Source organism: Vulpes vulpes, chromosome 13 (assembly GCF_048418805.1).
Source record: "Vulpes vulpes isolate BD-2025 chromosome 13, VulVul3, whole genome shotgun sequence".
Taxonomy (NCBI): Eukaryota; Metazoa; Chordata; class Mammalia; order Carnivora; family Canidae; genus Vulpes; species Vulpes vulpes.
Window position 1 is genome coordinate 121871270 of NC_132792.1, and position 58497 is coordinate 121929766.

General features: G+C 50.1%; 1 protein-coding gene across 1 annotated transcript; it reads right to left on the reverse strand.

The window, feature by feature from the left end:
• Positions 1 to 918: 918 nt before the first annotated feature.
• PARP1 (poly(ADP-ribose) polymerase 1) lies at positions 919 to 39667 on the reverse strand. The gene is made up of 23 exons (XM_072732703.1): positions 39378 to 39667; positions 34850 to 35015; positions 27065 to 27180; positions 26261 to 26475; positions 24572 to 24671; positions 22332 to 22448; positions 21600 to 21776; positions 19189 to 19336; positions 17887 to 18027; positions 16146 to 16388; positions 15951 to 16019; positions 15603 to 15735; positions 13928 to 14123; positions 10310 to 10438; positions 8345 to 8428; positions 6483 to 6605; positions 5842 to 5970; positions 4707 to 4805; positions 4081 to 4233; positions 3017 to 3144; positions 2243 to 2304; positions 1637 to 1751; positions 919 to 1447 (listed from the first exon to the last, which is right to left on the reverse strand). Exons 1-23 carry the CDS (start codon positions 39495 to 39497, stop codon positions 1366 to 1368), a joined length of 3045 nt encoding a protein of 1014 aa, XP_072588804.1. The 5' UTR covers positions 39498 to 39667; the 3' UTR covers positions 919 to 1365.
• Positions 39668 to 58497: the final 18830 nt, after the last annotated feature.

Sequence of the window (58497 nt, forward strand, 5' to 3'; positions counted from 1 at the left end):
AGAGCCTGAGTCTTGCTGAATGGCTGATTGGGAGCACATCTCAGGTCAAAGGCACAAGGGCCGAGTGGAGGACACTGGACAGACACAGGACCTACTTTCAAGTGGATTCCCCAAATCCCCTGCTGTTGCCATCAAAGAAAGCCTGCCTGGGTCTCTGGTCAGGAATGACGTCTGCTCCGTTTTCCTCACCAAAAACCCCACGAAAACTTGTTTCAGAAGTCATTGGCTCACTGTGCCTGACACTGAGGCCCACACTTCTCATTCTCCCATCAAAGGCCCTGTGTCCTTGCGATCACCCTAGCATGTTTCGGGGTCATCCCCCTCCCCCCCCAGCTGTGCCGTGAGGCGGTGTGCTGTGTGCTCTGTGGATGGGAGGGTTGGCCCATAAGCCTCCACCAGCACCACCTACCTGATTACCAGAGGCCGCGGGCCCCCGACTTCTGGTTCTTTGCCATCTAGATGGGTGCTCCCATTGGCAATGCCGTCTGCTGCCTGACATTCTTGCCCCCCCCCCCCGAAGCAAATGCCCCCCAGTCGTCTTTATGGACCTTGTACTGAGGATGAACCCGATCCAATCGGAATGAGACCAAACACAATACACAACAAATGTAGAAACCATTTCTGTTTTAATTGAGAAGTACTGTTAGCCCTTGGGTGTGTGCATCAGTGATACCGTTTTAATCTGGAAGACAAAACTAGTCATGGGAAATACAGGAACTTCAAATGCAACTTTTAATTCGCTGCACTGCGCGTTCTGAGGGCTTCCAGATCCAAGTGTGTCCAGAAACAGAAAGCACTTCTTTATTTCTAAGTGTGAGAAATTGTTAACATCCCTCCTCCTCCTGGTCTCCCCACGTAACTCATACAAAAGTGGGGAAAAAAAAGACGATAAATGCAAAATAAAAAAGAAAACCTAAGTAGTATGAAATTAGTTTTTATTTTTACCTCAAAATAAATGCTTAACATTTTTCCAAAACTGAAACTAAAAGTGAACACTTAGAAGGGCGGAAGGAATACCCCCCGGGAAGCCAGTGAGTAAGGCAGACGTCGTGACGTGCGTGGTTCTTCCTGCAGAACTAGTCTAGAACCCCCTTCCTCTTCTACTGTCAGTCATCCCCACCAGGGTGCTGGCCACAGGGGCACCCCCCTGCCCCACCCCCAGACCCACACAAACAAAGGATTTGAAAAGCGGGGGAAACATTGCTTAACACGTGAGCAAACATTCGTAGAAAATCCTTCCTAAGGAGACGGAGTGGAGGTCGATCTCCAGGTGGTGGTACAGCGGCTATTGCCCAGTCAGGCAGTGCGGGGCACTGGGCACCCTCATCCCTGCCACCAGGCTGTGCCTCAGCCTCACGCCCCAGCTCACCACAGGGACGTCTTGAAGTTGAACTTGAGCTTCAGCAGGTATTTCAGGTTGACCTGAGCGATATCATAGACAATGTACCTAGAAGGGGAGCGTGTCAAGGAGCGCCCGGTTTCATGCTGGCTGCCCCCGTCCCGCATACCAACTGGGCTCGCAAGGGCGGGGGGCCTGGCCTGTCCCCCAGTGCAGATCCGACAGAGGGTGTGCAGTCAGCCTGCCCCCCTGGACATCCCTTGGGGCATACAGCCTGGCATGCTCAGAAAAGGATACTCGTTATACAGCAGGCAGGTGTCGTTGACGCCAGAGGAAATCCCAGTTCCAAGAGGGACTTCTACGCCATCCAGAGTAATACTAGCAGAAGGGTCAGGAGTCGTCTTGCCCAAACCTGCAGAGCAGAAGGCATGATAGGAACTGTGAAAATGGAGACTGAAAACATTTCAAGAGGAGATCCATTTTACATTGGGTCTGTGTGTTCATCTTAAAGATACGCATGCATTCCATATTCTATCCTTCCAGCCAGAAACCTGTAGTTACCAATCAAGGTCCCAGGGCCAGAGACTTACTGATCTCACCTGCCCCCACCCCAGTCCTATTTCTGAGCATAGGTCCAAAGCAGCCACTTCAATGTGGCAGGTAAGACCCTGGGTTGCCAGGTGCTTGGAACTCCAGCAGCCCAGATGTTCTGGGCACCCCAACGTCACGAGCCCCACCCCCAGCACCGCAACTGAGAGTCACGTTAAAACCCTGGATCTTGGCACACGAGCGGCACAAGGGGGTGTGACCTGATTCTCTAATGAACCTCCAGCTGTTTTACAGCTGGCCACACACAGACTCCTCCCATGAATCCAGGTAGCAGGAGTTTCTGAAACACGTTACCTTTGACACTGTGCTTGCCCTTGGGTAGCTTGCTGATATGTGAAGCGTGCTTTAGTTCGTACCTACACGAGAAAGGACAGTCTCAGAAGGGCCTCTGAGGGCTCCATGCTCTCAAAAGGTCTGACCAGCAGGAGGCCAAGTGAGAAGAAGAACCCAGCCTGCCCTCCCTGCTGGGAGCTCCCTCCCACCCTGGCTTTAGGGAGTGAAGCGGCAGTTCTCTGAGAACAGTCTGTGTCAGCGATTGCTACTACGTGGCAACTTTGCAGGAGAGGTCCTGTCCTGAGCTGTGGCCGGCCACTCTGGAGGCTTCTCTGCACAGGCCACCCTCCCTGGGCCCCTGGTCTATTACATGACCCTGCTCTCCCATGTCATGACGATTGGACCAAGGTGGACGCCCAATGCAAACAGGACCAACCTGACTTTTTCTGCAAGGAATCTGAAACTGGGATGGATTCCGGTTTGACCTGAGTTGGTCTCCAACAAAAAATCTAACATCTGTGTGCACACACGTGTGCGAGGGGGTGACCATCCCTTATGCAGCCCATAGAAGGATGGATGCCGCCAGTTCCCAAGGCCTGGCTGGATTCCTCAGCCTGGGTACTGGGAAGCACTCCTGGGTCTCCCTCATTCACTTAACTAGAACTGGTTTCTACCATCGTGGCAGGGAATTTTTAGGGTCCCATCCCGGCCAAAGGGAGCTCCCCTTTCTGGACCCACCTGTCCGTCTCCCCCCCACCCCCCACTGGCTGCTCTCCCCAAGATGGGCTGACTCACATGTTCCCAAGGGCAACTTCTCCCAGCAGGATCAGGCCTATGGGGTCTCCCTGGGATGTGTGGCAGTAGTTGGCACTCTTGGAGACCATGTCGGCGAAATAGATCCCTTTACCAAACATGTAGCCTGTCTGGAGGATTGGAAAGGGTCACTGAAGGGGTGTTCGTGGCACCATCGATCCCGAGTACTGACCAGGAGCCAGGCAACGAGGCACACACAGAGGCTGAGCTCATGCAGCAGGCTGTTCAGATCCTGGGTCCCGCCGGGCACCTAAGAAGCTACTTAATCTGCCTGCACCCAGCTTTCTTCCCCTCTGAACAGGAGAAAGAACCTCATGGGGCCCTCATGAAAATTAAATGACTTAGTGAGCAGGTATATCAGTGCCCAGCCCATGTAAACACCCCATAAATGCTGGCTTATTAGATTTATGTCCTTCTGTTAAAAATGGGGTTCAGGGCGGTCAGGGCATGTGCCCAGGTCACATGGCACAAGCCAGTCACTAGACCTCTTTGCTCTTTTCACAATCTGAAAGTGAGAGGGCTGCAGGACTGCCTCTAAGCCCCTGACCAGCGGGTCACCTCTACAATCCAGTGGGTGACGCACCGACCCCTTGTGTCCGGGCAGGGCTTCACTCAGGCAATGCCACGTTTTCCTGAGGAACACACTGAGTTCATGGAGGTCACCCAGCTGGAAGCGGCAGAGGCAGGTCTGGACTCGGCTTGGCCTGTGGCCAAAGCCTGTTCTTTGCATGTCAACACACCCGTTAAAGCAAGGCCCAGACACCCGCTTCTTTTGTTCCAGAAACTATGGCTGATAGAGGTGCAGCCACATCCCCCAGAGTTAGGGGCAGGAGGACAAGGTGTAGACACTCTGGGTGCCATGTGTGAGGGGCCCGGAGAGAGAGAGGTCTGTCAATAGTCCCCTGTTGTTGTGACTCAGCCAAAATCTCCTGTTGCAACAGACCCTGTACGGGGGCATAGGCCCTTCCCACCCAGGGGTTGGTCGGGCTGTGCATGGACACAGCCATCAGAGCAGGTGCTGCCCCCACCCCAGGCCAGGCACCTACCACAGGGGCCTCAGGTGGGGCTATCCGGAGGCCCTGGGACAGGATCCCCGCGAAGTTGGTGGTCCTGGACCCGTGCCACAGCAACCTCCGGTTATGCAGCTGCTTGAAGGGCTTGTAGCGTTGGCTCTCGCCTTCACGCTCAATCTTAAAAATCTGCTCGGGGGTGGGGGTGGGATTAATGGAAGGAAATGCCAGAAGCCGTTGGTTAACAGATTGACCTGACCCAGGAAAACAGGAACGGTCCCTAGAGCTAGAGGCCACAGCAGAGAGAGAGGAGGTTGGGTCAGGTGGGGATGAGCTACTCCACCAGAACCACCTTGCAGAGGCTGCCTTTACCCTGAACGCTACAGGTAGCAGAGGCACCCCTGAGAGGTGCTCCGAGGTGCATCTCATTGTACGTTCTGGATCTCCATCTAGGCTTTGAGATTGGAAAGGAACAGAAAAAGAGATACAAAGCCGCCCCCCAAACCACAACACTGCTAATTTTTCTCAACCAACAAATCAGTCACTTCCTCTAGTTAAAGTAAAGGAAAGGTTTTTTTTTTTTTCCCTGCCTAGACCCAGGCGGGAGTGAGTAGGCAGGAGCCTGTGGGACTAAACGATGGTAAGAGGGGGAAGAGTCTTACATCAACAACCTCCAGGTCATATGCATTGTGCGTGGTCGCGTGAGTGTTCTTAACGTACTTCCTGATGGTCTCGGCTTCCTCAGAATCTCTGTCCACCACCTACAACATTGTTGGGAGTCAGAGTGCAGAAGACCCCAAGTACAGTCACCCCACACGTGGGCCGACACTGCATGAACTGTCAGGTTTTGAGGACAGGATGAGAACTCCGAGTCTCTGGAATTCTCAGGGCTGGGCGCACCATGGCCAGCGTGTCTACCCGATAACCACCTACTCGTTAACATTATCCACGGCGCACAAACACGAGTGCACTATGAAGAAGGTCGAGGTTTCATACTCTCAGCCAAAATGCAGAAAACCCAGGAATTCTGGTTTTCTTCACAGCTTAAAAGGCTTAGAATCGTAAACAGAAAGCAAATAAGCCCTTCACAGAGAACTGGGCCCACAGCATTCCCGTCAGGAGGTGCCCCAGGGACCAAACAAGTGACCTCGGTGGCTTACTCTCTGAGGACCCACAGAACTCTGCTTTGTCTTAGGTAATAAAGCAAAGGCTCTTTCCATTGAGGTAAATATTCCATTCCAGGCTCACGTTAACCTGGCCACACCGCAGGGTCCCAGGAAGGGAGACACGCGGGAAAGGAGATCAGACTCAAGGTCAAGGCAAGCTGGAGGCCGAGTGCCCAAGCCCCCAACACTCCCAGAGTTCAGACTGTGCACCACCTCAAGTCCACAGTATGAACCTAGGTACCGTGTACTAGTATGACTGCCACTAGGAGATTCCACTTTGGAAATGTGCACAACAAGCCTTATAGAGTTCATAGCACACAAGTCTCCAAAAACAGATCCTCTCTGGGTTAAGGAAAAGTGAACTTTCTGGAAGGCTGCTCAAAAACTAGTCTCTGTACCAGAGGCCTGGCTTGGAAGCTGCCTGGCCAACGTGCTCACATACAGATGAGAAGCTCTTGGGTTCTCCAAGGGCCAGGAGCACAGCATCTGGGAACATGCTGAAATCAGGCCAGCTCCTGGGCCCCAGCCATTGGTTTTAAGGAGGCCTCCAGGAGAAATGCATGTTGTAGTTTGGGGACTGTTGCTCTCGGGATGAGTGGTTGGATGCTCCAGAGAAGGGGGTGCCTATTACCTTAATGTCAGTCTTGAGCTTCTCATAGTTGACGTCGATAGGGTCCTTGCTGCTGTCATCAGAGCCACCCCTGAGCAAACTGTAGGCCACCTCAATGTCCAGCAGGTTGTCCAGCATTTCCACCTTGGCCTGGAAGAACAGATAGGAAACCCTGGGCTACGGACCTGGGTGAGGGAGACACACCTTGTTTTACCAGAGAAAATCCATACACAGAGAACAACCAAGAAGGGACAGTGAAAGGAGTACCCCCCAGCTGGTCGGGGACAGCGTGGGACACCAAAGGGGCGTGCTCCCTGGGGGAGAGGAGAGCCAGAAGCTACAAGGCCATGGGGAGAACCGAAGGGGACCTATCGCTGGCACCCGGATGAGGCAGAGATGGAAACTGGGGAGGAACACGTGGTTAGAAAGGGCTGTCCGGCTCCTAAGGCTCGTTCCCCCAGACTAATATGGTAGAACTAGAGAAGGAAAGCATATCTGTCTTGCCTGTGTTGGTCTGCACTGATGTGGGAAGAAATTGTACTTCAAAAGGAGGGCCCAAAGGTGGTCCTCCCAGCACCAGCCTCTACTCTGAGGAAGCACCAGCCAGAACCCGCACCAAAGCCCTGCAGACCCGAGGCTCCCTCCTGAACCCCTTGTGCTACCTGCACACAATCCGCGTTGTTCAGGAGTGGGGGCTTCTTCATCCCAAAGTCGTGGGGGATCAGGGTGTAGAAGCGATTCGAGAGATCCAGGATCTGGGAGTCACTGCTGCCCTGGGACACTGCCTTTGGGGGAGGGCACAGAGATTGAGGCAGCAGGGTTCGGGGTGGACAGAAGCCAGGAAACACAGAGACCATGTTCAAGACCGGTGCACGTCAGTGTCACCCCTCCCGTGCAAGCATTCATTTCCAAAAGACCTGTATCGTTATGGACCTGCAACACTCCCCACCATAATGCAAGGTGTCCATTGCAGCATCTAGGTGGTGAGCTCAGGGGCATTCCCATAAAACCTTCTCAACTTTGTGAGTGTTTGGGAACTTTTCACAACAAAATGTTGAAAGGGAAAAAGCCCCACTCCTATGAATTCTGGTGGCCCCTCCACACCAATCCACTGATCTTCAGCTGTTAAGGCAGGGAGTTCAAGTTCCCTTTGCTGCCACAACGCCAATTCGTGTTCCGTATACATAAGTGCTCACTAAATGCAGAGATGGAGGAGCTAGACCGCTGTGATACTAGACCGACAGGCAGCGGGATGGCCACAGGGTGGTAAAGCACAACAGCTTGGTCCCAACACCCCTCCCTTCCCCCACCACGCAGGCTCTGCATCGCGGGGAAGGACGCGCTACCAGCCTCTCCTGGGGATTCTGGAACAGGGCAGAGCATGGGCAGAGACCGTTCACAGCTCAGCGAGTGGGTAGCAAGGGAAGGGCCAGGGCTCGGAGCAGTGTTTGCTGGATTTAAGAGCTCTGTCTCATGGCTTCTTTCCAAGTACCAGCAGGGAGTCTGCTTCAGCAGGAAGGTCTCACTTCAGCTTCCTGGGTGCCCCTCTTCCTTCACAGGCCAGGCCTGCCCCCCGGCCCCTAGTCAGCCCCTCACAGCACAGTGTTAAAGGACCTGTGGACTAGGGGACGCTGTCAGATGCCCGGTAAGGTGATGTTCAATGAGGATGAACCAAAGTGAAAAAATACTTTGCTATCTGTTTGATTTCCTAGTAACTGCAAAATAACTTTAGCCTTTTTCTACCTTTGTAAAGATTTTCTCTTTGGGCGCCTGGGTGGCTCAGTTGGTGAAAAGTCCACCTTCAGCTCAGGTCATGATTTCAGGGTCCTGGGATAGAGCACTTTGTCAAGGTACCTGCTTGGTTGGCATCCTGCTTCTCCCTCTGCCCCCTCCACTCATGTTCTCTCTCAAATAAATAATAAAATATTTAGGAAAAAGATTTTATTTTTAAGTACTATCTACACCCAATGTGGAGCTTGAACTCAAGACCCTAAGATCAAGAGTCAAAAGCTCCACTGAGCCAGCTGAGTGTCCCAATTTCAATTTTTTGAAGTTTATTTATTTTAGAGAGAATGCACACGGGTGCACCAGTGGGAGGGTCAGAGAGTCTCAGGCAGACTCCCGATGAGCAAGGAGACTGACAAAGGACTTGGTCTCTCAACCCCGAGATCACGACCTGAGCCAAATTCAAGAGTTGGACACTCAACCAACTGAGTCACCCAGGTGCCCCTGAGCCTAACTCTTCAGATCACACAAAATCAGGCTATTTTCAGGAGGTAGGAGAACCAAATGCCTTTATTGGTTTCTAAGAGTTTGTTATACATCTGATGACTGAAAATACAGCTAACTCATTAGTTTTGTGACCCCTTTTGACAAGTAGCGGGCACTTACCATATGTACTGAATTGAAAAAACCTAGGCCCTCATGAGTTGTGGTACAGTACCTCACTGACCCAGAGTCAATGCCCCACAGTGAGCCCACTATCCCCAGAGAGGTTGCCCCCTAGCCATGGGCCTGTCTTTACCTGTTGCACTTCACTGAGGATGGAGTACGCGGCCTGAATTTGCCGTTTGCTCAGCTTCCCCAAGGGCATCTTCTGAAGGTCAATCTGAGAAAACAGGGGAGAATTGTCCCTCTGAAAGCCTATCTGTGCAGTGGCCAATGGCAGAGCTGGAGGGTGCCGCTTCCGGCCTCCTGGCCCTGCTGGAAGCGATCACACAGTTGCCTGGTCTTTATGGGGAGATCCAGAGAGTCTGCCCTGCAGGGCCTGAGTGAGAGGGGGTCATATTCCCTTCATTTACGCAGTGATGAGCCACCAGGGTCTCCTCTACCCCTGATTTGCACTAGGGTAGCTAACTTCCAGGAGAGGGCCCAGCACGACTCCCACTCAGGCCCAAAGCAAGTATGAGGGCCAGCCTACATGGCATCCCCTGGGGTCTCAGAGCCTGGGCAGTTCCCAGGTGAGTAAGGACTATCAAGTGGTGAACAAGGTTTTCGGGAGTACACACTCCTGAACATATCTACTTATATTCAAATTAATGCCATCTTTTTTGAATCGGTTATCTTAAAAGGCTCCACAATTATTTGAGTGACGCTGCTGCTGCTCACAGCTGAAAAATTACCATTAAGACCCGTGGCAAAGACGTAGTGGAAAAGCAAGAATCGCCGCTAGAGGGCCTGGTCCCCATCAGCTATACCTTCCTCCAAGGTCACCCACAGACCTAGTGAGCATCCTGGCCCATGTGGCTTGCTCCCAGTCCCCAGGGCCCCCTGTGCAACCCCACACCTGCACAGATGGAACAGATGGAGCTGAAGGAGCACCAGGCAGGGGCCAGTGGCTGCAGCATCTGATGCTGACCACACACATGGCTTCTCTCCCCTTGAATAGAAACTCTCAAAAAAAAAAAAAAAAAAAAAAAGAAACTCTCCACCTGAGGGGAGATGTGGTTTACAGAACATTACTTAGCTGGAGCCAGGTCTGGGGAAGATAGGAAGATAGGTGAACCATGCTGAGACAATGGGATACGTCAAGGAGCGTGGCATCCCAAGTACGGACCAGAAACTGGCTCTGGGAGCCACAGAGGAAGGAGCTCTGAGAGACAAGAGCAGGGCCAGTGCTCCCAGCTGCAGGGCCCCTGGTCTGTCTCTTCCTGGGAAGCTAAGGCACCTGAGCCAAAGCCAGGACAGGAATGGTATTCTAAAGGAGACTGGCCTAAGAAATTCTATCAACCAGAGCACAGGAAGCTAGAAATGTCATGTGGAACATTTCTCCTAAAACAAAAAAAATGGGAGACCGTCCCTCCCCTGAGCCCATGTCCCTGTTGAGCTCGTCCACCAGCTGTCATATTGGTCAGCCTTCCTGACAGAAGTCGGTACAGGGGTTTATTTGAATGGCACTGCATGAGTCCTGGCCATTTGTAATCCTGTTAGAGGACCTCTAGGACTCCACATTGTTCTCTAACAGCAACTGGACAGGGTCGGCCCTGCCAGGGATTCCACACTCACCTCCCAGGGAAAGCTGAGCCAGGTTGGAGAACAAACAGGGACAGGTGGTCTCATCCATGGCCCTCCCCATCCTGTCCTGGGCAGGAGGAACAGGACAAACCCACCCCCACCTTTCCCTGAAGCAGGAGGAGTTCTGATGGCCTAAGTGTCAGGAATTTCCCACACCTGCTCAGCGCTGCTCACTGGTCACTGTAAATGGGCTACACCTTGAACTTCCAGAACAACTCTGCCTACCCTGCCTCCCTGAGCCACACCCACATGCGGTCACATGGCAGCAAGGGGACAAGAGCAAGAGACGTGGGACCCAGAGGCCAGCTCTCCCTAGCACACTGTACATTTCATGGCAGGTCAGCGATCCCCTGCAAGGGCATGAGCAGCCCAGGCAGAAGCGGACACCTGCCACCAACAGCCCGAGCCCGCTAATGGCCCAGCACTCAACTCTTCAACCCCAGCAGAGCTCCCAAAGGAAGAAAAGTTCAATAACCTCATATTCCACCATGGCTTTCTTCATACTTTCCACGTCAAAGATCATCTTAATGAGGTCCTGTACGGGCTTGGGGAGCTTGGACTTGGTGCCAGGCTTCACTGTCAGCTTCTTCACCGCCTCTTCGTCCTTCATGGAAAAGAGATTGAATCGATAAGAGACCCCCGTTCAACCACCCCAGTGAAATGGTGGCAGCGTCTGGGCGGCAGCGTCTGACCGAGTGTCAATAGCACCAAAGGCTGAGGGAGTGTTGCCAGGAGGAGTGCGTAGGAGTCTGCCCCAGGATCAGACCCTTCCTCTAAGTGCCGCTGAAAGTGCTCAGCTCTAAGCAGGCTGACCTGCAGGCACCCCCTGCCACATGCCCTCACCCCCTCCTGCTCATCACCTGCCCAGGGCCCACTATGGACCAAGAGGACTCTGGACAGATCCTCCCCATTCCTCTCCCACTGCCTCACCCCAGGGCCTCTGTAAGAAGTTCCTACAACCTTCTATACAGTCCCAAAAGATCAAGTACCCAGACCCATTTCCTGCCACACAGACTGATGTATGAGCTCTCCATCCTCCCCTGCCTCATCCCTGCTCCCTGACGAGCTAAGAGCACAAGACTATACTCCTGCTATCTGCAGAACCCAGGCTAGGGGAAAAAAAAAAAAAACAAAAACAAACAACAACCCAGGCTAGGTAGGTCAGGACCACACTGCATTCAGAATGTCTGAACTCTTGTCACTTATGAACCAGAGTAGGGTAGGGACTGCGGCCTGTCCATCAGATTGTCCCTAGCAACTAGCCACAGCTGGTATTTGCTCTGAGTGAACATTGATCCTGGAATCTGTTGAGCTGCATGGAGGAACCTGTGCTGTGTTCATGCCCCTGGCTGCAGCCGTCAGCTTGACTTCATGTTCAAACACGGAGTCTGCAATGCTTTTGTATTCCCTGCTTATGGCTCCACTGGAAGGCAAACTGTTAATGGTTAAAACCCTTCGTAAGTACATATTCTCTGTGACTTGGTATCTCCAACGCTAGTGGTAATAACCACAGAAATATTTATGAATGCAGTAGCCTCATTACAGATGGTTTATAGGCCATGAACTACAACCTGACATCTGTGCAGCCCTAACAGATAGTTGCTCCAGACCAGTGCAGATTAACTCACTGGCTGCTGTTCTGAAAGACAGCCAGTCTGAATGCAGATGTGTCACAAGGGCTAAAAACACACCAGATTTCAAAGATTTGGTTTCAGAAAGGTGGGGGAGGGGAGAAAAAAAAGAAAGGAAAATTATTTTTTTTTTAGGAAATTATTAAGATAGTTTCAGTTTTTTTTTTTTACTTTTTAAAATGTAGCGCCTGCAACAGTATAATCTACATAGTGGTTGTGGGTGCTCTCAACACAGCCTGTGGAGCAGGACTCCAGTTCTCTGGTGAGGAAAAGTATCCGTGGAGAAACAGAGGCACTAAAGACATACACCATTATTGTAACCGTACTAACTCTAGGTTGACTATGATTTTGTCTTTGTCTTTCTCAAATTTTCTAAAATGTTATTTTTGAAATCAGAAAAATTAATCAGTAGGGAACGCTGCTGAGTCAATCTCCAGGGTCTTCAAACTTGTCATTACAGATACAAATTCTATTTTTCTTTTAAAGATTTTATTTATTTATTCACGAGAAACACAGGCAGAGACACAGGCAGAGGGAGTAGCAGGTTCCCCACAGGGAGCCTCATGGGAGAATCGATCCCAGGACCCCAGGATCACAACCTGAACCAAAGGCAGATGCTCATCCACTGAGCCACCCAGGTGCCCCTAAGTTCTATTTTTTTTTTTTAAAGATTGAAGTAATCTCCAGGGATGCCTGAGTAGCTCAGTGGTTGAGCATCTGCCTTTGGCTCAGGGTATGATCCCAGGGTCCTGGGATTGAGTCCTGCATTGAGCCTGGTTCACTCTCTGCCTATGACTCTCATGAATAAATAAAATCTTAAAAAAAAAGTAATCTCCAAAGTCAACATGGGTCTCAGAAACTCACAACCCTAAGATCAAAAGTTGTTACCAAAAGAGCCAGCCAGGTGCCTCTAAATTCTATTTTTAATGGTGAGAGCTTAAAATACTCTATTAACTAGAAACCACTCATTTGAAACACATTAAGCCTCAAAGATTAAGAATTAAAATCTCTACTCCTCTATAAATCTCTTGCCCTCTGGGAAGTAAACATGCCCCCCACCTTTATTAAAGTACAGCTGACTCTTGAACAACACAGGTTTGGACTGTGTGGGCCCACTTATACATAGATTTTTAAATTATTATTTTTTAAAAAATTTTTATTTATTTGAGAAAGAAAGAGCACACAAGTGAAGAGGGAGAAGCAGACTCCTAACTGAGGAGGGAGACCAACAGAGGACTTGATCCCAGGACCCTGAGATCATGACCTGAGCCGAAGGCAGATGCTTCACCCACTGAGCCACCCAGGTGCCCCTGGATTTTCTGTTCTTTAAAAAAGAAATATATGAATGCCCTGCTGGCTCAGTAGAAGAGCATGTGACTCTTGATCCTGGGGTTGTGATTCTGAATCTGACGTGGAGTATAGAGTTCACTTAAATAAATAAAAAATCATTAGAAAAAAAGTGTATTTTCTCTTCATAATGATTTCTTCTCTCTAGCTTAGTTTATTATAAAACTACGGTATGGAATACATGTAACACAAAATAAGCTGTAACCAACTTTTCCTACTAGTAGGGCTCCTGGTCAACAGCAGGCAATTAGTGAATTGGGGAGTCAAGTTGTATGTGGATTTTCGACTGCATGGGGGGAGGGGTCAGTACCCCAAACCCTCCATGTCATTCAAGGGGCAAGTGTCACAGATTTTCATATAAAAACCAGGGTAAGCATCGCGCCAGAGAAGACCTCCATAAAGCTATCTGGTGACGTACACAGGAAGGTGAGCTAGCTACAAATGTGTTAACAGAAACCATCAGACCTGGGACCCCCAAACCATGACCTAGGAGAGCCCGGGTCACTGTAATTCTATCTTGATGATAAATCAGGTCACATGACCGGTGATGAAACACAGGGTCAGGGAAGAAGACGCATCTAAGAATTACTCCCGTTGCACCAAGTGAGCAAAGACTGACCCCCGCCATGCTACCTGTGTTGTCTGAGCTTATCCTGCACCATGTGGATTTGATTCATATGTACATGCGCTTTCTATCTGTGAGGATGCCCATGTGATTTGTTTACTATATTCCTGCTGCAGTGCACCGGTTTCTGCGTGTTGGGCTGACCTTGCATTCTCAGGTATTAAATCCTGTGCTGTGCCCCATTAATTAGCAGGTGGTTAGGACTGTGTCTATAACCCTATGGACATTGGAGTTGTCCTACCGTATCTCTGGTTTTGGTGTCACAAGCCTCACGTTTGGTAACATTGGCCTCACGTCACAAGCTGGGAAGTGTCCCCCCACCCTCCCCGACTCTTATTTGTGGAAGAGTTTCAGAAGGATCAGTGTTAGTACTTATTTGAGCATTTGGAACCATTTACCAGAGAGGCTGTCTGACCCAAGGCTTATTACAGAAACTCTGGCACCCATTGCTTTTGCCAAAAGCAGATGATGGAAGAAGCTAAGTGATTACCTGGCCATAGTCAATCTCCAGAGGGTAGAATTTTTTGGGATGCTTCGTGAAGTTCTTGGCGTGCCAGGCATTCCCAGTTTTCTCTTCATACAATTTCATAAAGTGCTCGATGGCTTCCTCCTTGGACGGCACCTGCTCCAGTTTGTTGCTGCCAATCACGGTGCCCACACGGCCCCAGGACCTAAAGATCCAGTACCTGTGACAGGGCGTGGAGGGAGGGTAAGGATCAGATACAAACTGTGGGCTGGCCACTCACGTCTCGGCAGGTTTCTCTTTCCTGCCACTCCACTTGGAGGAGAAAGAGCTTCAACCCACAAAATGCTGACTGACACAGAAACCAGAAAAAAAACACTGTGGACTTTTGCTTTTGATGGAACTGAGGAGTAGAACTTTAAAGAACGCCCCTTCAAATTTCATCGGTGAATGGGCCCTAGGACATGCCCAAGAACAGGTTACACTGGCATCTGGCAGGCAAGCTTGTGGAGTGAACCCCGGGGCTTATAATAAACTCTAACTTGATATAAACACCTGATTTCACTCCTCAAAGAAATACAGTAAGCATCATTTGGCAGTCCCGTGCTCAAGAGATGCAACCGTTAGGGACATGCTTGAAAGATTCTGAAGGCTCTGGGGCTCAGCTCAGAGGCTGAGATGTGACAAGCACTGGGTGTGTGTGTCTGTGTGTGCACGGGGGCTCGTGTGCACGTGTGTCAGTGGCATGGAGGCTGAGCCCACAGTGTCAGGCCACCATTCTCTGTTCCCATGTCAACCTGGGGTACACACCACAGGTACCCGACACGCTGTGCTGCTTAGTTTTTTTTTTTTTTTTTTGGGGGGGGGGTTCGTCTTTCTTAAAATAATGGAAATAATGTATAAGCTGAGTTTTAAGTCACAATAAGATGATATCAGAACCTCAGACACAAGATTTATTTGTATGCACTTTTAAGTAAACCAAAGAATTTAAAGAAGATCTAGGGCTTCCTGGAGGTTTTCTGGGTTCTTGCACAGAGATACAGAAACATAATCCCTGCTTGCATTTTTCCCTGGAAAGGTCGGGAGGTGCTTTCCCCAACTGTCCTGAAGAAATGTCCAGATCTGAAAGCCCATGCTGCCCCTTCAGTGAAAACCAGTTAAAGTGGGCCACCAGAGCAGATGATAATCCACATGCTGGAAGGCTTATTTCTTCAGAAAATCTAAGTAGCCTACTAGATAGTTTGGACCCTCAGGGTCACTTCTGAGCCACTTGCCAGGTGAAACTTTTGGTGAGAAATAGAGGCAGTGGGAAGAACCAAGCCACCCAGTGCTTACAGATGGCTGCTGGCCACGGTTTCTTAAAAGGGCTGAGTTGGCTCCCACAGGGCCACCGCTACACAGCTTCTGCCTTTCAAATAACTCCTGGACTTCCAGTGGGGAAAATTTCTGCTTGCTAACAAGAAACAGTCCAGGTTAACCCACAAGTTCTGGTCCCACCAAACTTTACCTCCAAACGTGTGTACAGGGGTCAGACACTCTGGATTCAAAGGGCCGTTAAGAGTCCTGGGAGATGGTGGGACAACACACCCTGTGAAGCTGGGGGGGCCAGACTCCAGGGAACCAGGCCTCCCCACACCCCTCTCGGGCCTACCCCCTTCACGGGGCCACCTCACAGGCATTCCGTCCTATCCCCAGAACACACCTGCTTTCTTTGTCATCCTCCAGGAGCTGCAGCTTGTAGTAGGAGTTGGTTCCCTTAACGATGTCTACCAGGCCTAGGGTGGCGCTGAACACCTTCCCACCTTTCTCCAGGACATGTGCAGAGTGTTCCAGACCTGTGGAAGAGGCAGGGTGCCTTGTTTTAACTCCCATGAGGGGCCAATGCACTCCGGGAGAAGGGGGTCTGCAGGCGGTAAGGGGTGGGGGGCTTTCACACCCCCAGACACCATACTGCCAGTCAGATGATGCCCAAGAGGTAGGAGGGCACAGGTGTGGCCTGGGCACCCCTAGTCTCTTGACCGCCCATCCACTCCTGCTCCTGTGTGCTCACCCGAATCTGGATCAACAGCAGCACCACCTTTCAGAGTTAATTTCATTCTCTTCTCAGATTTGTTGATGCCTTGGAAGACAAGAACCGTAACTGCTCAAGTAAAACAGAACTAGGAAATACGGGTGGGGTGGAAGGCAGGACGAGGGAGCGGTCTGCCAGCATCCACAGACCATCTCAGGAGTTTGTGGGCCTCACCTTCCTCCTTGACAGGGCCCTTGCTCTTCTTGGAGAGCGCAGCTCCTGATTTGGCTTTAGGGGCCGCAGGCTCTGCTGGCTCTGCCTTCACCTCAGCCCCCCAGGGAGCCAGCACATGGGCGGAGAGCAAATCCTGAAGGCTCCTGGTGGAATCAGACACGTCCCGGAGAAAATCCTCAGACACCACTCGGATGCTGGCCTCTCTCACCTCCTCCATCTTCTTGTTCATCTTCTCTACCTCCTCTGTTCAAACCAGGGGAAGAACGGCCGAAGCATTACGTGTAAAGTAAAGCCAGAGCCCTGTTGACTGAGCCTGAGCCCCTCCTTGTCACCTAGTGCTGGGGGCCCATGTACAGTGCCGCCTCCTACACATGGGTCTAGGCCTGTGGGCAGATGCACCTCAGAAAAGGAGCCATCTGCAGCCCAAACGGTAGGAAAGTGCTCGACCCTGCACCTCCCCAGGGCATCCCCAAGCACATAACAAGCAACTGGTTGCCCCTACTCTGCAGGATGCCCCTTAATTCTACGGACAATTTCCCTTACATGTGGAAGCATTCTAGTTTGATGTGGTCCTGTTGGTCTGTTTTTTTTCTCTTGGTGCCAGAGTCAAAAATCACCAAAACCAGGGTCAAGGAGCTCCCTGTCTATTCTGTGCTCTCTTCTATGAATTTTGTAGTTGTGGGTCTCACATACAAGTCTACAATCCATTCTGAGTAAATTTTTGTGAGCAGTGTGAGGCAGGGATCTGGCTTTCTCCAGAGTGTATTCTTGGCTTTCTACCCTGTTCTGCTGACCTCTGGGTGTTCACACGTCAGCTCCACACTACTCTGATACTACAGCTCGCAATGTAGTTTGCAATCAGGGAGCATGATGCCTCCTGCTCTGTCTTTTCTCAAAACTGCTCTGGCTGTTTGGAGCATCTGTGGTTCCACATGCATCTCAGGATTGTCTGCTCCACTTCTGTGAGGAACCAGCACCAGCTTTTCACAGGTAATGCAGGAATCTGTCCTGCTTCCAGTGTGTGGAGTGCCTTTGACTAAGTAAGCTACTTATCTCCAATCCTTCAAGATTTTTTCCTCTGAGACTTTACTTGTTCTTTTGTTTTGAATTCATCCCCATTTTTTCTGTCTTGCCTCACTCTATGGGTAGGCGAGACAAGTACCTCTCCTGGTCCTGAAGGAGTCCTTGTATAGGAGGTGAGTGTTTGTCAGCCCCGCCCCGGCTCTGCTGTTCCTCAAACCCCCAAGCTTGTCCATGCAGCTGCTGTGCTTTTCAGAGCCCCCAGTGGTTGTGCCAAGACCATTCATGTCCCCAAAGTGAGGCGCTCTGGTCAGCTCGGGAGAGAAAGCATGTGAACATACACGACACAGAGTGGCTTCACAAAATACAGGCACTGGTTTCCCTTCAGACCCAAACAATGCTGCTGACCAGACACCTACCTGGGAGTGCCCTGCAGATGCCACACCATACTCAGTGTCCCCTTACTCAAGCTCACCGCCATGGCAGGAAGCACACTGTGCACCTGTTCTACAACCAGGTTCAACTCACTTTTTTTTTTTTTTTTAAAGATTTTTATTTATTCATGAGAGACACATAAAAAGAGAGACAGAGACACAGACAGAAGGAGACACATGCAGGGAGCCTGAAGTGGGATTCGATCCTGGGACTCCAGGATCATGCCCTGAGCCAAAGGCAGACGTGCTCAACCACTAAGCCACCCAGGTGTCCTGGTTCAACTCACTTTTGGTACTGATGCACAGGGAGGCCTTGTTGGCTGTGCCTGTCAACTTTCCCCCGAGTTTCTCAATCATGGCCTTCACCTCATCCTTGTTCCGTGAGAGTTTCCCAAGAGTCAGGATCTTCATGTTGGACAATGGCTTACCTGGGAAAAGAGAACAGTGGTTAGGCAGCGAGGTCTCAGGGAGGCTGGGACAGGTTGCAGGGCCTGGACACCCTCAGCTCCCCTCTGGTACCCGAGTGATAAGTATATGAAAACAGAGGCCGAGGGCTATTGGGAAAGCAGGATAGGACAGCAAGTGGAGAGCCTGTCTCGTCCCCTAGCACACAAAGGACCAGGCTAGGGGAAAAGCCACATAACAACACTGTCCTGTGAGCAGGCTGGCCTGGCCAGCAGGGTCTCCTGGCTCTGTCCCACAGGGAGACCCAGAAAGCTGCATGTGGGGACCACCAGGCTGGTAGTGGGACGGGAGGCAGAGAGCTGAGCTCCCAATTACTTTTCTTTTCCCAACTCGCAATTTCTTATGTGATACTTATGAACCTCATCAAATAGATTAAGACTTGTTAAGGGCAGTCACTCCACGCTGTGGTCAGCAGGATGCCAAGCTAGATAACCGATTCCAAACACAAAGACCCTGGCACTTCCCTAGCATGGAGCCCAGATCAGAAAGCCCCATGACAGGGGCTGTGCCTGGGTGTGGTGAGAGTGGATCAGGGCTGGCTCCGCACTCCTAGAACAGGAAGGGAAACGTCCCTCAAGCCCTTCCTGTGAGGGCAAGTCAAGACTGACCCCACACCCCAAATAACAGACTGACTCAGAATGACCATGCACACGTAGGCCTCCTGGGGCGGGGGAGGTCATTAACAGGCTCACATTCAGGGTCGGCCCCTTGTCTTCCACCCACCCACCTGTGGCTGTAGCCCTTAGGCTATACCATGTGTCTCTGAGTGAACAAAGGCAGCAAGTCTCTTCTCTGGATGGAAAACTGATCTGTGTCTGTGGTGTGGAATATTTGTATTCATAGGAGTTGGAACCTGCTTCAGCGGCCAAGGTCTCTAGCAGGTCTGTGTGTGCAAAAGACCCAACCATCTCATCAGGCTCAGGATGACTGATGGACACAGGGCTGCCCAGAGGCACGAAAGCAAAGTCTGTCGTGTGGTTTGGACGACATTCTGAATGTCACTCTCGGTAAGGCTGCCCTAAGGATTGGCAAACAGAGAATCTGGAGAGACCCTTCTCCTGCTAAGATCATGGGCCCCCCCCTCATGGCCCCCCCCCTCCCTGCAGGCAGCCCTGGAGCCCTACCTGGCGGAGTTGAGCTGTTTACACCAGCAGGCGCCAAGGCAGTGGAGGGTGGAGGTGCCGCTGCCACTGGGGCACTGGTCTCAGGGGGAAATATCCGGTCCTGCTTTTTGATCTTCAATTTCTTGAGATAAGAGATTTCTCGGAATTCCTAAAGAATTAAAGTTTCAGTTAAGAAACCAGTTCTCCCTTAAAATTACCGTCTGCCACAGCAAAGGTTTGGTTCGTTCAAACTAAGGAATTTCATTTTACTTCTCGTGATAAGGAATGACAAGAAAACAAGACAATGGGGCACCTGGGGGGGCTCAGTGGGTTATGGACTCTTGGTTTCCATTCAGGTTGTGATCTCAGGGTCGTGGGATGGAGTCTGTTAGGCTCCATGCTCAGTGGAGGGGGAGGTCCTGCTTGAGATTCTCCCCGCTCCCCCGGCCTAAAGAGATTCTTTCTCACCCTCTGCCCCTCCCCCTGCTTGCTCTAAAATAAATAAATCCTAAAAAAGATTCGAGATTTCCAGCACAAAATACACGATCACTGCAAACACAGTGCTTATTTCTAGTGCTTCCACGGTTAGGATAATGCTGGCATGGATGCTGTAAGCAAAGAGTTTTCCTGAAACATCAACCAACCAATCATGAATCAGCTGCCACGGCCTGAAACCCCCAGGCCTGGCCCTCGAGAGGCCCCTCAGGGGTCACATGCCCACCTCCCAAGACTGCACTGACTGGGAGAGAGGTTACTTCCCGAGAGGAAACCAGAGAGCTCCCCTCCCTTCTGAGAAGGTAACGCGGCTGCTAAGAGCAACAAGCGTTCCATAAGGACTCCTCCGGAGTTCAGGAACAGCATGGTCCAGGCAAGGAAGAGCCCACTCCCGTGTACCTGTGCTCCATGAATGCCCCGGATCAAAGGAGCAACAGACCATCTCCAAGTCATGCTGAACACTTACTGTGCCATATTATCATGGTGAGGTTATGAAGAGTTTCTTCTTTCAAGAAAGCAGTTCAGTGGTGACTGGGTCAGACACGTGAAGGCTAATGTGACAACAGATGGGGAACTCTGGGGGGGCTCCCTGGAGGCAATGACCTGTTTAGGCAGCTAGGGGCCAAAAAAGCAGGGTCCAAGCAAAGACGTATGACTGACATACTGTGGGATGCAGGGAACACTGGGTGGTCAGTGTTCTATTGCTGGGAATGTAAAGAGCTAGAGAGACAGTGTGTGTGCATGTGCAGCAGCAGTGACAGTACCCAGGAAGACAAGGGCAGCACAGAGCCTGAGGAAGGCCCACAGAGAGCAGCAGGCTTACATGGAGCTGGGAATCCGTGAATCTGCACAGGCGGCAAGCACTGTGGACCTGAAAATAGGTCTTACACACACAGGTACCTTCAAAAGTAAGCACAATGCTGTGCAACTGGCCTGTGAAATACAAAATGGGTCCCCACTCCTTATGATCTCATTTTCTCACAGATAGTAAAAGGGGTACAGGTACCACACACAGGTATGTGACATTTGCAAACTCAGAAAAACTGAGAGAATATTTCCACGTGACCCAAGGAATCACTGAGGTCTTAAGGACACAAGCAGTGATGAGGTCAGAGCTGTTTTTGAGTGATGGCTCAAGTACAAGTATAGAGAAAACAGTGAGGTGGGGCACAATGATGGCAGCAAGCAGGGGAGGCAAGAGGGTGGCAGGAAAACAGAGTTCAAGTGTAGGTGCTGTGCTGACGGAGCCAGTGGGACTCCCGAGTGACATGCTAAGTCCTGTGCCACCGGCCCACAGGTTTGGCCTCCTGCACAAGCACAAGAAGTGAGGCAGCCCTGCCCACACAGAGTCTGAGGGTGCAGACAGTCCCAACTGAGGATTTCCAAGTGAGTTTTTGGTATCCTGAGAATTCAACATGCATTCCCATTAAAAAAAAACAAAAAACAAAAAAACCACTACAACAGGAGGAGATACTTGAACTCCGGACCCAACTCCCCTTAGCACTAAGGCAGGAAAACATCCTTAGGAAATTGTCTCCTATCACCGAGGCGGGAATTATCATCATTCATTTGTTCACCAGCGGGTCTTTTGTACCTAGAACAGTGCCTGGCACATAGGAAGCCCTCAATAAGCAAATACAAAGGTAATTCATGGTCTTGGCAACCAAGAGGACAATGCCAATCGTCAAAACCTTATGCCAATAGGACAAAACTTGTACTCCTGCTAGGACTGCTTGTGCTTCTATGTTTGTGGAGTTTGCAAACTTACAGACCAATAATACGGTTTTATATTCTGAGTGTAAGGATGGCCTTGTCACAAAGACTAAGAACACAGCACTGCAGTCATGGTGACTTGGAGTGTGAACAAGCCCAGAAGAAGGGATGATGGTGTTCTTCTGCTAACATCCAAGAATCCACCCCCTCACACACCCACTTACCTTCGGGGTCACCCACTCCTTCCGGCTGGGTGTCTGTGTCTTGACCATACACTTGGTCCAGGCAGTGACATCCCCGGTACAGTAGTAGGCATCACTCTTGAAGACCAGCTGGCCTGAGCATTCCTCACAGGGAAGGAGGGCACCGAACACCATGCCATCAGCCACTCGGTCCAAGATCTGAAGCCAGGTAGCAAACAGGTCAAGAGAGGAGAGGAGAGGCTATAGGGAAGGACACTTACCGACCCAGGAGGAAGAGCAGGAAGACCTTGCTAACTAAGAGAGAAAGGGCTGGCCCCGATACGGACTCCTCGGGGCAGCTGGTTACAGGCAGAGCTTGGACTTCTCTGAGAGGCCTCACGTCTCCACGTGAAGTGCCACAGTCCCTACCCCCTGGTGACTTAGAACAGTGTCCTGCTACCGCACAAGGAGCAGAGCCAGTGGGGCAAACCAGTGGGGTGCAGGTAGGCCTCCCTTCACCACGGGTGGCTCCACGCCCTCCAGACCTACAGTCCCTGGGTGTCTGGGCCAAAATGTGTGGCACAAGCACCCAAGGCATATTCATAGCCCACCCTGGTCTCCTCCCTAAGCCCAGGGCTGACGTATGGGGTTTTCCTGTCCCCAGATGTGGTGACTGCGATGGCAAAGACTACACCGCAGAACCACAGCATTTCCACTCCTCCCATCACCACTCTGGCCGCCTCCTGCGTCTCACTGTACATGAAGGCAGCTCACCGCTGACTCCCCAGATGGCACTTGCTGCTTGTTGAAGATGAGCAGCTCTTTCAGGTCATTTGTAGAACACACTTTCTTTAGCTCGTCCTTGATGTTCCAGATCAGCTCGTTCTGGGCCTGCAGACAAAGCCAGGCAGCTGACAGACCAGCCCTGTCCATACAGAGACCCCACCGTGGCTGGTGGAGTGTGTGTATGTGTTCTACCCGCCTCCACTGGTGTCCTCTTGGGGCAGCTGAGCTGTGCCTCTAAGCTGGTCCCCTCCACACGCCCGTGGAGTCTGTTCTAACCAGAGCATGCCGGGGACAGACAGACCTCAGAGGGAAGAGCCGGGACGTGGCTGTAGGGACGATTCTCAAGCACCCCTGCTGGCCTCAGTGGCATATCACACTAAGCATCACACAGGAACAGATCTGTGCTTTTCAGGACAAGAGTTTTCCATCTTGGAGGCAATATGCATGCAGTGCCTACTCTTTGTGGAAGCACTACAGCATCTTGTTTACCCTGACCACCACCCATGATTCCATCAACCTCCTTCCCTGCTACAGTCCTGGACAAGCTCTTCACCACTCTCGGCCGCAGACCACACCCCTGCAAACCAGACATAAAAATGCTGGCCCCGCTGACCCCATGGAGTTGCCCTCCACGCCACGTGAGGATTTTAACGGCATCTGGTTTTCAAAATATCTTACTTTTAAGTAATCTTTACCCCTCACAGAATAGGGCTCAAACTGAGGACCCTGAGATCCAGAGTCGCACACTATCCACTGAGCCAGCCAAGCATCCCTCAAGTGAGGAAGGTTTTAATGCGACCAGCAAAGTGCCACCACACACATCTGGTATCTGCTCCCAGCTCTGCCGTACCTGCCCTGCATCCCTCTGCACCCGTGCCACATCGCCAGTTACGGGTACAAGGTGGCAAGTCTAGCAGGACAAGTTTATTTTTAAAAATTTTCACTTATTTAATCATGAGAGACAGAGAGAGAGAGAAAGAGAGAGAGATAGAGACACAGGCAGAGGGAGAAGTAGGCTCCACGCAGGGAACCTGATGTGGGACTCAAGCCCGGGTCTCTAGGACCACGACCTGGGCTGAAGGCAGCACTAAACCGCTGAGCCACTCGGGCTGCCCAAAGCAGGACAAGTTTAAACGGAGGAAATGAACTACTTCACCTGCTTGACTAAAGTCAGAGGGCCAGTGGACATGGATGCGCCAGGCTGGCAAGGCCAGGGGAACATGTGAATTTCCAACTTTCTTTTTATCTATGATGATGCTTGAGAAAACACCCAAAAAGGCAGAGGGCAAGTGCAAAAGAACACCAACCACAACCCTGCCAAGCCAGTTTAACACACTTCAGACATGGTTTCACTGAAGGACAATTACACTGTATCGATGATTCTTAAGAAGAAGCTAGAACCAGGGCAGCCCCGGTGGCGCAGCGGTTTAGTGCTGCCAGCAGCCCAGGGCACGATCCTAGAGATCCAGGATCGAGTCCCATGTCAGGCTCTCTGCAAGGAGCCTGCTTCTCCCTCTGCCTGTGTCTCTGCCTCCCTCTCTCTGTGTGTCTCTATGAATAAGTAAATAATAATAATAAAAAAAAGCTAGAACCAAATCAGAAACTGCTTTGAATTTCTACACCACTGGCAAAAACTGAATTCTCTCATAAGCACCAAGCTGATGGCACACAGAAATCATGTTCCCAAAAATGACTGAGGACAGTTCTCCCCTGGTTTTCCCAAACACCCAGCATTTTCTGATCAATACCTTCTATTTTGATTCAACACATCATCAACACAGTGCTGAATCTTTCTGGTCGATGACAATAGACTTAATGGGTGGTTCTCTCCTTCGCTATGTGTCTTCTATTGCTTTTGCAAACAAGAACTAGGAAACAAGTTTGTCCTTCCAGCCACTCATCCAGACCGAGCAAGTCTGCTATGCCAAACTGAACATTCTATGTGCAACATGTGCCAGACCAACCAGATCCAGGATGCATGGCGATGTGCCCGGGGTGTGAGGCTGGTGAGCCACTGGTCTAGAACCCGTTGCCTAAGCTGGGCTTTCCTTTAGGCAAGAAGTGGAGGACGCGGGCGGGGGGGACCATGCTGTTTCTCAACTGCTTTCAGTTTGCGAATTCTTAGAGGTCTTGGCTAAGTGGGACGCACATACCCCCTGGAACTTTCTTCCCAGGATAAGGACAGAGAATAGACGGAACAGTGAGCAGAGACACAGTTCAGAGCTCACCTTCAGGGCCTTCTCAAGCCTACTGTCCTTATCCTTTTCTTTTTTAGATTTCTTCTTGGCCACTTCATCCATCCCATCCACCTCATCTCCTTTCCTCTTCCTGAAAGAGACATGGGATGTGACAGAGCCATCAGAACCCTGGAACCAGTGACTCAGGCAATGCAGGATCTTCCTGAACCTGCAACTCCTGTCTGCCAGGCCCTGAACGCACTGCATCTCACTCTGCCCCCACTTTGCCCCCAAAGCTTGCAGTCCACCCAGGTAGTGTTGGCCAACAGGCACCACACACCTCATGGCATACTCTAATGCCAAGGAGAGGCTGGGGCTTGCCCTAGGAACTTGAAACAGCCCATGTAGGAACCAGGGCTCAGGCCCCACCCCATCTGATGTCAAACCCTCATGTACCTCTTCGCACAAATAAAGCACCTGGAAAGTTCTGGCAGGGACCGTTAACAGGTAAGCCCACTGCCAGGGGGCAGGGATTGTAAAAAGATGAATCACTTGTCCCAGGGGCCAAGCCTTTCTAGCTAAATATAGGGCTGCTCCTAGGACTGTTCTCAGAGGTGGGGCTGCACTGTCATTCAAACCCCTACCAAGGCAGCGATGGTCTTGGCACCACTACTCAGTCTGCCTGGGCTGGTTGCAGTCACCCCTGCTTGAAGGAGGCAGGGAGGGTCAGCAGCAGCCCCCAGAACAGGGCAGTCACAGTGGTTAAGACTCACTTTCAGCTGTTATGGACCCAACTTCAAACCGTAACAAGTTTCCTCATCCATGAAACAGAATACCATGTACCTAACAAGACCATGGGGATGGCTAACTAAATTATCCCCATCACATCAGAAGCACCCCATCAATTCAGGTGCTGTGATGGCATAAACATGAGCTTATGCCTTCCTGCACACATCATGGGCTGTGCTGTCCTGAGGACTCAATCCATAAGCTCGATTTTCCACTTTCCATACATATTCCAGAGCCACATATACTGTGCATGAACTGGTGTGTGATGAACTCAGTGCTTGACAGCTGCTTGATCATGGGGAGGTCAGGGTTACCCCAATCCTAACCCTGACCACAGCCCTGCATGGCACCTGCCATGCCTCCCTAGCTAGGCCTGTTACACTAAGCAACTCCAGACTACAGCCCAGGGAGCAGCAGAGGGAGGTGGGAAAGAACAAGTGCCTGTGGACTCCAGATTGGCATGACTGGGCTCCCCCATCCTAAATGTTAAGACCATATGAAACCCATACCATTTTGAGGGTAAACCAAGGAGCTTCTAATCTACTGTTCTCTGTACTCCTGTCACGATCCTCCTAACCATCATCAGAGACCCAGACACAAAGTTTGCAATGGGGATGGGGAAGCAGGTCATGCAGGGAGTCACAGGACATGTGGTAGTTGGCCCTGGCAGGGGGAATACTCAGGACAGGAGAGCCCTCCCTAAATGTGTGAAATGCTAACCTGGGGGTGGAGGGGATGACTGGCTGGTTCTGCCTGTCGATCAGATATGGAAGCAGGAACCCCCACAGCTCTCCCTATGTCCTCTGCCCCATAGCTGGGAAGGGGTTGAGCGCAGCTGTCACTGTCTCTCACTCTGCAGCCCCTGGCTTGCTGGCAGTCACCAAAGGGAGACACGGGAGTGGCCTGGAATCTGCAGGGTCTCACGGAACCCCCCCTGCCCCGCCCACCTACCCCTCACTCTTGACTCCTGGGAGCTGCTTCTTCAGGGCTTCTTTATCCTCTGGAGTGAGGAGGCCAAAGCCCTTGAACTGACTGGCGCTGTACTCGGGCCGGAACCCCAGCTCCTCCCTGTTCTTAACAAAGCAGTTCGGGTGGTACCAGCGGTCAATCATGCCCAGTTGGGGCTTCTCTGGATCCAGCATCTTCTTGGACAGGCGTATTTGGCCCTGCAGGAAGAACCACATGTGGTACAAGAAATCCAGAAGTATGGGGGTGACCTGGGCTGGCCAGACAGCGGGGCCTTGGGTCCACACCAAGGGCATGGTGAGGGCTGCTGGGAGCTGCTGGCTGTTTTGTTACCAAGGATTGTGTGCTACCCTAAATCTCAGCACCCCCATTTTATACAGGGTTGACTCCAACTAGCCATCTACCCACCCACCCAGGCAGAAGAGCACATCTTTCCTGAGAATGTTCTGCTGGCCAGGAGCAGACATAAGCACAGCCAGCCTTGGGCCACCACCTAGGACGCCATGCACCCCTGCCTGCAGACCCTTCAGCCTTTTTTTTTATACATGAAGGTCCTACGGAGGCAGAGAAAAACCCACAATCCAGAAGCTCATGCGGCCTCGGGGACCAGGTTTATGAGCTCAGATGGGACATTCTCAGCAGTTCTGGGTCTATGAGATCCTCAGGTTATGCTTAACCACTAGTGCTGGCTAGCACTGGAAGCCCCCGTATATTGTCTTAAAACACCTAAGGATGTAGCTCCAGACCCCCAGAGGCTCTGGGAGTTAACACTCCTACCCCTAGGCTTACCTTTTCTATCTTCTCCAGGCAGCCCTTGCACGTGCTCCTGTTGGACTTGGCATATTCAGCTGCGAAGTCAGCCAGTGTCTTGTCTGTCTTGCCACCTCCTCCATCCTGGCCTTTGCCTGAAGGATCGGACATAGCAGCGCTGCACTCAGCCTCAGAACAGCTTCAGAGAGCCTGAGCCCGGGAGCTTTTCACTGGGACACCTGTGCCTACAACTGGCCCAGCTCCCCGACATCTGTCTCTACTAGCTGTGGCTGCTTTTCTGGCCATAAAAGACAACCCTTCATCAGACAGGCTCTCAGAAACAGCACAGGGCTCAGTCTCTCCTGGTTCTCTCCATCACCATCCTGGGCACTCCCTCACTTTGAAAAATACTTCCTTAGCTCTTATCTTGAGAGCTATGCACTCTGCTACATTCTAACTACCCCTTCTGATTTCCGTTACATTTCTAGGTATCAAAGTTACAGGCATATCTTCATATAGAAGTACAAGAAACAATCAGTGAAGGCAGCATTTCTAAATTGGTGGGAAAAGCTGGGGTCATTCAGTAAGGAGCCCTGGCGATGAAGGGCCAAGCATTCGATGAAGGGCCAAGCATTCGGGAACAAAGGAGAGTCTTATGCAAAATAAGTCAATGACTGAATGTTTCTACCTTGAGGACAGACACCAGGCAAGGCTATATCTCTCCCAACAACATCTATTCAACATTGTATTGGAGGCTCTAGTGAGTGCCATCAGGACAAGAAAAACAGACAAAAGGTGTAAGCCTGGAAAGAACAAGTACAGCCACTTCTACCTGTAGGGACACGATTGCACAAGCAGGAATATAGAAAAAAACTACTTCTGCCATTAAGTAAATTGAGCAAATTTGGACAATGTAAGGTCAATATGTATCATGCTCCTATATGTGAACAATAAACCTATTAGAAAATTAAACTAGACTCCTGTTTAAGAAGCATTAAAAAAAAAAAAAAAAGAAGCATTTAAATACACAATACTCAGAAACAGATTTGACAAGACCCACAAAACCTCTACACAGAAAAAAAAAAAAACCTCTACACAGAAGCTTTAGGATGGCATGAAATTAACGAAAGCCTAAGGACATGGAGAGTCTCATGTTTATGAATTGACTCAATTTGTTGACGTATCAGTATGTTAATTCAATTTGATCCATAAATCCCATGTGATGCTAATCAAAATCCTAGCGGGCCCATTTGGGCAAGAAATCAGTAAGGTTACCACAAAATTGGTAAGGAACTACAAAGGACCTAGAAATGTCACCAAGATATTGAGAAAGAACAAAGCTGAAAGATTCACATTAAGCGATTTCATGACATCCTACAAGTTGCAGAACTTAAGACAGTGGGGTGCTGGCAGAGAGGACCAACCCAAAGGGCCAGAGTCCAGACTCATACCTATAGGTATGCAGTCACCTGGTGTGAACAAACAAGTCTTCTTCACAAATGGAGTGGGTACAACATGGTCTCCACAGGAACAAAACAAAACCAACCCCCTCCCCACAACTACCACAAGTGTTCACTTAAGACAGATCAGGAACCAAACATGAATGTCAGGACTACACAACTTCCAGAAGAAAACAAAGAAGGGTATCTTTGCAATCTTAGAACAGGCACAGATTTCTCAGGAGGTGGAAACCATCAACCAAAAAAAGAGGAAAAAACTTAACTACTGCTCTTCATAAAATCAGTAATTAAACAAAAGGCCAGCCCCACCAGAATGAGAAGGTATTCATATCTAATAAAGGACTTGCATCTAGAATATTCTAAGAACTCTTATGACTCCATAAAGAGACCAATGCAAATTAAAATCATGATGAGCTCTCACTACACACCTTAAGTGTTAATACTGAAGACTGCTTGTGCCAGGCCAGGTGATGGCGAGGACATGGAGGAGCTGAAACACTCACATTCCCCGGGTGGGGACACGAAATGGTACAATGTGGGAAGACAGCCTGGCAGCTTCCTTCAACAGCTGCACATACACCTACCATTCATCTACCACTCCATTCCTACGTACTGACCCCAGAGAAACAAAAGTGCGGCACACAGAGTGGTGTATACAAATGTGAATAGCAGCTGTATTTCTAACAGCTCAAGGTTGACCACAGAATGTTGGATAGACTGTGATCTGTTGCAAGGCGATTACCCCTCAGCAATGAAAAGTGTAACTCAAGACAAATGAGACAACCCGTGTGAGTGGAAGGAGGTTATAGAAGCACAACCTATTCCTTTCCTTCTGAGATCGTAAGTCACACAAAGTTAATACACGGGGACAGAAATCAGAGCAGTGGTCACCCAGGTGGTGAGGATAACTGAGAAAAGGCACAAGGGAACCTTCTGGGGGGAATGGAAATGTTCCCTAAATCGATGGGTATGTGTTATGTGATGGCCCATGAGTTAGTTCTCACAGGACTGCATATAAATTATTTTTAAAATTCCAGATGAAGAACTTAAAACTAAGATCAGAAGTACAAACTGTAAATGAGCAGCCAAATATGACTAAAGAACATTTAGTCCAAGACAAAGCTTCATGTGGCAAAACCGACAAATAGCTTCAAAGAAAAATGTCAAAGGACAGCCTGGCTGGTGGTGGAGCAGGCAATTCTTGATCTCAGGGTTGTGAGTTCGAGCCTCACATTAGGGGCAAAGTTTACATAAAAAAAAAAATCTTTGTAATAAAAAAAAAAGCATTTTTATATACATGTGTATATGTATACGTATACATAAAAACTCAAACTTGTAAATATATTTGCAAAACAAAACCCAAAGAATTCCTATCATCGGTTTCATTAAAATAAACACAAAATTCAAAAAACAAAAACAAAAAACCACAAAATTCAGGCACTTGGGCGGCTCAGTGGGTTAAGCATCTGCCTTCAGCTCAGGTCATGATATCAGGGTCCTGGAATAAAGCCCCACATGGGGCTCCCTGCTCAGCGGGGAGTCTGCTTCTCCCTCTGCCCATCCCCTTGCTTGTGCTCTCTCAAGTAAGTAAATCTTAGAAAGACAAACACATAACTCCTAGGCACCTGGGTGGCTAAGTGCCAAGCATCTGCCTTGGGCTCAGGGTCCTGGATCAAGTCCTACATCCGGCTCCCCACAGGGAGCCTGCTTTTCCCTCTGCTTCTCATGAATAAATAAAATCTTAAAAACAACAAAAAAACCACCACCAACAAAAAACAAGCCTACACATATAATGCTCTAAAAGATAAGGCAAGGATACCTACAAATATCAAATTAATAAAACTGACTAAAGGTGACAAAACATTCCATCCCATCAGGAACAAAGTAAACAGGAATGGAAATACTTTGTGGTGGGGATGTGGATGCAGAGCTGTATCCATGGGTGGCATGACTAAGGGATGCAAGCCTTCTGAAACACAATTGGACACAAGCACAGATGGCTCAGGACAATTCAGCCCTTTGAGCAGCCATCCTGCATCCTGGAATTAAAGAGGTAACTGGATGGGCGCCCTGGCTAGACAGGAAGTTTGCAGCAGCTCAATCTGCTATGTTGCAGAAACAGGTGACAGTGTAGCCTCCAAGGACAGGCAGTCTGGAGCTGAATCCTGGCTCATGGGCCCTTGGCATTGTCTCAGCCTAGTGAGCTCACCTCTCGGCATCTGCACTGGATCTGGGCTACTGCACAGGGGAGAGAGGGCATTCATGTCAAGGGTCATGAATGAAGCACAAAATGTAGCAAAACATCGATAAATGACTACTACATAACCGTAAAACACAAGGATGGAAACTTACAACTTTTTAACACGAAAAGAGTAAATATTAGGGGTGCCTGGGCAGCTCAGTCGGTTGAGTAGCCACCTCTTGATTTTGGGTCATGGTTGTGAGATCAAGCCCTGGGTTGGGCTCTGCACTCAGTGGGAAGTCTGCTTGAGACTCCCTCTCCCTTTTTCTGCCTCTCACCAGATCACACACTCTTTCTAAAATAAACAAATAAATCTTAAAAAAAAAAGGTAAATATTAAATTATAAAATGTAACATATAGATCAACATCATAGGAAAATGCAAATTAAAACCACATGAAAGGGATGCCTGGGTGGCTCCACAGTAGAGCATGTGCCTTTGGCTCAGGCCATGATCCTGGAGTCCTGTGATCCAGTTCCGCATCGGGCTCCCTGCCTCCCTGTATGGAGCCTGCTTCTCCCTCTGCCTGTGTCTCTGCCTCTCTCTGTCTCTCATGAATGAATAAATAAAATCTTATAACACACACACACACACACACCACATGAATGAACACTTCACATCTTAGGCTGGGTATTATAAAAACAAGAACAAAAAAAAACAAAAAAAAAAAAACAAGAACAGAAACAACACACCCACCCTCAGACCATAAAGCACTGGCAAGGATGCAAGGGAACTGGAAAACTGTATTTCTGGAGGGGATGAAAAATCGTGCAGCCCTTGCAGAAAACACTATGGCAGGTACACAGAACATAAAACACAGAATTACTCTCTGATTCAGCCATTCCCCTTCCCACATATGGACCTAAGAGAACAGAGAGTGGGGTCTGGACTGAGTACGCCACCATAATGTCCACAACAATGTTATTTGTAATTGCCCAAGGGCAGAAACCATCCAAACACCCCTCAATGAGTGAACAGATAAACAAAATGTGGGGCACCTGGGTGGCACAGTCAATTAAGCGTCTGCCTTTGGCTCATGTCATGATCTAGGATTTCTGAGATCCAGGCCCCCTTCAGGCTCCCTGCTCAGTGGTGGGAAGTCTGCTTCTCCTCCTCCCTCTCCCCCCAGTTGTGTGCGCGCGTGCTCTCAAATAAAAAAAATAAAATCTTAAAAAAAAAGTGATGTATCCATGTTGCAGGTATATGCAATCTGATAGCTGCCACAGCACTATACCACAGACAGAGCTGAGGACAGATGTCGAGTGAGATAAGCTCGTCCTAGAAGGACAAACCCTGTATGATTCCACTCACAGAGGCACCCAGAGACCCATTCATAGACAGAAATCGTAGCAGGGGGACACAAAATTGGGGAGGGGGGCCGTTTACTGTGAATTGGGCTCTGAGTTTCAGGTTGGGAAGATGAGAACACTCTGGAGGTGGAGGTGGGTGGGGTGATGGTTGAACAGTGTGAATGTGCTTCATGGTGATGAAGCCCACACTTAAACTTGGCTAAGATAGTGGATTTCATGGTATGTGTATTTCACCACACACAAGAAGCATTTTAACAAAGTAACACTTAGGCAGAATCCCATTTCTACAGGAAGAAAAAGTGACACACATGTGAATCAATATTGGAATAGAAAATTTCAAATAGGGAGACACCCCACAAAGCCAAAGATAGTTGGAATTACAGGATCTAGGAAGATGGAAACTTCTTGTGTGTGTCTGTGATTAAATTAGGCTCTTTGAATACAAAAATCACCGGACAATTAACAGGTGTTATCTTAACTTTGATTTCTGAGGTTTTCAGAAACGAAACAGTTTATAGCAAACTTACTGTGCCTTTCCTATTATAAAATTACATAATTTGATACACATAAATTATAACTAGATGGGACATAGTCCTAAGACAATCCCCACTAACCTGAACACAAAAAGGGAAAAATGACCACAGAATAAGAAAAATTTGTTACACCTGCCCTCTGCTAAAATGGACAGGCTCACTCTCTGGACCCTTTCTTAGCGAATTTGCTGTTTTTATTCACAGTGAGCCATGTCATTGACTTCAAAGCTCCTAGCGCCCCGACTCAAGTTCATATGAAGGCAAAAGACTCAGAACAGCCAACACAGGTTTGAAAAAGAAAAACAAAGTCAGAGGACTAACACCATCTGGCTTTAAGGTTCACCATGAAACTAGTCATCATGACGGTATGGTACTGGCAGAATAGACAAATTGATAAACAGACCAAAAAGACCCCACAAATATACCCATACCAACACAATCATTGACATTTGACAAAGGAACAAATGCAACACGATGGAGGAAAGACAGAATTTCCAACAGGTGGTACTGGCATTGGACATATGCATACACACAATAAATCTAGACTAAGACTTTATCTACTTTACAAAACTTAAAACGAATCATGGTCTTAAAGGAAAACACCATAATGTAAAACTCCCAGAATGTGACACAGGAGAAAATCTAGCTGACCTAGGTGTGGTGAGGACTCTTAGATACAATAGTAAAGACACAAGCCAGGAAAAAAATAATGGATAAGCTGGACTTCTTACAACTGAGAACTTCTGTAACAGACGCTGTCAAGAAAATGGGAGAAGAAACAAACCAGACACGAAAAAGACATCTGCAAAAGACCACTACCCAAAATACATGAACAACTCTAAAACTCAAGGAAAGAATATGAAAGACGAATGGCAAAATATCCAGACTCTTTCCCAAATAGAGATGCAGATGGCAATAAGCACACGAAAAGATGCTCCACATTGTAGGGCATTAGGGGACTGCAAACCAACTCAAGACACCTGTACACACCCATCAGAATGGCTAAAATCCTGAACCCAGACATACCAAGTGCTAGTGAGGGAGTGATGGGAATGCAAACTGGTACAGCTGCTTAGAGAGCTGGTTTGCGGGTTTCTTACAAAATGAAACATACTCTTCCCCAGAGGATGAGCAATCATGCTCTTTGCTTTCTATCCAAATGAGGTGAAAACCTATGTCTGCACAAAAATTTACACATGGATGCTCACAGCACTTTTATTTGCATTTACTGAATCTTGGAAGCAACCAAGATATCCTTCCTAATGAATAGACCGTGGTCCATCCAGACAATGGAATGTTATTCAGGGTTAAAAGGAACGGAGCCATCAAGCCCGGAGCCATCAAGCCCGAAGAAGAGACACAGAGGAACCTGAAATGCCTGTTAATTATTAAGTAGAGAAGCCAATCTGAAGAGACTACATACGAATGACTCCAAATACAGATGACACTTGAACAAAGTGGGAGTTGGGATGTTGACCTCCCTCGTGCACTGAAAACCTATGGGTCACTTGAGTCCCCTGAAACTTTTTTTTTAAAAGATTTTATTTATTTGATAGAGAGAAAGCAAGCGAGTGTGAGCAGGAGGAATGGCAGAGGGAGAAGCAGACTCCCCACTGAGCAGGGAGCCTGATGTGGAACTTGATCCCAGGACCTGGGATCATGACCTGAACTGAAGGCAGATGCTTCACTGAGTGAGCCTCCCAGGTGCCCCACAATACCCCTGAAACTTAACTACTAATAGCCTACTGTTCACGGGAAGCCCTACTGATAACCAACAGTTAACACATCCTTTGTTATAAGTATTAAATATTGAACTCCCAATAAGGTAAACCTCAAAAAAGAAAATGTTATTAAGTAAACACATTTATAGTACAGTGTTGAATCTACTGAAGATTAGACAGAAGCCGACCAGTTCAAACCCATGTTGTTCAAAGGTCAATTGTATATTGTCCAAACCCATACAATGTACACCACCACACGTGAATCCTTAAACCTCGGACCTGGGTGATAATGAAGGGCCCACTTGAACACATGTACCGCTGTGGAGGGAGACAGAGGGAGAGGTCCTGCCTTTGTGGCGGCAGGAGGTAAACGGGAAAACTCGTTGAAAAACAAAAACACCCTACCATAGGCAAGCCAAGGAGGTGCTGCCGAAATCACAGGTAACAAAGCTGAAGGGCTCCTCCCCCACCTCAGAAGAGGTCCCCAGGGAAGCTGCCCAGGTGGGACTGGGGGTCTGCACCTGCTGCCCCCAGGTCCTGCCCCCAGGTCCATACACACCTGTCACGCCTCCAGCCTCCGCAGTCTTCTTGACTTTCTGCTGGTCATCCCACCTGAGCTCAGAGAACCCGTCCACCTCCACATCGGGGTGCCGGATGGAGTGGCCGACCTTCCAGAAGCAGGAAAAGTGGTACCAGTGTGGGACTTTTCCATCGAACATGGGTGACTAGGAGAGAACAGAGGGAGATGAGTGAGCAGCCTCAAGCCCAGCCCTTGGCAGCTGGCCCTGGCCCGTGTCATGTGAGAAACTGCAACCCAGTCCACAGTTCTCAAGATCTTCCCCAACAGCTGTCTGCTGAAGGTGGGAGTCTGTTCTCAGGACATAGGACACAGATGGGAACAGGGGAGCTTCTAAACAGAACCTAGCCCCAGAGGCCTTCTAACCACAGGCTTCACGCTTCAGTGACATGACTTCCCTCCCAGCATCCTGGAATGCACACAGGACCCCCGCTGCTGCCCCTGTGGGGCCCGGGGGGCCCAGAAAGGGTTCCCTTAGTGCGTCTGCAGTTAAAATAATGAGGAACAAGTCCCAAATAATGAGCAAGGCAGAGAAACTGTGTCAGGAAACAGTGTCAAGCTGGCGGTCTGGGGAGCAGATGACAGAAGTCCCCAGGGCCTGGAGCCAGACTGTCAGCTCCCTCACTGGCCTCTGGGAAGTCTGGCCAGGGGGGAAAGGTGCTTCCCCTCTCATGGTGGACTTCCTCTTTCCTTTGATGCTTCACACTCAAGATGCTGCTGACTCCACAGCACCAGGCTCTTCTCCCTGTGTGGTGTCACCTTTGGTCTCCTGGGCCCCTAGCACCTCTGGCTTCAGAGAAGGCACAGTGGTGGTGACCAGGCACAGTGGGGCTAATGCTGGCACTTACTTGGTCCCTGGCCCTCTTCGCAAGCCATCACATGTAACCTTCAACTACCTCTGGGTGGGAACCAGCATCCTCATCCACAGATGTCTGCGGCAAGTGACTCAGCCTGACTGCACTGACAGCAAGTTTTAGTCCACTACTCTGCGCGGCAGGAAGAGCTACTGAAACATACACAAATGGTTCTGATCAAAGCAGAAGAGGCTCCAAATATCTGCCTTTATAGAAAATAAAGCTAAATGCCACACAGATGGAATAAAAGCATTAAAACAGCATCAAAAATAAATACCACATACAAATTTTTGGATGGAACAGTCTGACAGGGGAAATATTCTGGAAAAACAGTGATGAGTTCTCCCACCAAGCCCCCTCCTGCTGAGAGTGGCCTCTTAATCAGAATAATACATGCGGAGGGAGGGTTCAGGCCAGGGTACTTCAAGGACTCCCCAGCATCAAGCAGCCTGGTTTATAGCACAATAGCTCTTCCCTGGGCCCTGAATGCTCCACTGCCCTATTCAGAGCAAGTGGCACCTCCCCATCTCGCCAGAAGGTTCCTTACAAGCTCCTCCTTGTTAAGAAGGATCCATTTGGGCCATTATTCAGTCAATGTCCATGTCCTGCACTAGGCTGGAAGCTCCCGGAAGGGCAACGATGCCCACCTTGGTACCATCATGCACTGCCTACTCATAGAGGACACAGAGAGAGTGTGGAACACCCCAAGTTTGGAGATAAGAAAGGGAAAGGATGGGGGAAGTCCTGCTCTGGAAAAGATGCCCTCCTATCAGAACAAAAGATGGTGCCTCCGCCCCCCCAAAAGGCATTTCAGAATGGACTTGCATTTCAGCTCTCAAACTTCCAACAAGGCAGGTGACACCTAATGGAAGCGTATTCCACCTTGCTGTACATCTGCAGAGACTGGCACTTGGGCTCCTTTTGCCTCAGTGTCCCTCGTCTGCCCCTTCTCTGTGGCGCTCAGGTCACATTTGCACAAAGGGAGGGAGCACACTGGACCTTGTGGCTGTTGCATGGTTTCCTGGCTCTGGTGGGGTCCCTGCACCTGCCCCCTAACCTCTGGTGTGGGTGCTGTGTCCCAACCATCAATGCAGCGTGGGGCAACCAAGAGGTGCAGCCCAAGGGCATTCAGCTTGAGGGACTTGAGAGCTAGGACCCCTGACCAAAGCAAGGCCTTACCCTAGAATGTAGGAGTCACAAGGATATGGCAGGAAGGAAACCAGAACAAGGTCATAAGGCTAGGCTTCCACTTGGCAACCGTAAGCAGAAGAGTTTCTGTGTACCCAGCAAACACACACCAGGTCCTCGCCCAGCCACTATTTCCTTCGGCATAGAACAGGCCATCCCCCTGCCCACCTATCCACGGAGAGCACGGAATGACCATTAACAGTGTGTGTGACCCTACAGTAAGCCCGCCCAACACAGAAGAACCCAGGGTCCACGGGTCAAGAAGCTGCAAGGCCTGGTTAGTCCCCTGGAGGCTGCCCCCGGGCACACCACCTAAAGTATCAGGTATCTGACACTTGGAGAACAATCCGCCCATACAAATGTAAAAGAAGGTATTAGAACCCATGAGGGAGAAGAATGGCTTCTTTCTTTCAGGCCTCCAGCTCTGCCTACAAAGACCAGATTTTACATTCTGAATTAAAACTCCACCCCCAAATACAGTTACAGAAAACCACTTTTACTCATTTCTTTCACGATCTGGGAACACCAGGCCAGCCCTCCTATGTATTCGATATACTGGCTCTACTATGGTTTTGTCTGTCCTTCCTGATCAGGCAAGGTCCTCTCTGGATGACTAGTGAAGCCTAAGGATACGCCTTTCTCCAAATAAAATTTAAAAACGAGTAATACAATACACAGGCTCACAGAAGAAAACAGTTAGACTGAATTATCAAAATATTTAAAAACATGATAATGGTGAGCTCTAAAGCATAAAATAAGATTTAGTGCCCACTGTAGCAACTACAGCAACTTTGAATGATGATGAATGTAATAGATGTTTTGAGATATCCCCAACAAAAGTACAGTGATATGAAAATATCTGTAATTTCCACTGGTGACAAAAACCATAGGTACTGCTTTTGTTTTTCTGCCTTCACATTCATAACTGGAAGAAGTAATGAAGTTTATTTAGAGATTAGTGACTAGGACGCCTGGGTGCTCAGTGGTTGAGCATCTGCCTTTGGCCCAGGGCTTTATCCTGGAGTCTCAGGATTGAGTCCCACATCGGGCTCCCTGCATGGAGCCTGCTTCTCCCTCTGCCTGGGTCTCTGCCTCTCTCTCTCTCTCTCTCATGAATAAATAAAATCTTTTTTTTTTTTTAAAAAGAGAGATTAGGGACTACAGAGATATAAATTTCTCTTCTTCTAAACTCAGATTTTAGGTTAAGAGCCCCGGCACTGAGGGAGCTTCTCCTTTGTATTATTATTTTTAAAATGTTAATTTCATGATAGTTAACAATGTTAAGGGGAGAGCTTCAGATCAGGCGACCCATACATTCAGGTGTAAGATCCGGAGAGCCTCAGGGGCAGATCTAGCTCTGCAGAGGGTAAGACCTGGTCGGCTTCTCCAACCTCAACTTCCTGCCACTCCTGCGCTTAAGAACCCCTATCCAGCTCTCACCCCAGGCCCTCAACGCCTGGTGCACAGGTATCCTGGGCGGTCTCCACTCACTACAGCCACATTTCCCAGTTATCTTCCATTTAACCGAGCTGGTGGCTGCATGGGCAGAGGGCTGTCTCCGAGGCCCTGGAACCTAACACGGTGCCTGACACGCCTGGTGTTCACTGAAGGTAAGTACTGCACGGCAGGTGCCGAGTTAGACTGGCTCTGATACCAGAACAACATCCTCCATCTTTAACCCCACTTGGCATTTGGTACCCACTCTGCTCCACCTGGTTATAACTGAAAACCCAGTAAAGTCTACAGGGTTGTTCTTAAAACACGCTGCTGCCTCACTGCAGGGAGGGAAAACCGAGTTACCCTGACTACCAGCACTGAACTTAACAACAGGAGCTCCGTGTTGGAGAAGAGCAGGACTGGACAGGTAGACAGGAGCAGACCGGCAGCTGGAGGACGCAGGAAGCCCCCCGCCTAGGTAGGAGCCCTCAGACACACGCCCAGTCCCATGGCCCGGCCTAGGAAGCCTCAGCAAATCCGCCGGGGCACCCCCAGAGGGTCCGGAAGCCCCGAGGAGCTCCCCTCCGGCCTTTCACTCAAATCAGACAGCTGTAAATGCATCAGGGAGGGAGGGCGCCGGAGAACCTGCAAAGTTGGGGGGGGGGTGTTATTTCAAACCCCGAATCAGTGAATGCGCTGTACAGAAATGACACCGACTGGTACAGTTCTGCATAATTAGGAAAAAAATCGAGAGTGAGCGGATGTTGTACAAAAATAGATTAAAACGATCCTCACGCGCCAGGCGCCATCATCAATGTAGGACACAAACCTTCCAGCACGAGGGAGGGCAGAAGCCCAGGCTCGCCTCGTCTCAGACCTCGGCCGGCGACAGGCAGGAGGAGCCCCCCACCCCGCAGCACCGCTCCGGGCCGCCCTCCCCGCTCTCGCGAGCGGGCTCCCGGGGCGGCCCCTCCCCCTCCCCGGCTCCCCTCCCCCGCACCCCCCACCGCGCACAAAGCGGCCGCGCGCACCTGCACCATGATGGCCATGCGCAGCGAGTCCTTGGGGATGCTCTCGCTGCATTTCTTGCAAGACGCGCGCCCGCTCTTGGCGTACTCGACCCGGTAGAGCTTGTCCGAGGACTCCGCCATCGTCCGCCCCGCGCCGCCGCCTGCCCTGCGCCGCGCCCTGGACACGCGCCGCCGCCGCCCCCCACTCCCGCTACCCACAGACGACCGAGCGCCCGGAGCCGCCGCCGCCGCCGCCCCACAGCACGCCGCGCTGCCCGCCGCTCCCCGACCGACCGCAGACGCCCGGCCGCAGGCACGCCCCCCGCGCACGCGTCCTCGGGGCGGGGCCGCCGCGCACGCACGTCCTCGGGGGCACGCCCCCGGCGCACGCGTCCTCGGAGCACGCCCCCCGCCCCCCGCGCACGCGTCCTCGGAGCACGCCCCCCGCCCCCCGCGCACGCGTCCTCGGAGCACGCCCCCCCTCCCGCGCACGCGCCCTCTGCCCACTGCGCGGGCCGCGGTTCCCGGGCTCCTGCGGCTGCGCGAGCCGGGTGGGCAGCGGCTGCGTGCAGGGTTGGGGCGTGGGGTGCGCTCCGTCTGCTGGCCTCAAGTCGGGGAGGGCCTTGTGGTCTCCCGGAGAATCCCCCCGCGCTCTTAGGAAGCGCGTCCCGCTTCCCCTCTGTGCCCTGGGACGGTGCGCGGACCCGGGGACCGCGCGGAGTCGGGGCGGGGATCCTCGCCGGTGTCTGCGCTCCCCGCGACGGGTTCCCGTGGGAGCTAGAAGACCTGTTGCTCTACAGCTCCGTCGCCCTAGAACTGGCTTCTGTTTTAAACCTGTGAATTTTATTTTCGTCATTTAAAGCATTGCAGTGGCTCAGTCAGTAGTTGCCCGCCCGGCTCTTGAATTGCCCTGGGGTTGTGACCTCGGGGTCGCGTCCTGGGATCCTGTCCACGGATCCGTGCTAAGCAGGGAGTGCGTCTGAGATTCTCTCTCTCTCCCTCTGCTCCTCTGCCCTCCCTCGCTCTAAGACATAAATCTTAAAAAACATAATTAAATGCATTTTAGTGGCCGGGGCCTGGCTGGCTGGGTCAGTAGAGTGGCTCTTGACCTCGGGGTCTTGAGTTCCAAGCCCCACCTTGAGCATGGAGCCTACTTTTAAAAAACACGAAAGTAAAACGTTACTGTGGAGTGTGCTGTATCTGAGGACTCGGTTCTGGTAGAGCAGACAAGAAAAACGAACAGGATCAATGAAGCTGCTGAAGCATGTCAGCATAGAGAAGAAAGCTAGTAACCTAAGAGGTGATGTTGAGAGGTGGAGCAAGTAGGTTGTGAGCCCTAGGCAAGAATCTGAAGTAAGGTATGTTAGCTATGTTGAAGGTGAATAGAATAAGTGGAGTGTGTGATAGAATAAATAAAATAACTTTTACTTAGAGAATAACCAAATCCAAAAGATAGGATCCCTTGACCTCTGGGTTCACTTATTGGTACTAACATTATGGTCCTGCTCTGGCTCCCATATGCTCTGCCCAAGAATGGCAGATAAAACCCGTGTCTGTTCAGCAGGCTAGTTGGCAAGCTACAGCTGTGGCCCAGTGCATTTGCCACTGTGTCTCTCTGAGTAGCCTCTAGGTACTTGGACTGGCCTTGAGCATCCTCAGCTCTGGTGTTCACAACCCGACTGTCAGGCCAGCTGATGCGGTGGAGGGATACAGACCTTACCAACACAGCATGACCCCAGATTTAGATGGTGTGGTCTATCTAGCCTCTACCCAGTCCTGTGTGTGTCATCTACCATATATTTTGTTTCTTTCTGCAGGGAGTTTAAATCAGATGTTTAAAATTCAATGAACCCTGGAGTACAAGCATCTTAATTTGGTCTGTAAGGCTTTTTTCTCTTTGGTTACTTCTGGGATACCTTGCCTAATAGTGTCTCTGGGAGCTACCATGGCTTTTGAGGTCCATGGACTTCACTGGACCGACAGAGGTTAGGAATTCCTGCCTAAAACCAAGGGATGGCCAGCTAGATCCTACTGCCTACTCAATACTTTTGCTAGGATGTCTTCAATGCTTCCCCAGTGATGTCTAAAACCTCCCCTGGTACTGCCCATTCAGGATGTGATCCCTGGTTCTCCCATAACTTAGGACAAGCACCTTGCAGTCAACTTTTCTCTTCTGTCCCACACCCAATCCACCACCAAATCCTGACTTCTGATTCCAGTAGTTGCTTCATTTTTAACATTTAACTACTTATGATGTACCTACTGCCCTGTATCCCTGCCACCTGCCATGACTCTACCTTCTCAACTGCAAGGGATGCCCATGGGACCCCTGAGCCTGCAGCTTGCTGTCTTGCAGGGGGATAGGCCGTGAGAGACTGATCTCTGGATGAGCTTAAGGAGTTTTCTGTGATTTTCCTTTGATGAAGGTAATCAACAAAAATGATTAAAATGACACATAGAATAATGTGAGAATCTCTCTTCCTCTCCATCTGTCCCTACTCCCATATCCCAGAGGTCATTACTTGTCACTGTGTATCATTTGGCCTGCATCCTGCTGGACTCTCTCACACACACGCAGAGTTTGATCTGATTATGTACACACTCTAATTTGTTTGGAAGGATGAAAGGTAATTTATAGTATTTTATTCATATAGTTTCCATAGTTCCACATGATACACAAACATGTCCTTTTTGTGAAGTATACAAAGACCTGCTCTGATACAGCAGCCACAAGAACTACTGGGCATGGCTGAGCAATGGATTTGAACTGAGATGTGTTGTTGAGTGTACCCAGGTGCTCCAAGCACCCAGGTGCTCCAAGAGAGAGGCGCTTAAGCTGACTCCCTGCTAAGTGCGGAGCCCAATGCAGAACTTGATCTCATGACCCTGAGATCATGACCTGAACTGAAACAGAGTCATACTCTTAACTGATTGAGCCACGCAGGTGCCCCTCTAACGTGTATTTAAAGCTATATAGCTTATCCTGAGTTCTGTTTTGCTCATATTCTTCCAATTGTGTGTCTATTCTTCTTTGTTTTTGAAAAAGTTATTCTAGGGATGCCTGGGTGGCTCAGTGGTTAAGCGTCTGCCTTTGGCTCAGGGGCATGATCCTGGAGTCCTGGGATCAAGTCCCACATCAGGCTCCCTGCATGGAGCCTGCTTCTCCCTCTGACTCTGTCTCTGCCCCTCTCTGTGTGTCTCTCATGAATAAATAAATAAAATCTTTTAAAAAAGTTATTCCATTTCCATAAATACTTTAATTGCAAAATACAGTTGCTTGTAATTACAGGAGTAATATATGACTATCTTTTGCCTACTAAAATACAATGAACTCTCCTCTCTTCTCTCCAGCCCTGATCCCTCTCCAGAATGCACTATTTTAGATATTGACATTGTCATCTACTCAAATGAGGACAGAAATAGAAATGCTGATGTCTAAACAATCAGAATCCCAAAAAGAAACAGAGAAATGGAGAAACAAAAATATTCCCAGAAATAATGGAAATGAATTCCTCAAAGTTAAACAAAACACAAAAGACTTCCAATTGAAATTTGAGAAAAGGAAATACCCACTAGTCAACTCACCGTGTAGAACCATGAGAATACCAAAGATAAAGAGAAAAATCATAAAAATCCACATAGAGAAAGAGAAGATCACGTGAAAGACCCAGAATCAATTTGCCATCAGATTTCACCGACTGCAGAATCGTGTAGCGTTGATCAGAGAGGAAATTCAGAGGGAGATGTATCTTCTACAGGGGAAGAAAAAAGGCCCAAGACTAGGAAATTAGCACATTTAGGCGAAGCTGCAGAGGAGAGTCAGGACTTAAGGGGAGAAAGAGGCACAACAGGGAAAGAACTGGCAGGCTTCAGAATGCCTGACACACTTTGACCCCAAACAAGGGAGCCCAGAGAGGAGAGAAGTGAGGTGTCAGTGGGAGTGGAAACCACACACATTCCAGCCTCGACTGGCCCATCCCCGGCCATCCTATTATACTTAGAAAATCCACATGCTAACGAGGAGAGCCTGGGTTAAACATCCCACTCCTGATTTCCACTCCGGTCAAGATCTCAGGGTCCTGGGATCAAGTACTGCGTTAGGGCATGGGGTGGGAGTCCCTACTCGGTGGGGAGTCTGGTTCTTCCTCTCCCTCTGCTGCTCCCCCTGCTCTCTTTCTCTCTCTAAAATAAGTAAGTCTTACTCATTTATACCCCTGGTGCTCTGTGAATGAATGAATGACACTTGGCAATATATCTAAATTTTAACACATGAATTCTTTTGTATTCTTTTTTTTTTTAAAAAAGATTTTACTTATTTATTCATGAGAGACACACAGAGAGAGACAGAGACACAGGCAGAGGGAGAAGCAGGCCCCCCACAGGGAACCCAATGTGAGACTCGATCCCAGGACCAAGGATCACAACCAGAGTCCAAGGCAGAAGCCTAACCTACTGAGCTACCAGGCACCCCAAATTCTTTTGTATTCTTAACCCCTAGCTAATATCTGGCACATGATGGGAATTTAGTAAATGTTTGTCAAATGAGTGGATGATTGACGACATACATAAATGTGTAAAAAAATGGTTTACAACTTGCCTTGAAAACTGTCCTGGTGAGTCCACTAGGAGGACACGGAGCTGCTAGGGGTCCCCGTGCCAAGAGTGCAAAGCTATTTTGGAGATTGTTACATAATTCTCACTGGAGTGCGGACCTCCCAACCATGTTTATGAAGTTACAGTTTATGTTTCACTAACTCTCCTTTAAAAAAAGATGGCATCAAAAGTTTGTGATTCTTTTTCCTCTGCAATTTCGAGGGCAGGACATTTAGTTTGAACTAAATATGCACACATAATTTCATGTTATAAGATTTGATTATTTTGAATTATAGGAGAATCCTATGGTGATATGATTTATTTGACTTACTGAGAAATAATTGAGTGAAATTTAATTCCGTGGGGTACAAAACATATAGGAAACTCCCTGGGCTTTTTAAGTGGGGAGACATCTCAGAGCTATGTCTGGTCTCTGGATTTACAGCTGGGCAGAGGTAATATGATTCCTAAAGTTCACCCAGCTAGCAAGTGGCAGAGCAGGAGAGCATGGCTGTTCCATTTATTTTTCTCCCATGCTGCCCAACAGGAGCACAGTTAACTTATCCCCATGGAGGGCTAGTGTTCTGGAAAGAGGCATTCCTTTCTGAGACGAGGCCGTGGACAGGGGTGTCAGGAAGCATCAATGAGTGAGCTCTGAGGATTCAGACTCAGGAAGCAAGTCCACCCAAGACAGGCTTGGTCTGCCTGGATCGTACCACCAGTGGGGCAAGGATGGCAAGACCCATTTTAGAACCAGGGACTATGCCCTGGGGACACAACCAAAGGCCCTTCTCTCAAAGCTGCCCAGAATTTAGCATAAACTCATGCACTCTCCTATCTAACCTGAGAACCCTTGAGGACAGAGGCAGTATCTAGCTCTATACCTAGCACAAAAAGAACTCAATAAATGTAAACAAAATGGCAATTTCCCCATTTAGAGCCAACCTCAGGGAAGAATAAAATCACAATAGCCATTGCCTAATACAGTTGAACTTGCTCATCACCTCTGACCCATACGCTATTGCTAGGCATGCTTAGGGAAATGCCAGCTCGTTGGCGCCAGGAAGACCTTGATGTTACAAAAATATTTACTGCAGGAATGTTCACAACGACCCCAAATGCAAACGGCCCAAATACCCACAAATGGTAGAATGAATGTATTGTGGTATGCTCACTCAAGTGGAATACTATACAGCAATGTAAATGAATGAATTACAGCCCACACATTAATATATATAAATTGCAAAACACAGTGCTCAGTGAAAAAATTTAAGTCAGAGGATCATTAATTTAGATTAGCTCTATTTATATAAAATTCACAATGAGAGAAAACTAAACAATCTATTGTTTAATTTTTTTGAAAGATTTATTTATTTTAGAGAGTGCGAGTGGGGTGGAGAGGGGCAGAGAGAAGGAGAAAGAGAAAATCCTCTCGCTCAGCATGGAGGCCGACGTGGTGCTCAATCCCATGACCCTGAGATCATGACCTGAGCCGAAGGCAGATGCTCAACCAACTGAGCCCCCCAGGCACCCCTAAACAATCTATTGTTTTGGTTTTCTCACATATTATATTACATTAAAGAAAAGCAAGGAAATGATTTACATACATTTTCATAGTAATTATTTCAAGTGAGATGGAAAGAAATACATCTCAGGAGATTTGAAGTCATTGGTATTACTCTATTTCTTAAGTCAGATGATGAGCACATGCCTATTATTATTCCTTTAAAGGTTGTATATAATACGCACATTCACATATTTCATGATGAGAAATTCCAGATAACATACCACCTCCAAACAACTTAGGTGGAAGCTCTCCCTAGCACTTGACGTGTCTGTCCTCAGAGGAGAGAAACCCGTGGCCCTCGAACAATCTGACTACACAGAATGGATTTGTCTATGGGGGGTTGAAACAGCATCCATTTCAGCACCTGGCTTCTGAATGCTGTCACTCTGATTGAAGGGATCTGTCTGTAGGGTAGGCAAGGACATGGAAGGAAGGATCCTTGGTCCAGGGGGAACTATATGTCTCCCCATAGGAGCACTTCTTTTGGAGTATCCTTAAAGGGAGAATAAATCAACAATCCCCCAACCCCATCACAGGGGCCAAGGGGCTGTGCTCACCAGGCACTGGGAGTCTGTGAGCAGAGAGGCTCCCTGGGGTTCATCATTCACATCATTCCTTGTTAAAAGCCAGGACAACTGTTGCCTCTGCAAGATCACAGAGCTGAGCCTATAACAACTCAGGCACTTCATTTTCTCAGAAAGCAAGGGGGAGGAAAGTTTTATTTATTTTTTTAGTTTCTTTATTTGAGAGAGAGAGAACTCACAAGCAGGGGGAGAGGTAGAGGGAGAAGCAGATTCCCCACTGAGCAGGGAGCCCTATGCAGGACTCAATCCTGGGACCCTGAGATCATGACCTGAGCCAAAGGCAGACACTTCACTGACTGAGCCACCCAGGTGCCCCAGGAGGGAAGCTTTTGACCAGGTCCCTTGCTGATGGTCCATACTGTCTTTCCATTATCTGAGGCACAGCAGTTCCAGAGCCCCAGGAAGACCTAGGTGTGAGCCTTGGCCCTGCCTCTTGCCTGCTCTGTCTATAAGTAAGGTCCTGACCTCTCTCCTCTTCCATTCCTTACCCGTGGAATAGATAATAGTAGTAGTACCTCTGAGGGGCTTTGGGGAGTAAGATAAGCTTGTTAAGCCCTATCCTGCCCCATAGAAGGAGCTCAAGTATTTACTTGAACGAATGGCCTCTGGCCAGCACTGGGCATCCTGAGACAAGCCCATGCTCTGGGCACTCAAATGGGTGGTGTGTGACTGAAGAGGTGACAAGATGGCCTTTCTACAGGGAGGTGGGCTGACTGGTGCCCAGATAGGGGAGGACCAGATATCCGCACCCCGACAGACTCACCCCAAGGGCCAGTGTCTGTGCCACAGACAGAAGGTCTCAGGGGCCAAAGCCGTGAAGCCACAGACCGCCCTGTGCTCCAGGGTCATCCGGGCACTGTGCCTCCTCTGTGCTTTGGCTCCATTTGGGGTCTTGGCGTGGGCAACAATCCGGCATTCCCCGCTGACTTCCCACTGGCTGGTGTCAGGGGTGGAGCAGAGGTGTTGACTGTCCCCGGGGAGGAGTCCCCCCCACCCCCAGCTCAGCCCTGAAGCATTGCAGCTGGGTGCCAGGCTGTGATTACAGGCCCAGGCCAGGTCAGGCCAGTGTGCTCCCTACGACCAAGATTGTCCCAGCCGGTGCTCTTGAATCCTCTGGTGTGCTGACCTCTTCCCTACAGTTCCTGAGGTCATTTTGTGCACAGGAAGAATGACACCCCAATGAGCACTGAAGATGGTTCTGAAGGAGTGACTCCTTTTTGTGGGCCAGGTACAAGCGGAGGGAGATAGGAAAGCACAGACCCTAGTTTGGCCTCCCTGTTGTCTGGGTGTCCCAGGGGCTTCCCAGTACATGGCGCTCCCTCTTCTCTACCCCGGGCTTTAGAAACATGGAAAAATAAAACAAGAGGAAGGACAAATATCTCCTTCCTTATAGGTGGGGACCAGCGCAGAGGACAGCACTTTGGGCCAGTGGCCCTGCTGACACGGAGCTGCAGGCAAAGGCAGACTTTGGAGGTGTGTCTGGACCCACCCTGTGGGGCATGATGGGGACCTCAAGTCTGAGGGCCAGGTGAGTACGGGAGAGAAAGGTCACGCCTTAGAAAGTCTTTCCTGTGGGCAGTGAGGAAGAATCCTTCCTCCTACGGGGCTGGTGGTGGGTTTGGGGGTGCTTGTGGGTTCCTCTGATGTTTTACGATCCAACCCTCCATTTTTTTAATGTAAGTGTCAGGCAAAGCAAGCTCATTCTTTCCTTCTTTTTTTCTTGCAACGTTGCCTCCATGATATAGTGAAACCTTTCCCAAAGTCCAGCATAACAGACTCTGGGGGTGCCCACAATCCCTTGTGTCCAGCACTCACTGCATGCAGCCTCCCACCCTGTTCCAGCAGCAGGGAATCTGCTCCTTGCCAGAGGTCACCCCCTTCTGTACCCATCCCACAGCCTGTAACAGGGGCTGGTGATTGATGTATAAACACCCCAGCTCCCTGTCCAGGATTAGGGGGGATCGTTGTGGAGTTCCCGGGATGTCCCATCAGGGTTCAGCTCCAGCCGCCCTTGGAGGTGACAACCTGTTTGGTGATGGTCCTTCCCCATGTCATGGTTTCCCCACTTACCTTCTGCTCCACGAAGGACACTACTTGCCTCCTTTTGTCAGGTCTCTTTCAAGGAATACAAGCTAAGGCACTCTGGACAGAGGGACTCCTGTCCTTCTCACTCTGTGAGAAGTGGAACAAGCATGACAGGGTGTTGGGTTGTGTCCTCATCCTGTGTGTGGCTGTCACAGATGGTTCCAAAGAGCTGTCTCTTTGCAGGTGGGTTTGCCTGGACCGTCCAATTTACCTCATGCGATCCTGGTGTCCACCTGGCTTAACATTTCCCTGGGAGGGAAGTGGCCTGGCTTGGAGATCAGTTCTACAGTTGTGCTTGGACAGGAGAGTGGGGTTTAATAGAACCCCAGGAGGTTAGAGGCCACAGGCCTTTGGATTCCTCTCAGAAAAGCTGCTCCTTACAGATGAGACAGCTGAGGCCCGAACACTAGGTGACCTGCTCGTGGCCAGGCAGCTGGCAGCAGACCTGGCCCTGGGAAGCCAAGCGATGCTCTACTAGGCACCACCCTAATCCTCCCTTCCCTTCCCCTAGTCCTCCAGAGGGGCAGCTGTTTCAAAGCAGGCTATACGTCATCTGTGTGCCATTGACTTTACTGTGGGGGCAAGAGCATCCTTGCTTTTAAAATCTGTGTTCTAGAGGAAGCCTCACCAGAACTGGGGGTGTTCAGAGCCTGGAGACAAATTGCCTCACTGTCCACTAGATGGTGTCCAACGCTCACACACGTCCCCGGCACACGCAAAGACAGCCCCGTGTCAACAAGGGAAGAACCTACAAGATCTAATCGTTCAGTGGTGTCTAGTCTTGTTTGCTCCAAAAGGGGTTTGGGAACTGGCAGGAGAGGCGGGAAATGTATCTGTGGATGATCCCTCCGGTCGAGGGTTGAAAGACTGAAGGTGGAGACATTCCAGGGCTGTCCTGGTAGGAGGTGAGGTGGCCTGGACTGGGGCTGTGGGCCCTGGGGATAGAGGACAGTGGACAGATGGAGAAAAGACAGTCCCCCCGCCTCCCTGGGCAGAATGGGTGTGCCAGCGTCTGAGTTCACTAGTCTCTTTTATAAACTGTGAGCCCCAGGGGGCCAGAGGTGCTGGCTTCTCAGGGTTGCTATGTTTCATGCTTCAGACTTCTCGGATAATGCTAAATAAAATAGCTAAGATTTATTGAGTGCTTATGTGAGGCTTCTAAGCACTTGACATGTATTAATTTCCTTTATTCCCCATCACACATCATGGGTGCCTGCCCAGATCAAAATCTCTGGGATAGATGGGCCTGAATTGTTGTATGCTGAAAACCTTATACAGCGCTCTCCCCCCACCCCCCACCCCCTCCCTCCCAGGAGAGGCTGGAGACACCGGGCAGGCTTGTCCTGGGGTGAGGGCCATAGGCTTACGGCTGGCAGAGCTGCTGTCCTGGGTCCTCCAGTGGCTGTGGACCATGTCTCTCTCTTCCTCTCAGACCTGTTCATCATTTTGTGCCATGTATCACTCATGCTTCCTTTCTTCCTTTTGGGACACCTCCAGCATAACCGCCCCCCCCCCATTTTCTCTCCCTGTCCGTTGTCCCTCCTGTGAATTATGCACAGCATGGGTCCCTCCCACTAGCATGTGGAGCACACACAAATCTGGACAGCAGATGGTGCAAAAGGCCTGGGCCAAAGGATGCCTAAGCACGTGGCTGTGGGAAATGTTCCAGCTTTCTACACCTCCCCCAGCAAAAATGAGAACCCTGAGCCAACAACCATCCATCAGGTACCTGCTGTACACCAGGCACTGTGCTAGTGTCATGTCCTCCCAGGAAAGCCCCCGTGGGTAGAACCTGGGTTGATTAAAGAGCTCTAATTCCTGGGGTCCCTCTGTTCCTCCAGGAACAGCTTCAGGCAGGAGCCGTGTCTCCACTTTTCCCTGCAGAAACCAGGGCCTAGCACACAGTAGGTGTTACATGTTTGCTTATTGAATGGATAGAAGGTATCTTTGTGAACAGGGAGGGTTTGGAGGGGATGGTGGGGGTGCGTGGGGGGGGTCTTATTAGGGAGAGAGGAAGCAAAGGCAAGAGGCCGAATTGCTTCTCTCCCCACTCCCATTACTCTGGTGGGGGGGGCACCTGAGCAGCAGGAACTCCCTCTGTCTCCAGAAACACTGAGCTTTGCAGAGCCACCTCCTCCTTTAGAGCTGGGTGCACTTGCCCAGGCTCTACACCTCACTCCTTAGTTCTCTGGACATTTGCACAGCCTTACAGGGGAGGCGTGTGGTAGGCTTGACCCCCTTTGCGCAGGGGTGCCCCCCTCCTCAAGCAGTTATAGCTGAGCCTGTTGCTCTTCTCTGGGTGAACTTGAGAATCACCGGGGAAGCTTCTCAAAAATGTTGATGCTTTATTTAATTGGCCGTGGTGGGGCTGCCGTGAGAAGTCCTGAGCTGGCCCCACAGGGGAGGAGGCCCTCCTTCCCTCAGGGCCTCTCCCCAGTCCATTCTGGTCTGTGCCCCCCTTCCCTGCAGCACATCCCAGAGCCCCCTGGGCGCTGAGTTACACCTCCCAGCAGACTGCTGCGCTGCTGTCTCCTGCCAAAAAAATGAAAGTTCAATCATTCAGCCAAGAGCCACACAGACAGACTCTCAGCTCCTGGAAAGGAAGACTGCGGGGGTGGGGGTGGTGAGTGAGCACATGGGGTGGGGTGGCAGGGGGCAGAGAGAGAGGGAGAGCAAGCTTGCTGGGGCCTCTAAGGCAGAGGGTGAGAGCAAGAGTGCGGGGTTCATACCACAAGGACTGAAGCAGACCCCGCCCTCCCTAGAGTCCCCTCTTGGGAAGGCTGGGACAGCAGACCCGCCTGAGCTGTGGAGGCCATGGCAGGCAGCCCCAGGGGTGGAGAGGCCTTTCAGTGTGGGACGTGTACTCTCAGCCCCCCTAAAAGTGGGGTGTTTGAATGCCGCTTCCCATAGTGGCCCTTCTGGGCCGGGGCCAGAACTTTCCTTCCTGAGGACCAAGGATATGGCCTCCCTGTCCTGAGGACACTGACTATTGGGACTTCCATAGGCAGAGGCTCCTGGGGGCTCTCAACACTCTTATTCATGCGCTGCTAAGTGATAGCCCCAACAGTGGCTCTGGCTGTGGACGAGGATGGGGACGTGATGGGGAGGGCTTGGCTCATCAGCTGGGGGCCCTCCCACCCTGGCCCTGGTTGGGGTTCAACGCTGCTGTGTGGCTCATGGCAGAGGTGTGGGGAGTGGGGGGTCCATGGGGGGCAAAGGGGCAGCAGGAGGGTGGCAGTGCACGTGTACTCTTACCCGGACAGCAAGTGAATATCGGGGCCTTTGTGCAGGAACGGCCAGTGGGCTATAGATGCTACCCTTGTGGTTGCTCCCTGTCTGGGCTCCTGGGGTTGGTGCTGTGTCCATGGGATGGGCTGGCACTGCTGGAAGGACAAATGGCAGTGTCTGCTGCAGAGGGAGCAGGGCTGAAGGACACAGCTTGGGGTGAGGCCCCGCCACCGGCCCTGGGGCTGTGGCCAGCTGAGCCCATCCCTCACCCAGAGGCTGTCAGCAATTTTCAATTAGCCGGAGGCTGGGCAGGCAGCTGGGGCTCCAGGCTCCAGACTCCAGTGTGCTAATGAAGGCGCTGTCCCTGCTGGAGACAGCGCTGGACCAGGATGGGAGGCAAATTAGGTTATCCCTGTAGAGGGACAGCCAGGCTTTGGTTTGGGGCTGTTGGCTTACCTCTGGCAGGGCTGGACATTTCTCTGGGCTTGGAGGGTGAACTCTGCCCAATGTCTTCCTCTGGGCTGGAGAGTGGGGGAGGGGGGGTTGCAGAGAGGAGCCTCAGGGCCCTGGGTCTTCCTTCTTAGAGGGGCCAGCATGAGCTGTGGACAGAGCTGTGGGGTTTTCTGTCATCTTGGGCTTGCAGCAGAGGGATCACTAGGATCTCAGAACTCTCCACCCCTGGGGGAGGGGTGTCCCAGTGGGTGGCTGTGCCCACCGTCCCTATGGATGGGAATGGTCCGCCCTCCCCAGTGATGGAGATGGCCCAGGCCCCATGGTTGGTAGCCTGTCTGAAGGCAGAACCCAGCAGGGACTGGGAAAGTGCCATCTCTCCTGTCAGAACAGCGGCAACGCGATCCAGGGCAGTTGCTAGGGAGTCAGTGTGGGAGCCCACACTTTCTTTGCTTCCCAGGCAAAGCCCCCAGGGAGTATCAGCTTTCCTGACTGAGTTGCCCTAGTCCATCAGATGCAAATAGGTTTTCATAAAACCCAAGAAGACATCTGCTGAGAAAAATTAAGTTAATGACCACTACAATGTTTCTCTGGAGAACTCCATGCACATTCTGGCCTCCTTTCTCCCCTCTGGCTGCACAGAGGGCTTGGGATGTCCAAGGATACCAATCTTGAGGCGCTCCAGGTGAGCCACAAGGCCAGGGCACAGAGCCAGCCCTTTGCCTTTTGCCTGGATCCTCAGGAAGCTGGAAACCAGGGGTGATGATATGCTGGGGACCTGGCAGAGGGGATGGGCAGAGGCCCGTCGTGACCTTTGGCACCCAGCTTACTCCTATGATTTCTCTGCTGTGAGCGGGCAGAGGCTCGACTCTCCCAGGCCTGGCTTCCCGACTCCCAGAAAGTGATAGCTCCCTGACAGAAAAAGAAGGAGGCCGACCTATGGAATACACCTTTTCCCTCAAGTGTCATTGGCTCTTTACGATGGGTCCTGGTGCCTTGGACATGGGCATGTGGGCGGCACTCGGAAAGCATGTGGGGAGTCGATGCACGAATGGGTAACTCTTTGGGGCCATACTGCATTCTCTGCAGTTTTATAGGTAAGACCAAACAATGTGCTGGAGGTTTAGGGAGACCAAACAATGTGCTGGAGGTCCAACAGCAATAATGAGATTTGAGTGCCTGTCAGAACTCCATCTTGCCCTCCACCCACAAGTCTGAAATCACAGTCCACGGCCACCTGCCAGGGCCACTTGCCTGGGGAACCAGAGTTGCTGTTGGGATGGTCTTCTGGTGGTCCAAGGGGAAGGGGTTTGGGAGCCCCGCGTGAGATTTACTATGTGGATTTTCAATAGTTTTGCTCTCCATGGACCAGGGAGGGAGAGAGAGCGAAAAAGCTGTATTCACTAAATTCTCTAATTCAGAATCAATTAGGATACTTCCAATGGCTCGAAACAAAAACTTCAACTCAAAATGATCTAAACAATATGATTATTTCATGTAAAAGGAAAATCCACAGCTAACCAGGCTCTAGGGCCAGTTGATCCCAGAGCTGTTTGTGTGACGTGTGGATGGGGCCACTGGGCCTGCATTAGATCCTCCTCTGGAGTGGAATGGGTGTCGAGGAGTCAGCGATGATGTACCCAGTCCTTCGTGCACACAGGCAGCCCTGCTTCAGGACCTCTCTGGAAACATTCTGGAAGACCCAGTCCTTCCTCCACTGCCACAGACCACTGCTTAGAATGGGCAGCTTGATGGGTCCAGCATATCCGCCAGGTGAGCCAGGTGGCAGCCCAGGCAGTAGCCTCAGGGTTCGTGGGACCGACAGTGGGTGCATTGCTGCAGCACCTCCACAATGCTGGGTAGTCAGCCGAGGTGCCAGCAGGAGGTGGCCTGGAGAGGCCTGCCCCCAGAAAGCAGGAGAGGGAGGAAGAGAGTTAGCAGGCACAGGGCAGCCAGGGCTTGTTCCCTAGTACATCTGACATGTCCCCAGGGAACTGAACGGGTTTTTGCAGGCGGCTGGTGTCTGAGCATAACAGAAGGGACAGGAGGAGCTAGCAGAGCTGGGCTTTTCTTGGCAAAGTGATCCACTGTCCCCTGACGTTGGGTACGTGTGTGATGCTGGGGGGCTGGGTGGGAGAGCACAGCATGCAGCTCTCTCTCTCAGCTCCCGCTCCTCCCCCAGGGAGGACTTATCACCGCCTGGACACACAGCAGGAGAGGGCTTGGCCAAATCCTGCCCTTTGTGCAGGGCTGGTGGGGGTGGTCATGTAAGGTCCTAGGTGGTACCTTGAGACTGGGAGAATTTTCTCCCCTCTCCATATGCTTTCATTTCATTTAAGCAGTTTCTCAGAAGTAGAATTTCTGAGTAATACAAAACATGTATGTTTAACTTGATAAGAAACTAGCCAACTGCTTTCCAGAGTAGTTGTACTGTTTCACACTCCCAAGGAGGAGAATTCAAATAGCTTCCCATACTCATGGACACTTTGTACGGTCTTCAAAATTACAGCCATTCTAGTGCATAGAGTGGTAACTAATCATAGATTCAGTCTGTATTTCCCTGGTGATTAGTACTTCAAGCATCCTTTTGAGTGCACATGGACCGTTTGTAACCTTTTGTGAACTGTCTTTTCAAAGCCCTGTCCCATTTTTTTCCTGTCCCATATTATTATTTAGTTCTTTGTCTTAAGACTGAATTATGAGGGATATCCCTGGGTGGCTCAGCAGTTTAGCGCCTGCCTTCGGCCCAGGGTGTGATCCTGGAGTCCATCGGGCTCCTTGCATGGAGCCTGCTTCTCTTCTCTCTCTGCGTCTCTGTGTGTGTCTCTCATGAATAAATAAATTAAATCTCTCTAAAAAAAAAAAAAGACTGAATTATGAGAGTTCTTGATATATTTCTCAGGGAGGATATATTTTACATTTTTGGTTATAAATGAGGTGGAGTGGCTCTTTGCCTGTGTAAGCACCAATAGTACTTCCTTTTCTGCAAACATCGCAATCCTTTGCTCACTTTTCCACTGAGCTATGAGTCTTCATTCTATTGATTTCCAAGAAGTCGTTATACGTTAGTTAGGCGGATTAACCCCTTGTCTGAGATAAGAATTGTAATTACTTCCCCTCATTTGTGGTTTGCCTTTGCCTAGCCTACGGTGTTCTTATTTTTATTTATTTGAATTAGCTGGTCTTTTCTTCTATGGCTCTAGGATTTTGACTCCTAGTGAGAAGGGTCTTTCTCACCCCAAGTTTGCAAAGGAAGTTCACCATGTTTTCTTCTCCCATGTCTTAGCCAGGTTACCCAGAGAATAGCAGAGGGCAAAGCTGGGCGTTGCTTTATCAGGTGATGTAGCTCCCCTGCAACAGGAGAGGGTGTGAGAGGAAACAAGGCAGGAAGGCACAGGAGAGATAGCTCATTATTGAGGGGTGCTGGGGGCGGGGGGGACTCAGTCCATTGAGCATCTGACTTGATTTCGGCTCAGGTCATCATCTCGGGGTCATGAGATCGAGCCCCAAGTTGGGCTCTGTGCTTGGCAGAGAGTCTGCTGGAGATTTTCTCTTTCCCTCTCCGTCTGCCCCTAACCCTCCCTCTAAAATTAATAAAAATAAATCTTAAAAAGAAAAGATAGCCTGTTATCCAGCCAACCATGGACCCACAAGAGATAGAGCAGATTACTTCCCAGTGGGGGCTTCCACCATCAGGCTGCAGAGAAGCCCCTTAGGGGAGGAGCGAGAGGCCTCATCCACTGGCTCCTTCTTGTCTGTTGTGTCTCATTGGTCTGGGGGCCCAGGGCCCATTACTGCCCTGGACTTCTGCTCTGGGGGCCAGACCTCTCACCGGCCCAGCCCCAGCCCCAGCTGGAGTTTCATCACAATCTGGAAGTGGTGGGGGTCAGGCCTGCCTGGGTCTGATCTTGTCGCCATGGAGGCCATGCCAGAGCCTGGCCCCTACCTGGGAGTCTGGGACTGGCGCATTCACAGCAGCAGCCGGTGTTCTGCAGGAACATATAACGCAGGCCTGGGGAGATGCCTGAACCTTCTGGTTCCTTCTGTTCTCGTCCACCTCCTTTTTTTTTTTTTTTTTTTTTTAAAGATTTTATATATTTTTTCATGAGAGACACAGAGAGAGAGAGAGAGGCAGAGACAGAGGCAAAGGGAGAAGCAGGCTCCCTACAAGGAGCCCGATTCAGAACTTGATCCCAGAATCTAGGGATCATAACCTGAGCTGAAGGCAGGCACTTGACAACTGAGCCACCTCCTTGTATTTAAACACTTACATATTTAGCCTATTTGGATTTTTCTCCTGGCTTATGCTGTTGGGTGGTGCGAGGCCTGACTTAGACTTAATATTTTTTCCAGACAACCACTGAGTGTTCCCAACTCCCTTCACTGCATGGTTCATCTTCTCTCCTGTCCATTGGAGAGTCTCTTGTGTCGTATACAAAATCTCTGTATCTGACAGCCCAGTGCAAAATTTCTTTTCCATCCCTCAGTCTGTTCAAGTTGTTTTAAATACTGAAGTTCTAGGGCAGCCCGGATGGCTCAGTGGTTTAGTGCCACCTTCAGCCCAGGGCGTGATCCCGTGGTCCTGGGATTGAGTCCCACATCGGGCTCCCTGCATGGTTCAGAGTCTAATTATTTATAAATAAATAAAATCTTTAATAAATAAATACATGAATAAATACTGAAGTTCTATATATGTATTAATATCTAGTATGTTTTCTGTTCAACATCTTCCTAGTCAACCTTTGTTAATATGTTCTCTTTCCTTTATTTAAGCAGGCTCCACACCCACAGTGGAGCCCAACGGTGGGCCTGAACTCATGACCCTGGGATGGAAACATGAGCTAAGATCAAGTGTGTGACACTCATTCGACTGAGCCATCCAGGTGCCCCTCATTTAATCTTTTTAATAAATGGTGCTTTCCATAATTGGCTTACCTGCACTGTTGAGCCAATTTTGTTTTATCCTGTTTGTTCTCCAGTTTTATTCTTCATCATACTGTTTTAAAGGTATTTTGGCAAATAGTCACATGTTATGATTTTGTACTTGAAAGAAACTTTGAAACAGTCTTATCTGGGAAGGGTGAGGCAGGCATCCAGGAGACAGATGAGGCTCTGGGTGCCTTGGGGCTGGCTTTGGACAACTTTTTAGTTTTCGGTTTTTTTTTTTTTTTTAAGATTTGTTTATTTATTTTTTAGTGAGAGAAAGCACGTGTGCACACACATATCAGTGGGGTGGGAGGGGCAGAGGGAGAGAGAACCTCATGCAGACTCCCTGCTAAGCATGGAGCAGGATGCCTGGCAGGCTCAATTTCACGACCCTGAGATCAGGATGCGAGCTGAAACCAAGAGTTGGGTGCCTAATCGACTAAGCCACCCATCCTCTGGATGGCTTTTTAGAATAATGTAACTCTTTTCTTTTTAATTTAAATATTTTATTTATTTATTCATGAAAGACACAGAGAAAGAGAGAGGCAGAGACACAGGCAGAGGGAGAAGCAGGCTCCATTCAGGGAGCCTGATGTGGGACTCGATCCCAGGACTCCAGGATCATTCCCTGGGTCGAAGGCAGGCGCTAAACTGCTGAGCCACCCGGGCGTCCCATAGAATAATGTAACTCTTGCTTTCCCCTTTCCCTCCCTCCTACTACCCCAGACAGAGCAGCAGACCCCCAGCTCAGGTCTGGAAAGGTCCCCTCACCCTGCAAGCTTTCTGAATCTGTCATCTGCTGAGCTGCTTGTTGGCTAGAGGGACAGTCCGACCCTGAAGGCCACGCTGTCCTGTGGAAAACTCTCACACTCTCCCTAGCATGACCATTCATTAACTCACCTTTCCTCCTGTTCTTTTCCTCTTGGGTTTGTGTAGCTGGGAGTAGAAGGAGAGAGCACCAGGGTCCAGTGGTCTCAGGCAGACCCGGTTCGGCCACCACTCCCTGACAAAATCAAAGGTCAAGAGTCGAGTGATGGTGACACAGGAGAGGAATTCATTTCAGTGAGGCCCACACCGTGTGGACAGCAGCCTAGTGTCTCAAAGACAGTCTCCAAAGTTCTGGAAATACTTCTAGGTTTAAATACAGAAAATGTGGGACAAAGGTCGGTGGGTCCATGCAGGTGGGCGGTAGAAGTCGGTCAATCACTGTCTTGGGATCAGTCAGGAGGCTCAGGGCAGTTCCTATTGTTGGAGGGGGCAGTTTCAGTTCCCATCAGGGGATGCATTGCCTGCCGGGTGTTTGCCTGAGTTAAGAGATAAGCTGCAGAGAAGAACATGATAAGCTATAAAGTACAGACCAAGGTCAAAATGGAGGTGGTTGGCGTCCTCTTTTGTTTAGAGAGGCTTTGTGAATGAGAGGAAATGAAGGTTATGAGCTAATTAGGGATTTGGTCTCGAAGGTCCTTGTTCTATACACATTGGTTCAGAGTCTAATGAAAGCTCTGAGAAAGGAGAGGAGCTTATTATGCTCTGCCTTAGGGTACCAAGCAAATACACCTGTCTCCCCAAATATTCCTCAAATGAGGGAATGTTTCACCTCGGTTGCCTCTGAAGGCAAGTAATGAAAAACACAACTCCACTCACTGAACAATGAAGACAGCTATCATCCTGCATGCTCACATCCCAGGGTGGGGTAGACATCAGGACG

Bases quoted from the DNA above. Each gene is read 5' to 3' on its own strand.
- PARP1 (XM_072732703.1), bottom strand. From the start codon at position 39,497: ATGGCGGAGTCCTCGGACAAGCTCTACCGGGTCGAGTACGCCAAGAGC. The intron at 35,016-39,377 runs GTGCGCGCGGCC...GTTCTCTCCTAG, and splicing joins GCATGGCCATCATGGTGCAG to TCACCCATGTTCGATGGAAA. The intron at 19,337-21,599 runs GTAAGTGGGTGT...TTAATTCTTTAG, and splicing joins AGGAGTGGGTGACCCCGAAG to GAATTCCGAGAAATCTCTTA.